The sequence below is a fragment of the Vigna unguiculata genome, chromosome 6 (assembly GCF_037176805.1).
Source record: "Vigna unguiculata cultivar grain cowpea cultivar isolate G323 ecotype 2 chromosome 6, ASM3717680v1, whole genome shotgun sequence".
Lineage (NCBI taxonomy): Eukaryota > Viridiplantae > Streptophyta > Magnoliopsida > Fabales > Fabaceae > Vigna > Vigna unguiculata.
This window is the reverse complement of record NC_140797.1, coordinates 39,887,006-39,958,714: the sequence shown is the minus strand read 5'-3', so window position 1 is coordinate 39,958,714 and position 71,709 is coordinate 39,887,006. Positions and strand designations below refer to the sequence as shown.

Here is a 71,709-nt window from a genome sequence, read left to right as displayed (position 1 = left end):
TCAAATTTTCAATCCATCACTTGATTGGAAAATTATTATATGATCTGCCCCAACCAGTTTCTACTACAAAGGTAATTGTATTATTCTATTTATGACAGAGATCAATAACATGCACATGCATGTTACCTAGATATATCAGTAGGCTCTACATGCTTCCAATCTATGTTTTAACTTCTGCACTTACTCTCCTATTAGTTTGAATTGTGTAATCTAATTTTTGTGTTAGTTTATTATATCTGGCTGGTATGTCTAGATAACATATTTATATGACATGCCTAACTTAACACCAAAAAAAAAAACATCTAATCAACAAGAAATACATATCATCAATAGTTTATAAAAACCATTATCTTTAGGAATTCAATGCAGATCGAAAGTCAGACATTGTTAATAAACTATTAAGATTGACAATATATAAATAGAAAGAACTATAAACTTATTGTCTTGAGAGTTTAGATTGAAAATGATGTTCTATCTTATTACAAGGATTTAACAGGAGTGGTATAGAATCGATAATTCATCTCAGTAACAATTAGGATGAGTAGATGATATGAGTAACGATATAAAGTAAGTAAAGTAAAGAATTGTAAGATGAGAGGGATATCTAAACAGTTCTACTATTCTATATCATCATGTTTTTGTGAATTTTAAATATCTGAAGTTGATATTTCATTATTAAAAGGCAGTTATTATTTAATTGAATAGATGTTTGTTTGTTTTATACATATATATAAGTTTGTGAATGCAGAAAAGAATGAAAAGAGAAGGGAAAAGGATTTGACCTTGGGGATCAGTGAGTGCAGCAGAGAATAGGAGTGAGGAGGAGTGAGGGAATGGTGGTGCAAGAAATAGAAGTGCAAACAAAAGGTGAAGAGCTAAGTGGGTTTTTGTTTTCATGTCCAAACCGAACCTCTTTTGCTCTGTATGGAAACTATATGTTAGCCCATTGTGAAGCAGCGTAACGTTGATGGCAGATGAACCTAAAAGTAGAATAGAGAAGATATAGTGTGAGTTTTCTTCGTGAACACCGTTATGGATGTGGATATTCTCGCTCACACACTGCCTTTAGATTACAGCTTGGGTTATATCCCTTGTTTTCATCAACAACATATTTTAATCTTACCCTTAGCCGACTATCATCACTTTTAATCAATTAATTACTTTATAATCAATACTGCTTATGCTATGTTGTTACTTCTGCTTTCTGTAGTAATTAAAGAAGTAACAGAACACAATGTGTTCGATAATACATCTTAAAGATAAGGATTTATCCATCATTAATTATTGAGATCTTCTGATGAAGGATTAATTATGTTCTTGTTGTATTGTGATTTGCACCCACGAAATATTCTAATAACATATCTTTTACCACATTCCTTCCGGTACATTGTTTAATATTAATTAAAAGTTAAAAAAATATGGTTTTTAATAAATTTTAGTTAATTTAAAATAATTCAAAGAAAATGTTTTTAAGCAAGCATCTTACATGCATTGCCCCGTCGTGTGTAAGCAACCACATTTCGTATTTTACCATCTCAGTTCTTTCTTTTGATTCGATAGGAATCATATTTTTGGTTTGTCTCTTCCCTGTTATCAACATTTCTGCCTACTAGATAAGGTTTATTTCATAGTTTGACCAAAAAATCCCTAATTCCGACAAATTTATAGGATTCCGGGGAATTTCTTGTTTTGTCAGTAATATTTTATTGGAAGATATACAATTATAAATAGAAAAAAAAATAATAAAGAAGATTTTAACTATAGTTTTGTGATAAGATTATGAAGTGGGCCTTGAAAGAAGGTATTGGACTTGAAACATTGAGTCCATTTGCAAGAAAATTGGAAGCAAATTGAAGCGTGGACGTGTGCGGTGTGGTTGCAGAGTGCAGTGACGGGTATGTTTGCAGTCCACACGAACACCATCGTCTTCTTATCCATCTCATCTCATCCATCCCCGGAACTCTTCTTATGCTACGCCGCCATTTCTCTCTTCTAAGTCCTCTTATTCTATTATCTCTTTCACTGTACCTGCAATTCGCCACATATACACCGCAAGGCATGTTTCACACTCTGCTCGTTATAAATCCTGTTTCTGCTCTCAATTACTACAACTTTTACTATATATTAACTAAATTTTGGAACTTGACTAATGGCAACTACTGGGTATGCAGTATGTTTTTCCTTTTGTGTTAGAGTTTTTAAAATACTATTTTTTGCCACGAATATTACTCTGCATTCTAAACTATAAGCTGTTGATCTTGCTGATTTATGCTCTTTTTTTGGGTATGTCAGATTGAATCTGGAGGTGAGGACATACACATACATATACTGTTGTATTGTATGTATGAATGGCAACGTGGGGTGCACATTCAATGTTGTTATCCCATGGGGAAGGCACAAGCACCCCCGGTGTATCCGTAAAACCAGCTCTTACTGTTAGAGGGGATTTAAGGTTTCACAGAACAAGAGAGTTTAAATATGCTCCTCGTGTGGTAGTGCTCAAAGTGTTTTCAACTGCCAGAAAGCCGACACGCTTGTGCTTGTTAAGACCTTATTGTAGTTTAGGGGGGAAACACAACCAAGGGTTGGATTATTCTTCACCAGCTACTACTACACAAATACCACGAGTAAGTAACTGCTGCTTTATCTATTATTTATCCTACTTCATTGTTGTTGCAATCATGTTCCCCCCTTTTGTGAAAATGTAAATTTTGTTGCTAAAGATAACACCTTTATATCCAATGTCCATGTTCTGAGTTTACTTAACCCTTGTTTGATAACAACAGATATTCAAATTCGTTGCTGATAGAATGCTTGTTGTTCTCAATGATTGGAATTGGAATAATTTACGCATGATGGGAGTAGCTGGCATATTGGTATCAATTTTAATGATCACTCCATCAGCTGATGCTGTTGATGCTCTTAAAACTTGTGCTTGCTTATTGAAGGATTGCAGGTATGCGATCGCTCTTTCTATTGTGCTATTTCTTCCATGATAACGTATATTATATACCTTACATGTCATCTTAACTGTATGATGGAAAGTTATACAATAGGCCTCCAATTTCATGCTCTTGTGTATATGCAGGTTGGAACTGGCTAAGTGTCTTTCAAACCCATCTTGTGCTGCCAATATTGCATGTCTTCAAACTTGCAATAATCGACCTGATGAGACTGAATGCCAAGTTAGTCTTGAGCTTTACATGAAACTAATGCCTGCATCATTCTTTTTTTCTCCCAAACCTGCTCATGGAAGCTTCTTTTTCTTCCTAATTTTCGCAGATTAAATGTGGGGACCTGTTTGAAAACAGTGTGGTTGATGAATTCAATGAGTGTGCAGTCTCACGGAAGAAATGTGTACCTAAGAAATCTGATGTGGGAGAATTTCCTGCTCCAAATCCTGATGTCCTTGTTAATAGCTTCAACATTGCGGATTTCAGTGGCAAATGGTTCATCACTAGTGGCTTAAATCCTACCTTCGATACCTTTGACTGCCAATTACATGAGTTCCACACAGAATCCAATAAGCTTGTGGGTAATTTGACATGGAGAATACAGACTCCGGATGCTGGATTTATTACTAGGTCTGCTGAACAGAAATTTGTTCAAGATCCTTCCTATCCTGGGATCCTCTACAATCATGACAACGAGTACCTTCACTATCAAGATGACTGGTAATTTCATACTCAAAGTACTCTTTAATTTTTACATAGCTAGACATGTTTAGTTATTGGCAACTACATCTAGATTGACGTGAGCTTTGTGCTGGAGCCAAAACTTGTAGTCTCAGGCACCGCCTAAGTCATTCTTCCATTAATTGAGTTTAGTAGTTAAGTTAGGGAAGTTAGAAATGGGGGTTGTGACCATCGTAAGTAGATTAAAATTTAGCAAACAAAATTTGAATAGAAATTTAGGTGATATGAAAAGCTCCACCCAAGAAATTCAGTAATTCACACACGTGGTAGAATTCATCATATCACTATAATTATTCTGTATCCAATTATTGTTAATGGTTGAATTATCTAGTGGAAAATCTCCTCTGATTCGATCAACGAATGAAAACACCAATTTGCATTTGCAACACCATTGATTTAAGAATGATCCAGTTAACTTAGACCACAAATTTGTTAGTCTAGCCTGTAAAAACTAAACTCTGAATTGAATTTCGATACCAATCAGATTTAGTTCAGGCGTAATTATTTTTGCAAACAAATTCAGAAAGGAAGGAGAGGTTTGAATCCAAATCTTTAGACCTCTCGTAGCAATCACCAATGAATCCAAAAGGATATCACACTTGAGTTTAAATTAAATGATATAAGCTCAAAATACGAAAGTCTGTCGTGCATGCACGCCCAATACCTCTCGTTCAACTTCAAAGATGAATGTTAACGCTTTGGTCCAATAATTCAAATGGGTGATAGGACTAATCAATCAAGACCAAGACCACACGAGTAAGATATTATAGGGGAAACTAAATATTTTAAAAGTAGTAGTTACCACACACTCTGCATGTTTTGCTATTTAAATGAAATTTAAGTGTTTGAAGGAAGTAAATGTTACTTTCCAAGTTGAGAAAAAGAATACAACATGCTGCTGTTCCTTTTATGTGCGCACACCTTAATTCGTTTTACATTGCAATATATTTGGATTCAGGAGCCTTCTGTAAACTTCACTAACTTACGAGCAATGACATGTATATGCAGGTATATTTTGTCATCAAAGATTGAGAATAAACCAGATGACTACGTATTTGTATACTACCGAGGCAGAAACGATGCATGGGATGGTTATGGAGGTGCTGTAGTGTACACAAGAAGTGCAGTTTTGCCAGAATCTATAGTTCCTGAACTTGAAAGAGCAGCAAAGAATGTAGGAAGAGACTTTAGCAAATTCATCAAGACAGATAACACATGTGGACCAGAGCCTTCCCTGGTGGAAAGGTTGGAGAAAAAGGTAGAGGAAGGAGAGGAGACCATTGTGAGGGAAGTTGAACAGTTAGAAGAAGAGGTGGAGAAGGTGGGGAAAACGGAAGTCACATTGTTTCAGAAGTTGGCAGAAGGGTTCAAAGTATTTCAAGAAGATGAGGAAAACTTCTTGAAAGGACTTTCAAAAGAAGAAATGGAGGTACTTAATGGCCTCAAAATGGAAGCCAGAGAAGTAGGGAAGCTCTTTGGAAATGCCTTGCCCATAAGGAAACTAAGATAAGTCTGAAAACCATGTTCAAGATACATTGGCATCAAAATCTTTTTGATCGTCTTAATTTTCTCTTTACTTTTCAAATATATGTAAACACAATTATCATTGTTGTATATATGCAGACTATTGTATTTGCATACAGTTTCATTCGTGTTTGATCTACACACGTTTGAACGTCCATTTAGAAGCTATTAGCTGTACCTCTGGCACCTTTTATGTATTCAACGTCAATTTTTTCCCTCCTCAACCCCTTATTCTTTCTCAAATCATTGAAATAAAAAGCATTCACTAAGTTTTATATCCTTAAAATCTCAAGCTTGTTAATTTTTATAATTCTTAATGTCATGTCAACCATACTTTTTAATTAGTTTAATACATAGTTTTTCCATCTCATAGTTTTTCTTGTACTTTGCTTTTCTGTTCTCTCTGTTATAAAATTGATAATGCAAGCATCCTTTTTGGCTGTAATGAGACTTTGGAGTGACTTCTGATGCGGTTGATGAGACATTTGTGTTCTTGCTTTTCTTTTCCGGTAGTATAGTACGTTTCTGAGTCTTGAAGCATTTATACTCCTAGTTAATTTTTTTCAGGAAAAAGTAAAGGGCATCCAAATAATATCATAGCTTATGAGTTAATGGTTAAAATATTGTTGAGAGTACATAAGAATTTATAGAAATGGTGGGTGGTTGAACTCCGTAACACATGGACCACAAAGGAATAGTCAACCCAAATTGTCTTGGGCCTAAACTCCAAACTATCCAACTTAGACACAGTCACTGTCAGAATCTGGACTTGTTGCTCTGCGTTTCTGTAGCAGCTGGATAGGATAATGTGGTAGAGGCCTCAAACTTTCAGAGTATAGAAACAAGAATGAATTAGTGTTGTTTGGATGGAAGGATAGAAAGTGAAAGAGTGAAAATGAAAGTTGTTTGAACTAGAATGTGGATTTTTGTTTCATGTAGATATTGTTAGAAGCTTTTGTATGTATTGAAAAAATGCATATAAAGAATCGGTGAAAGAAAGGTGAGAGGTGGACATAAATGGGTGTCGGTGTATAGATATAATGCATTTCCCTTTTTTGCGTGATTAGATGTGTGCGATGCAGTTGAAAAGGGTGGTACAAATGTTACGTTGAAATGAATGAATTTGGTTTTGGGAGTGTGGTATAGGTGAGAATGCCATAATTTTCACTGCCCGATGCACATTACTGTGAAAACATCCAATTCCATGAATTACGCATGCATAGAGGGATGCTCACGTGGGGCAACTCCATTGTTTGATTGGTGTGAGTTTAGTTATAAGTTGTGGATGAAAAAAATAATGAGATAAGAGAAGGGGACATCAGTGTCGTATTATGGAAGGAAACAAGCACATTTTGGCATGTCATGTCATGTGCTCTTCTTCTTCTTCTTCTGTTTACTAATCAATCTCTTCTCACTCTTTTTCAAACTTTTCCTCCTAACACAGCCCCCCCCACTTCCTAATCCTAACCCACTTCATGCTCAAACACTTCAAATTCAATGCCATTGCCAAACTTTGAAAACACAGTAATAAATTTTTGAAAAGGATTAAGAAAAAGTCTAAAAATGTGACATTTTTATCCATGGGTATTGGTTTGGTTGGTATAAATGCATTGGTATTGGAAGTGCGTGGTAGGTTTAACTTTGAAGTAAAATTTAGTTTTGGTTTATTAATTAAGACGTGGGTTTTACACTTTTTGCTGTTAAAACAGTAGTAAAATGATTTTCTAAGTTGAAAACAAATAGGGTTAAAGTCAAAGTTGGGATAATAATTTATTTCACGAGCCCCACACCGTGTTTTGCACTCTTCTTCCCTGTTCTTCTTCACACCTCAAAACCGCTATCTTTGACAAATATCTCTTCTGTTACAGCTCAATGTTTGACAATAGTCTTCGGTGTTTATCTTTTTTTTAGTCTCTTTTTCATGGCTCATTTAAGATTATAATATTTATATTCAAAAGAGTAATCAATTTCTTTATTTAAAATAAGTTAAAGTTGTGTAAACACTACAATTATATTTATTTATGATTTTTGAGATGGGTTAGTATATACAATGAAAATAATTTTTATTTTTATTTTTATTCATTGCTTTGACTTATTTTTGTGTTTATTATTTCTCTTTTTTTATTGACTGCGATTATAATTTAGAAAATAACAATAAATACCATTGACAACTTTTAAAATGTAATTAATAGTAATAGATTTGTTTTTCTTCAAATGTGACAAATAACAAACCTAAGAAAAAACTCATGCCACTTCTACCTGGAACTATATTACTGTAATTTATCACGTTAAAACTATTATCATATATATTTATTTTTATCTGTTCTACAAAATATATACAGATACAATTTCTTACATAAGCCATTTTGATTCTAAGAAAAGTAATTTCAAATTTAACAAAAAATGCAAGCACCTACTATAGAGTAATTTTTTATTATCATTCAATCGGAAAGGGTTACAGAAGAAATTGTATTGATTTTTTGTAACGGCTATTTTAAAAATGATGAAACCTGGGCTTGAATGATAAAGAAGAAAAATGTGTTTAGCATTAATAATAGTGAGATGTAAGGTCTAGAAATACTAGTGTCGTGTTTGACTCATGGGTGCTTGGTTTGACTATGCTTTCTTCCTGCAAACCTTGTCTCGCCACATCCGTTTTCTTCGCTGACTTGTACACTCTATGCTATTGACTATTGGCCAATCTTCCTCGTTTTTCTTAACTCTATAATCAAAATCAAATATTTATGTCAGAGAGTGGCTTGACCTACACTCTGCTGCAACTAAAATTTAATCATAAATTTAATATCTATTAGCTTTTATTTATATCTCTTTCTGCATAGAAAAAGTTAGAGGACTTTGTTAGCGAGTTTGTCGCAGAGACAGAAGGTGGGGGGCCATAGGCATTGGTGTGGTTTATAAAGGCAAAGTGATGCAGAAGAGAAGAGAAGAGAAGAGAGTCAACAGTGACAGTTTTTCAGCAGCCATTGGCATTTGAAATTCTAAGTCTTTTTGAGATGGGTCATAGTTGGGAACAGTAACACCCACCTACTTGTCAGCAACACTCACTCGCTTACTAAATTCCCCAAATCTAGCTACATACCCTTCCATATCACAACCGACCAGTCCCTTTCCCTCTCTCCCTCCATCCTCCTCCTTCTTCTTCACATTCCTCATTCAATTCCCTCTTTCCTTTTTCCTTCAACCACCCATTCTTCTCTTCTCTTTCTTTTTTCCACCAATTCTCCCTCTGCTAAAGGGAACAAACCCCCTACCTAGGCCCCCTTTTCTGTCTCTTCACAACCCACTGCATTAATTTCTATATCCCTTTTCTATCATAAGGAGAAGAAAGCTAGTAAAAAAGTTTTATCTTAACTTAACCCCACCCTCTCTGCCTCTGCTTCCCTTTCTTTTCACTTTTCAGATTCTTTTTCTCTCCTCCAAATTCTGGGCAGAGAATTTATATCCCTGTCTGAGGTTTCATCGGGAACCCCCTCCCTACGGATCCTGTCTTTTCTTTAACCCTTTTGCCCTCACTATTCCTTTATAGTTCAAACCACCTCTCCTCCAACCCCACCTTTTCTTCCTACCACCACACCCTTTTTCACCACCCAAAAATGGATGTAAGCCGTTTTTCACTTTCCCTTTTCATCCCCAATGGATTCATCTCCGCTAATTACCGAATTACTCACTTAATTAATCCATTTTATTTCACAGGAATGCAAGAGGAGCGGCCAAATACCTGCCTTCGGAAACTGGGATTACGCCAACGAGTTGCCAATCACCCAGTACTTCGAGACCGCCAGACAGGCTGGTTTAGTTCGTTACAGTTCCTCCTCCGGCGAAAGCGATGCTTACGTCCGTCCCCATCGCGATCTCTACGCCGTCGATTTTAAGAAACCTCTTCGGAACATGCCACCCTCCGCCGTTAAAAAGGTCCCCTTTTCTTCCTCTTTTCTATTCAATCCAACCCAACCCAACCCAACCCCCACAACAACCATTGCGTTTTCACCTTAATTAAAAGCATTTATTATTTCATTTTACTATGGTGATAGAGAGTAAAATAGAATTTTTTGTGCTGTTTTTTTTTTTCATTTTCTTTCTCTGCAATGTTTGTGGTACCACGTTCATAAATACGCGTCTCGGTCACCCATGGTTGTTAATAGTGCGGTGGTTGAGACACGACGTGAAACCTGAAACCGTGAAACCACATGTCTGTTTATATACTATGTTTTTTTATCATTACCTGTTGCCGGTAATGAAAACAAAGAAATGCAAGGGTAAAATTGGGATGATAATGGTGCAGGCGACGAGGAGCAAGGAGAGGAGGTGTGCGCAGGTTATGGTGATGGTTAACGATAAGGAAAAAGAGAGTGTGAAGGTGAACATGAGAAAGCAAGGGAAAGTGTGCGACGTGACGGAACAGGCAAGGAAGCCGGTGAGAAAAGAAATGCATCTACACGACGCCGTTCCGCTTTCCCCGCCGCCTCGTCACGTTAGACTCCCGAAACCTGTGGATGAAGATCTCTATAAGATCCCTCCAGAGCTCCTTCGCACAACTAAGCGCGTTAGTTACCTCACCTCACCTCACCTCATCTCACGCGTTTTACTTATTTATTCATTTATAATAAATATTTTATTGGTGTGTATTCCAAATACAATTCACATTGTTGCATGTGCAGAAGAAAATGCTGGGTTTCATTTCCAAGTGTCTGGTTCCTGCGGCTTGCGTTTCATGAGACTGCAACATCTGGTTTACTCTGAAGATATGTTGGGCTGGTTTTTGCTGCTCCCCGATGCTAATATCACTGTCTAGGGATAAAAGAAAAAAAAAAACAAGAACAAGAACAAAAGTATTTTTGTGACGATGAGAATGAATGTAGTAAGTAAAGTAATTGTGTCTTAGTTTAACGAGTTCATCTCCTTCTTCATTTATTGATTTAGTCGGTGCCAGCATTTATTATTGTCTTTGAATTAAATGATTATTTGTTGGTATTGTGAGGTGGACCCTTAATTCCATAAGAATGATGTCATACCCATACTATATATGCTTTCCTATTGCTACAAAGCGCGTAAAACACGTGAAACGTTAATTAATATGCGCCATTGTTAACGAAGCACACAAGAATGGTGAAGTAACATGCACTGTCATGGTGGTGGGAGTGTGATTGAATTGCAGTGTCGTTTAGGTTTAGGTTAAGTTGTACGAGAAGCAGGATTGAACAAGAACACTTAACTGTTTTTGATGAGGTGAGGAGGAAGAAAGATTAGGTACGAAACATTGTTGAAACACTAATCTGACATATGCTAGATAGGTTTGCATGCATTTTCACATCGAGCTTTAATTGTGTTATCTCCGAAATCACTTTTGGGCCCAAGTTCATTTATACGCTTACGCTTACAAGGCATGCCAGGCCTAGCTAGGAATTAACTGGGAACTTCTCTAAAGTCATATCTATCTATCTATCTATATATATATATATATATATATATATATATATATATATATATATATATATATATATATATATATATATATATATATATATATATAGATATAGATAAATATATTATATATGTGTAACCATTTTAATTGGTAAAAGAGAAGTAAAAATTGTCACATGGTGTGCTGGATATCGTTTTGTGAAATATTTAAATGAAATTAATATTTAATTTAATTTCGTTAAATTGGATTTTTTTATTTTAAAAGTTAATACAGGGAAGCTTATTGTATAAAAAAAAAAAATTGTGTGATGTACCTTCCATGTTACATCGGAATATTGAGATTGATGTTCAACCGTGTATTCAGTAGACTGGTCGAACTCATAATAAATGATAAAATTTATTTTACTTATTTTTGGATTTATAGGTAGAAGAAAAGGTAAAAACTTTGTTTATAATTGTAGTAATAGGTCCCTTCATCCACATCAGTTTTATTCGCTTATTGTTTGATTAAGGATGTTATGGTTCGAATATTAATATATAAACAAATTGAGATGTTTATGATTCTTGTAAATATAAAGACTTTATCATAACTAGATCAAAATAACTATGTAATATGAAATAAATCTATTTGATAATGTAATAAACTTTAATTCAAGTAAGATGTTATAAAATAACCATCAAACAAGAAAATACGATATAGGAATATTGATTGTAGTATTAAAATTATAAAATTCAATAAGATACTTAGTTATAAATATAATTACAACATCTTTAAAAAAAAAAGACAACACAGTAAATGTTTTAACCAAAAGAATCATCCTCTTAACTAAAATAATAATTAAGATAAGTCAAACAAATAATCAACATTAACATATATGCAGATGATAAACAATAATAAAATATTTTTTAAAAAATATAACAATTAATTATTATACAAACAAATGAGTGACACCTTTCACTACATTTTTTAGTGATTTGCATGACTTGCGTGAAGTGTAAAAGTTATTTATAATTGTTTTATGTCAACACTTATTTAATGGTTTTTTATTTAGAGTTAATATATTAACACAAGATTAAACATGTAAACACTATGTGTGTTAGAATTTTCTGGAAAATATGATTCTAAGTGTAATTGAAGTTACTAAAAAGGTAAATTTTGCACTAATGAGTTCGTTTTCTTATAAATACGTTTAAAAGATAAAGAAAAAATTGTATAGATTAAAACTAACTTATACACAAACGAAGAATAAGAATTCCGAAAATTTATGTAACAAAGTTTATATATATCAACTTACAAAAATATCATTTTTTTTTTCTATCTTATAAATACTTACGAATAAAATGTATAACTTGTTTCAACCATAATTTTATAGTCATGTTTGTTTTATTCTCATTGGTCATGTTATTTATTTCGTTGTATGAAAAATATATTTTAACATCCTTTATTAAATAAACATCCACTTAATAATTTATTTGAATAATATGTATCAATAGTTAAATTTAAAAAATAATATAAAATTAAAATATTAATTATCAAAATCATAGGTTCTAACGATATCACTGTTCTAATTAAATATAAAAGAATCAATCCAGTGTAATTGCGTTTTCAAGCCTGTGTCGGTGCGTTTTCAAACCTGTGTCAGAATCCATTTTCTCAACTTCATTATCCAAACAAAAGTCATGTTGTCATAAACTCGTGACTTATAATCAATTCTATAAAACCGCGTTAGCTAAAATAAATTATACAACCACGTGTTATTTAAAATATTTTAACTTTGATATAATTTAAATGGTTTCACATAAAGCATTGGATGATATCACTGTGATATCAAATTATGTAGTCATTTCTACCAGAAACAACTTCCATTAGCGGTGCTGATCAGAAAAAAAAAATAGCGGTGCATTTTTTTTATAATTGTTGTAATATATTCATATAAATATATCGATCTTGGCGCATTTAATCTAAAGATTGCATTGCATGATCCAGACTCAAGGTTTCTGAATTAAATAAAGTAAAAACATTTTCCAGATAGAAATAAATCCCTATCTGGATTTTTTTTTTTAAACCGAAATTCTATATTTAAGATCATTTTCTGTTTAGAACAATTTCAATACAATAATTCTATAAAAAATTATGATGAGATCTTATTTTACTTCAAACGAGTTTCACAATATTATTTTACTTTTAAAATATAAAAGAATATTTTTTTAATAACTATGTTTTTACAATTAAAAAATACTTAGATTTTGTTTTTCTTAACGTGATGTTAATACCCACCCAAGCACCCATCGTCTTTATATTTTTTTTCTAATAATAGAAGGAAAGAAGAAACTGAAAAACCTTGCTTGTCCTAATGAAAAGTGGCTTTTGTTTCTTCACTTGTATCGATGCATGATTATGACCAAACTACACAACTGAGTCACAGAATTATCGAATGTATTATTTGTGTATCTGAGAATAAAATTTAATTTTTGCGCAACCCGAAGCAATATTTAGTTACTTTAGAATATAGTGAGGCAGAAGAAAATGTGGGATTTTGTCTCCAAGTGTGTGGTGGATCTGTTCATCATCATCACATTATTTGTTACAACTTTTTGAGAGGAGGAGGAATAGCCACGTGTCTTTTCTGTCCACTAAAACACCTTTTTAATTAATTCAAACTTTTTCATTAATTATTGTGTTGTGTGTTTGGATTACAAGAATTTGACCAGAAAGAACAATAAATTTTTGAAAAGGGTTTGTAATTGGTGCTTGCATTTAATCGTATTGAATGATTATTAATATGCATTATGTGATGTTGATCCTGTACGTCTGATCTTATTGGTCATGAGTCTCACCATCTAACGGTGAGGCTCCAGCTATTGACGTTGCTGCTCTAAATCAAGAATGTTTTAAGAATATTAATATTTTCTAAATGCTTACATGTTTATAAAAATTTTGGTTTTTGATAGAATCTGGACATATTTATAGAAGGTAAGACAAGAAATAAATAGTAACATGATCCTTAATAAATATTACTTTTTCTATCTAAATATGTTCTTAAATTTTCATAAAACAAAGTCAATTAATGAGAAATAGAATAAAATATTATTATTTATAATTTTTATAAATTTTATATCATTGTAATAAATAATATGTTTTTCATAGAAGTTTGATATAATCTTAAGCTGCTGTTAACATTCTTCATTCTTTTGAACATTCACAAATTTATCCTTTAAAATGTGTCTTTAGATTTTAAGACATGAAGATGTCAATACCATAGCCCAAGTTTTATTATCAGGCCCAACGAATTGGTCTGCTTAAAAACATTGTCCAGCTAGACTTCTGCTATATGTAGTTCTTAATTTACTAAGTACGGTACCTAACCTTTGTTTTTCTTAGACCCATCTAATTACCCTTTTTAATGCCTTTTTTTTTTTAAATAATCATCATGTTTTCAAAATCAAAATTTTCTTACTATAAATATTATATTCCTCTATTCTTCTGCATTGTTCCTCTAAAAATGCGGGTTTTTTTTTTTTATGAATTGGACATTTGGTGATTTGTATTTTATTTTGTAGAAGAATTTTCTAAAGATTTAAAACTCGTAAAAGAAAAATAGTGATATTGTGAAAGAAATCTGTAGCAATGTTAACAATAATCTCATGTCATGTCAATCGCGTTAGGAACAGAGCTTAACTCATGTATATGTAAGATATAGAACTCAAAATTTTTCATATAAACAAATTATCCGAAAATAAAGAACTGTAAAAAATCAAAATATCAATTACGCCTTAACATAACCTTCATTGGTACTTTTAATTAATCCTGTTACGGAAATCACTTAACATTGTGTAACCTTTACAAGTAAATGACATTAAAAATAGAAGGCTTATTCGTATATAAGTAGGAGAAAAAAAAAAGTTTAAAAAGTGATTCTAAAAGGTGTTCAGTTACATTACCTTAATTTTCATTCATAGACTCGTAAGCTTAAACGTGTTCATTGTTGAGAACCTGGTATGCACAGAGACAACAGCAGTAAAATGTAAACATATGTTTAACACATAAAAAAACACCCTTCCTTGTATCGTGTTATTTCTCAGTCATGAAAAGCTTTTACTTGTTATATAGCAGTCATTAGTGAAAGTGGTAACATCTCTTTTATAAACTTTTGTTCTGAAGTTACTGCAAAACTCAATTTCAAAGTGATTGAACACGTTCATGTTGCAGAAACTTTAGGTAGGAACGCATGAAGATAGAAAGAAGGAAAGCAATTATACCTAGTAAAGTGATGAACAGAATTGGTTAGGTTAGAAGAGACACCATGTTGGAGAAGGAGGGCACCTGCAAAGAATAACGTGACATTTTAGAGCCAAGAATCTTGCACGTGCCCTGCTTCTCCAACGAGGAGTTTCTCTGCCAGTGAGCTTCATGAGAACGGTGATGAAAGTTGAAGTTGAACTAGACACGGGAAAAAGCTCATATTTATAGATGCAACTTTAGAGAGAGAAAAGAGATTCATCAAAGGACAATGGCAGAACAATGAGAGAAATTTGCAGAAATTTTTTTAAAAATATAACTCTGCCATACCATATCATCATGCCATGCCAGTACACAAACGTAGCGAGATATATATATATCGAAGGAAACTCAACCAGATTGTTGCCTGCTTTAACTTCACAGAAAAAGTAGAGTGCTAAAAATCTTCTCCTAAAATTCAGCACAGCCACATTATTATATTTCTTAAGTGCTAACTACAAACACATAAACCAGTTTCACATTAGTTTCTTTGCATCCACAAGTATTATCATTAAGTCCTTATTCATTTGATGTTCACTGCACTGCAGCAAGGAGACAAGGTTTTCCTTGTACTAAATCAAATGGGAGCCAATGGATGAAGAGTTTTGGGTCCCACATGCATTCTCTGTTGCCCTTTTCCATTGAAGAAGAATTTGATGGTGCAAGAAGGTGGAGAAGAATAATGTATGAGTGGACGTAGGGTTTGCGTGTTGGGTTGCAAGTTTTTGAGTATGGCATGTGCATGTGTGTGTGCTTGTGAGAGTTTTAGAGAAAGTTGGGGACGCTCCCTAGGTAGATATCATTCCCTATACGTAATAGGTCCTTACCTTTTGCCCCAAAGTTTATGGTGATTTAACACAGAGTAGACTGCAACAATTTCAAAGGCAGCATTAATACAGAGAGCAGAAAAAGTAAACAATGAATGAACACTGCCTCTAAAGGACACAACTTCCACAACAGGGCAAACTCAGCACTCAGCAACCACAACCACGGTTTGGTCAAGAAATCTTATGTATGTACATTTTCATTTCTCTTCTTTATCATTTACCTTTAGTGCATATTGCTAAGTCTAGTCCACAGCATGCGGGAATCTGTGACGTGCGACATTGGGTTATATATTAGTGAGGTTTCTTTCTTCACTCACACTTGGTTGGGCCATCATTTCGATTTGGTGAATCGTCCACTGCCATATAAGTTCAAAAAACAAAGTGCAATGGTGGTATTGCCTGTGAAATTTTGCGTCCGATGCATTAAAAGGAAGAACATTTATTTGAAAAAATGGGTTGGAAATTGGCATGCTTGTGGAAGAAGAAGATAGATTCTTGATGAGATCATTGTGAAATCTAAGGACTTGAGTATGGCGTGTGTATCTTACGCTTGGTAGGCAGTGAAAGCTTTGTTTGGCAATTCACTCTCTTGTTCGAACACACGTGAGACTCCACCATGCTCCCAAACGGTTAAAATTCTACGGCACTTCATTTTTGTGTTTCAGAAAAAAGGAACAGCAACCCATCGAAAAAGTGCTTGCTTTCTTGTTCATTAAACTTGAGAACCCAAAAAAATCTTTCAACTTATATGCTCCCAGTCCGAACCTATTCACATGTGAACAGCGACATCTGATATTGGGAGTTTGGATCAATTTCATAACTTCATTCTGATGAACATGTATCTAGATTATGATAAATGGATTGTTTCTCAGAAATTCATCCAAAAGAATAAAAAAATGAAAAAGATATGCTGATCAAGGTTGATTGATAAGTATAGTCAGATTTGTTGTCTAAAATTAATAATTCAAAAATAAGAATAAAATATCTTCACAATACTTTCTATGAGAAAACATAAAACTTTTATTGAAATTACTAATAATTGATTACAAAGTTAATAAAAAGCTATTTATAATATAGACATAATTCTGCTATGCACATCCAACAAAAGTTAAAACAATTTGTGTTTCTTTTGTACTTTCTTTCACTTTTACGTTAGGAACGATGACATCTTAATTTTTTGTCCAATGTTTTCAATTTTCTAACTCCATCTAAGCCAAATAGATTAAAACATGTAGCAAAAGTAGCAATTAAGATAACAAGAACAACACTTTAAGACAATGAGTAATTCTAAACGATAATTCTAAAACTACCACAACAAACTTGAAAAACAATATAAGGTAAAAAATTAAAATACCAAGTCTTAAGAAATGAATTAACACTACTTAAGATGGGTAATTTAAACATCCGACTGAAAACTAAAATAAAAAGTAATTATAAGTTTCAAAAACTGTTCAGATCATGCGCTAAGTTTTTTTTTTTTTTAATTTACTATGCTTGATATGACTGGAAGTTAACTAGACATCCAATAATCCTCATGAAATTTGTTTAATGTTGTGTTGTTATTCTCAAAGTATAGTTAGATGTTATACTTATATCCTAATTACATAATGTTAAACTCGAAATCAAACGAACAAGATGGCATTTGTCAAACTTACTTGGAACATTCATCATGTTGGCATTTGTCAAATTTCTCGCAGGTCACTATGGGTGACCAACCTTCATATTAATGAAATGAAACCAATTAATATCAGAGCAAGAAAATTGAGCTTTAATGGCTAACATTCATAGAGTGTAGAGACCAGAAGACGGGGAACATGGGACTAGAATCAAGGCACCCTATGGAAGTCGCTTGCATAGGGTACAGTACAAAAGTTTGTTGAATAAGCTATCCAATTACACGTTAATTGAAAAAATTAAGCTACAGAGCACTTTTTTCACATATATAGTTCCCATTTATGCAGTTTTCATAATCACGCTCTACTTACGTGACAAAAAAGCACGAAAAAGCTTCCATGGATTTTATGCAGTGAAAAAAACGTCATAGCTGTTGTAGTCAATTAACACGTGTCTTTTTTATCTTCGTATAAACTACATTTGTTTTGTACAATGACAAAGTAGAGGTAATGCGTGTAACTGCAACATGATCTCTTACAGCAGTAAATCCAAATTGGCTGCTTTTAGAATTTATGCTAGACATAGGAAAAGCTTCAATCTTGCCTTCTACTTTTGGCCAACGTAGTGACAAATAAAACACCAAAATTTCAAAAATTAAGCAGGGATAGCACGTCACAAGAGGATAACCAAAATTATTTGTGTACTCGTGCAAGGAAGACATCATGTATTCACTTACTGAACTTCATCCTGCAAATGCTGGCAGGTAATTCTTCAAATAAGGGCAAAAGAAGGTCAATTGACGAATCTAGAAAAAGTAAAATAATAAATTTGAACTAGTTAGTACTTTCCTAAATACATTTGTATAAAATGACAGTTATTAACCGTAACTACAATCATACTCGAATCAAGGCTGTGCCAAAGATAGATGACAATTAACATTACACCATTGCATTAACTGGATTAACAACTCTGTGCTGAAAATGGGATTCCTGTCTTTCTCATACAAGGTCAAGAAACCGCTATCTATTTTTTGGCGTAAGTTATCAACATAGGGTTTTGTGGGGTTATCTTGAAACCTTGCAGCGACTGCATAGCCACTGTGGATTGCATCTCATCACCATATTCCACAAAGGCAATTCCTGGCTTTGCTTCAACCATTCTAACTTCCTTGAATCCAGGATATTGAAGAAAGAGCATTTGCAGCATCATGGGAGTTGACTCATTGGGAAGATTCTGAATAAAGAGAATATTATTTGGTGGTGCAGGAGCCTCTGGTACCATGGATTTTGCACCACCTGGATACGGTATCTAGGATAGTTTGAATGTTAGAAAGGCATGTGTAATAAATATAGAACTAAATAAACATGTACACAATAAAGAACAGAACGAAGTTGTTCAAGATTCTGTTTATTTGAATCACTTGCTTTAAACCAGATATTGTATCATCTCATAATTTCTATAGCCGATTAAAATCTTTCACGCAATCTCACTTCTTACTACAACATTTTATCCTTTCTTTCAAGGCAAAATAACAATCAGACAATAAAAAATGATTTCTCAAAGGTAAACCAGAGAACTTAGAAAAGACTTTCCTGTCTGTAACAGACAAATTACTACAAAACAGGAAAAAAATTAAAAGGTGCTAAATTTAGATGGGATATATTATTTTAGTAGTTCTTTAATATGACCATTGATGATTGACCACCCCTCCGCCCCAAAAATCTACAACAGCAGAAAAAACTTACAGTAGGTGTTGCACCATAAGCACCAGAATATGCTGGATTTAGTCCCATTCCAGCTAAATTAGCATCATGTTGGTCCTTCCGCTTTTTGCCTGCAACAGAACATAACAAGGTTACTTCCATGTAAAGTTGTTTATTGATTATGTAACGTGTGTCATAATGTTCACTTGTAGGTTCCAAACTACACAGATTTTCAGCATAGGAGTTGCACCCACCTAGATGTTCAACAGTATGGGACAACATTGTCCCTTTGTGGACAGAAACAGAAAAGTGAACTTAAAATGTAAAAATGTCACACTTCTGAGTAACACAATTTCTTATTACGTAATGTATTTAATAAAACACATGATTTATATGATCCATAAAATAACTACACATGCCTTGAGAGTCTTAAGGCAGGCACTAGAGTCAGATATAATATTTGTTGGAACTTTCCTTCTTCGGTATTATCAGTTACAAAAGTCTGAAATACATTTGAACCATACAAGGCATGTGACAGTTGCATGAAAAAGACTAACCTATTTTAAAGGGGAGATAATACCCCAAGAAACAGAAGAGTCATTTGATTTTCAAGGGAAGACAATTGCATGAAATCAATATGATAATATTGTCATTGTTTTGGGCATTAGTTGCTTCTCAGTTTATGGAAAGGGTGAACTTTTAACCTTGTTTGTTTTTGTTCCCATTTAAACCAATTGGTTTAAAATTTTACAATGAAGAATCCTTGAATAAAAAGAATAGAGTGCTTGGAGTGTGTTGTACCTTTGTCATCATGCCTCTTACGTTTTTCCCTAGGAACAAAAGTACCATCCGCTTTTGCTATTACATCAGATTTGGTCTTTGCATACTGTATTCTCTGGATAAATGACAGCAAAATTCAATTTCTAGAGAAGATTGAGAGAACAATGCAGGAGAAGGCAAGGAAATCAAGTAAAATAAATATACAAATTGTTCAGATCAATCAGTTCTTCCAAAAAATTGAAAAAAAAAAAAAAAAAAATAGAAATGTTCAAATTAAAAGAATATAAATGAGATGTATGATTGTGATAAGATTCATTCCTAAAATGACTACTACTAACTTTTTTATTTGACTAGGTGATTTAAAGTCACAAAGCAATTTATGCACAGTTCTACTAGAGGTTTTCTAAATATAAATCAGGTGAAGCCAACGGCAACATGTATGGAATCATATTAATGACATAGATTAGCAGGTGAGGCCCCAAGTAGGGAGTGGGCAACCATTATTGCAAAGAAAATTACATAAGCAATTTGAACAGGCAATTCAGATGGAAATGATTGTCAGCTTTTTAATGCCACATCACGATGTCAACCAACTCAAAATCTTCTATCTCCTCTTCTCTTTTTTTCCAGTGCTACACTGCCACATAAATCTAAAATCTGATTTGGTTCAGGAACTTAACATCAAAGCTTATTCAATAGAATTGCAATTACAATTTTCCCTTGGAACGTAATCAGGAATGAGATGTAGTATCCTTGATGCCCAATATAGAATGGCGTAGTTAATTTGGCACCAAATGGTAAACCACTGAGGAGTGTATGCTAAATTAATTATAAATGATTTGTAGTCAATGAATCCTTGGCATTGAGGATAAATATATGAAAAGTTCTACTTCTGCCAGTCCTTTGCGTCAGTTTTGCCTAGAGTTGTAGGCTATTTCTATCTAAAATAATTTGTTCCTACCCCAAAAAAATCTTTCTATGCTGTTTTTGGTGAGGTGACGAGAATGGAACCTAATTAATAAAAACAACTAATTCAACGTACAACATGGCAAACATGATAGCCACTGTTGCCTCTAGTCAAACGTTGACAGCAATTTTACACAACATTAGTCCTTCCTTCAGCATCTTCATATCCCATGAACAAAGTAATATCTACTGAAAATAGAAGAGCTGCTGCTGATGATAGATAAGCATTGTTCTTGATTCTAACCATTATAATAAGAAAAAGAAGAGTAAAACCTTGTGGCACGTAAATAATGCTAAATTTCCGAACAATTTTCTGTTCGTACGAGCTTCTGCAAATTGGAGATTATCATAGTTCTTGACAAGAAGTAGCATTAGAAATTACAACGAGACAATAACACATAATTCCAACCGGCAAAATCAATCATAATTGACTAAAACTATGCGCCCAATTCAAAACACCATTCAAATAATAATAAAAATTACAAAACAGATATAAATTTGAGTTTGAAAAAGCGAAATAGAAGATATGATACCATGGGCTTATCATAGAAGGGAAATCCTTGCATTTGCCTCAGAGCATTGGAAGCAGAAGAGACATCCTCAAAGACCACCCAAGCTTGACCTTTGTGTTTTAGGGTTTTAAAAGCTAACACCTCAAGTATCTTCCCGAACTGAGTGAAAACAGCGTTCAGAGACTTCTTCAACTCTACATCCAACATACGACAATTCAAGGAACGTATAATCCATCGAAATCGAAGTTGCGGAAACACGAAAAAGACGCGTACCATCAATCTTGATCTTCTCGTTAAGGTTGTTGATGTAGATGGTGTTGTTTTGAGGGACTTCAGGGGTAGCATTCACTTCAGACATTTTGCGCTCACCAAGTGAAAGAGAAGACGAAGCTTTTCCACGACGGGGTAAAGGTAAAACCCTAAGCCACGGCGGGGGAAGCTACTGCTGATTTTCAAAATAATTGGGCTTTGGTCGTCTTTTGCTAGTGGGCCTAATCATCTCCACCCTCAAATTTTCATATTATTGGTCTAATGAATGATAACAAAATTACTCAACACACTCTTCTTATGTTTTTCTTTTCTTTATCGGTAAGAATTAAACACATGCTAATCTAAACAATTTAAAGCTAATAGTGTAATATTTTTCATTAATGTATAAATAAGTAACTTATTTTCTTAAATAGTACTGTACGACACAAAGTTGGTATTTAATTTTACATTTTTTAAAATTACTTTACAAAACTCTTTTTTAAAATTCAAATATTTATTTACCTCTATATATATAACATTATTATATAACCTAGACTTCAAAAGATGTATCCATGTATCATTTATACTGTTAGTTTAAGACAGTTAATACATGGAAAATCATAAATTAGGAAGTTGAACGTAGCATTTAATGTAATATATTTAATTTTTCATTTACATTTTTTTATTATTATTTTTTAAAGTTAATTTGTAAAATGTATTTAAAGAAGGAATATATATATATATATATATATATATATATATATATATATATATATATATATATATATATTCCTCTTTTGATCGGTACTTATTATTTTGAATAATTATAATGTATTATTTAAAAATTTACACACATTTTTAAAATATGTAATTTAATTATTATTTATGATGAAATAAATTTGAAGGTGAATAAAGTAAGACTTTTATTAATTTTTTTTAAAATGTTGCAAATGCTAAGGGTTAACAATTAGTTTAATTTTTCTTATTAGTTATTTTATTTGTATTTGAATTTTTTTCCACTACAAATAATGAAGTTGACTAGATCGAAGGCCGAATGCCGTTAAACATTGATTTAGGCCTCCCAACTATTTAAGGCCTAGTTGTATGAATAAGTCAGATCTTTTTTTAATTCAAAATACTTAATGATAAGTTATGGTCGGATATGGTATTGATTGTTTTTTCTCTTAATAAGACTAAAAAATCTTAAACTTAAAATAACTTTAATTGATCTTAAATTATCTTTATCAAAGAATATTTTAATGAACTTGTCGTGTTGTATAATTTTGATAAATAATTTTGTCATAGATCCTAGACATAGCCCCGTTTAATTCACAGATGGTATGCATTTTGTAAGATATTTTATATAAAAAACGATAATCTAAGATACGTTATTTTTTGTGAAATATTTGATAAATGGGATTACAGATTTAGTTAATAAAACACTAAATATAAAAAAATAATAACAAATTTTAAAAAATAATTAATTATTATTTTATAAATTAAAAATTATTGATATTTAAAATAATTTGATTATTAATAAAAAATATAATTAGTTTGTGAATAATAGTTTAAATTTATTTATAAAGTTTTAATTACAAATTGAACATACTAGTCTGCACTACATTGGTTTTGGCCCGTGAGTTTGTCGATCCACTTTTCTTTAGTAATTAAATGTTTATATTTTATTTAGCAAATGAATATTGCATACATTAATTTATGGTTAAAATTTATTTTTCAATCTTACACATGTGCAATATCAAAAATGAAGTATTAGCCAGAAGTGAACAATTTACATACACAACTTTTATGCCAAAAAACATATATCAAATTACATGTGCAAAAAGTTATGCGGACCTGTCTGTCCTGTCTGTAACAGGCCCGCATGAGCTACGAGTTATATATATGCATATTGAATTATATATGACAATGAGCTAAAAAATGTCACTTCATCCCATACTGTGAACTAACTTACTTGACCTTGACCTGACTCACCCATCATTGTCCTTCTTAATTCAATAACAATAAAACTTTAGTTGAATCCAACTAAGATACTTCACATTCAACCCATCACATTCGACCCATGTGAAACTTAAGCCAAAAACTATTTTTTTTTTATGTGAATCTTTAACCAAAAGTCATATATTTTGTTATGTGAGAGCCAAAGGTCATATCTTTTGACGTTCTACCTTGGTTTGTCGATAAAACCCTACTAGTAACTAAGTGTGCCCCTAAACACTTTTAATCTTTAACAAAAACTAAATTATCATATACATCTTTGGAGATAGCGAGATTATTAATGGAAAAAACGTTATTTTTATATAGAACAACTTTGATTTGAGAGGTGAGTTTTGATGTGATGATACGAGACTCAATATTTAGATTGGGTGATGCCATGAATCTAATAATTTCATGAGAACAAACTATGGTAGTGCCGTGTTAACTTTGCTCATTCTTTTTGTAGTAAAAACCATCACCTCTCCCCTTCGTTACTTTCTTATCTGTTTCGCCCAATACAGACTATGCATAACTTATTAGTATAACATCACAACCTAATAATAACAAATTTGAAGCCGTAAATTTCTTCATGCTTCATCCTAATTTTAATAACTCTGTGGTAACTCCTCCATGCCCTCCCTTCCTTAGTATGATTGAAGTGGGTGAAAGAAAATGGGAAAACGAGGAGAACGAGAAAAATGAAATTCAAATTGAACTTCAATTGATTGGTTACCCAAAAAGTGAGGCTTGGGAAGGTTCTCCTAAATTTCAGCATTCTTCTAGAGATGCCAGTTGATTGTGCACACCACACGTTTGTAATTAATGCCAACTTGCTGAGTCAAAAGCGCGACCAGATTCAGCTCACACCACCATTGACTCCATCAAACTTTTCCAATTCACGCCCTCACACGCCTCCTTCCTATGTCATAATCTCACCACCTTTTCATAAGAGATTACCCAAATTTTAGAACCTTCCCAATTTATCAGCTCATTGCAAACTCTACCTTCAACTCATATTTTGACGCGTCCATAATTTTCCTTTGTCGTTAGTCATCGTTCTCCTTATATAAACACCACCCTCACCTCATCTCTCACAAACAAACTCAAATTAAAAACATTACACTTTGGAAAGCTTGTGTTTCGCCAACCTTTGAAATTCTTATCAAAGAAACAACAAGATTTCCTCGGTTGTAATCCACTCTTTAATCTCATCACACCAATGGCTCGCTCTTTCGCTAACGTCAAGACTTTCTCTGCTCTTCTTCTAGACGGATTCTCCAACGCTCTAACCAGGTAGCTATAAATGTTTTCATTTTAATCCTTTTTACGGTTATTAGATTGTTAATTGGTGAATTAATGCGATGGTTTACATTAAACAGACGCGGATACTCTGTTGCAACACAGAGCGCGACAAGGGGAGCAGTTACCTCCATGGCAGGGAAGTCAGGGGAAGTGAAAAGGGTGTCGACGTACGAGGTTTCATGGGTGCCGGATCCTGTCACTGGTTACTACAAACCAGAGAACACCAACGAGGTTGACGTTGCCGATTTGCGTGCTACTCTTCTTCGCAAAAAATTCAACAACAACTAATTTCAAACAAAATTTCATTTACCCTCCGTTTATTTAATTAAAAAAGATTATGGAACTGAAGATTCAACGTTGCGTTTCTTGAGCTTTCGGATCTGCTTCAGATGATGATGACGGCTTAACGAAAACTAGGGTGATTGATTGATTGATTATTTGTGTTTAACACAAAGGACGAGGAAAATAATTAATGTCTATGGTTGCTCTGTACTTGTTGTTAAAGAGAAGACATTCATTTTATTAGGGTTGTGTTTTCTTTTTCTTTTTTTGCTTTAGTTTGTAGAAGTGATTTCTTTCGCAAAAGAGAATAGTCAATACTGCAATTCATTTGCATTATGAATAATTGTTTATTTTATTTTATTTTATATTTCCTTGCATTGCCTTATTTCTTTTAAATAAATAATTCAATAACTTGAAATCAACCTGGGATGAATTTTACAGTTTTATTTGAAAAAAAAATAGTGTAGCATTCAGGCAGGATTTAAACAAATAAAAAAAAGAAAAGTTACTTTTGTTGAACAACTCAAGAGTAGAATAATTAGGGTAGGGTAATAATGTTTCTATTTTATCCTCTTGATAAATATTTATCTCGTATTTATTTTTATATGTGTAGATATGTGTTATGAGTATTTTTATATTTTTTTAATATTCATGGATACCTACATGTATTTACAAAAAATAATTTAAAATATTTAGTAATATATTTTAATAGTAAATTCAAATAAAATACAAACATAATATACATATATTTCAAACAAAGTCAAATAATTCATTTAAATAATGTTGAATGCTAACTTACAAAGAAATGGAAATTTTATAAAAACAATTCATTCAAAATCAATGTATTAATATTTTAATTGATAATAGTTTTTTGATTCAATTTTTTTACCCACTTTTAACTCATCATCTCAATTACCTTTCAATTATCTATTTTGATTCTTTTTAGTGATGTGATGATTTAAGGAGGATTGGAGTGGTGGGTTAAAAGTGAGTTAAAAAAGGCGGGTCAAAATATCATTATCCTATTTTAATCAGATTTTTTTTTAATTTAAATTAGAATATAACGATCACGGTATTTATGGATACTATGATATTGATACTCATACCTACTCTATTAACATGCAGTATAAAAGAAAATTATACTCGATATATGCAGGTACCCATTTATAATGTCTATTTCTACATGTTGCAAATTTTATTTACAAATATTTGTGAATAGGATTTTTTTTTTTTTTTTTGACGTTGTTAGTAAGAGTTCGGAAAGATTGTATTCTTCACACTATATATAAATTAATTAAAAATAATGTAAATGATTATAAATAATAAAAATAATAATTAATCTTGTCTTAAACCCCTGATGACAATTGAATACAATATTAAAATTTGTGATGGTTCCAGAAGAACGAGTGGAGTATTTCATATACCACAATAAGTGTGGTTTAAGATTTTCTTTCACATATAAAAAACAGTAATAAATATGTCCCTTCTTGAAATCATTTTACTTAAATAACTTTATTATTTTACAAGTGCATTATACTTTATTAAGATATAAAAGCAATACTTTGAATGAGCCAAAGAGAATAATTACTCCGTGGACAAATTTGAAAAAAGAAAAAACACTTTATTGAAAGGTAAGAACGTTAAAATTTATCAAGAAAAAGAAAAATGGAGAAATAAGTTCTTCCTTTTTTTTTTTCACAGTCACTGCAATTTTAACCTTTAAAAAAATTAAATAGATTTTTGGACTCACTTTAAAGTATTTGTTTTTTTAGAATAGTAATTTATTTTATTCTGAAACAAGTTATAATTAAATGTAATAACTAAAATGCAAAAAACAGTGTCTGTTAGTTTTTTTTTTTTTTTTTTAAGATTAACCTACCTTTACTGATTTATCTAATATGATATAACACTGTTTATCTTCCAATATTGTGTATATATATTTTGAAAATGTCAGATCTTATTTAGTTATGTTGAACAATGCTGGACTCAATACACGTACCGTAAATTGTTGGAGTATTCACTGCAAAATTTTATTCAGAAAGGGAATGAAGTAAAAAATCATATGCGATTTAGTATGGAGAAAGATACTTAAGAGAAGAAAATCTATTAAATTGAAAATTTAAATTATACATTACATGTGAAAGTTTAGCTAATGATTAATTAAATTAAATTCTATACTGTTAAGCAAATATTATTATTTTTTTCCTCTTCTTTTATGACAAGGACATTGAACATAAAATGGTATTTTTTTACAAAAAAATTAAAAAGGAGATTGTGAGTTGTGCGAGGAGAAATAATGAAACTTTTAGTTTGAGTGAACTTAGTTATTATTATTTTTAGTCTGGTGCAAAGGTTTTTTTTTTAGGTAAACATGAGTTGGTGATTCCAAATAGCAAATTAGCTAAAAGAATTTGTGACACTAAATTAGTTTTATTTTACATTAGAATTAGGATGTCAATGGGATGGGTAGGATACGGATAGTAGTTCTCCCATACCCTATCCGCTAGATAAATGTTCGTCCTGTATCCATACCCATATCCGTCCCGCCTATTTTCTCATATCCGCGGGTATCCATGGGTATCCGCGGGTATTTACAAAAATATTTAAAAAAACAAATATTTAACCATAACTAGTGCTTGGATCAACAAGTTCACTTTCTCCGATTGATTCATGAAGAAACAAACAAATGAAAAATCACTAACAAATTATATTGTAGTTTATTTTTAAATGAAATATTAAAGAAATTACTAACTTCATCAATGTTCACATCTTGTAACATTGTATAAAGTTTCATGTTATCCAATTTTATTCTAGAAGAGCCTGAAAACATAAGAAGTTCATTACAAATTTGTAACAATCACTTAATTAAAATATTTAAGTAAAAGTGTTAATTTCATTACATCTCATGTTGGTCCATAACCGGTCTTGAAGACACATCAATGCCTCCACAATATCTGGAAGTAATCTACTCCGATGTGGGATAAGAATCCGACCACCATTATTGAATGAAGACTCAGAATGCTTTTTACTTATATATATATATATATATATATATATATATATATATATATATATATATGAGGGTGTTTTTGTGAATTAAAGTTTAGCGGATAGCGGGTATCAAAAATATTCATACCCACGGGTAGCGGATATCCATTTTTAATATATGTTTTCTACCTGTTGCGGGTTTTATCCACGGATACCCGCGAGTACGGATTTTTTGACATCCCTGATTAGAATGTTTGCTGTATATTTTAATTCAATTTTTGGTTAAGAAAAACTTTGAACTAAATATAAAATTTTAAATATGATTCAGTTTGATTTCAATATTCAAAAAATCAATTCAAACCAATTTTACAACTTGTGTTAATCTGAATCAGAAATTACTTATTTGGATCGGTTTGATTTAGTGATATAATATATGTAATTTAAGTTTTTCTATGATATATATATATATATATATATATATATATATATATATATATATTTAAATTGGTTTAATTTACTAATGTACGTAATATATGTAATTTAATTTTTTCTATGATATATGTGTACATACAACTCATACTCATACAATAATCTATAAATTGAAGTATATGTGTTAGTTATTTGTTTTGTTTTGCTTGTAGATTCCTTGTAAACTTTATAAAAGTCCAATAAAGTTCAAGCTTTCCAAAATTCAAAAAACACTTCTTAAGCCCAAAATGTCCGATAGAATATGCATGTGCTAATCTATGATTTTATTCTCACGTTTTTAACTTTAATTATTATTAAAAATATAATCAGTTAATGTAATAGTTAGATAATTTAAAACACAATAGAAATTAATAGAGCATTACATCGTGAATGATAAGTATACAAGTATTATTTCATGAATACATTTTATTGATATTCAGTAAGGGTAAAAAATTATACGATTACAAAAATAAAAGTGAAAGAAAACAAAAAGCAGAACAATGAAGTAAGATTTTGTAATTATCGAAGAAAATAACTTTCGTTTCGTAAAGTATTACGTTTTGATAAGTAAGACAAGCACACGTATTTATATTCTTGGTAATAAACAGCACACGACAATAATCTTGAAATTTTTTACCATTCCCAAATTTTAATGTCATAAAATAAACATCACCTTATTAAATTTTTGAGAGTTTCTTCTTACACCTCTAAGTTTTCTTCCTACAACCCCAAAATTTTCTAAATCTCAATAATGGTCTCTTATTTGACTTTGATTGAGTAGGTAAAAACATAATTAATTTTTTTCTTTATCCTTATTTATTCTCTCGCCAACCCTCACCACCTCATTTATCTAGCGTTGCATAAGACTCGCATCTTTCTCCTTCACTCTCCACTCACTCTCTTATGTTGTTTATTAATTTGTGAATAATCTGGGGATGAACCGAATTTGAAAATTTTTAAATATAAGGGTTTAAATGGTTAATTTTAATTGATAGCTGAAACAAATTTAAAAACATGCAATAGGAGATGAGATCTGTCGAAAAAAAAAACACAAAATTTGAAGGGTTAAAAGTGGATTTCAAAACCAAATTTCGAAATATCAGATTTCAAAATCCGACTTAAAAAACTGTTGAATTTTGAAATAAAAGTACTTAATTAAATTTCGAAATCCAAAAGAATATTTAAATAGATTTTGAAATCCGTAAAAATATTTAACCGAATTTCTAATTTTGTTAGTGTCCTACGAATTTCAAAATATTCATGTTAATTCATTTTATTTTTATGTTAATTCAAATAAATATTTTTTGAAAAATTATACTAGTTAAGATATTTATTTAATTTTAACTTAAAACTAAATTTAAACAAGTATAATCGAATTTTAAAATTCAATTAACATGTATGAAATTATACTAAAGTTAAATTGTACTGATTAAAATATTTGATAATTTTTGTTTAATTTTTTATTAAATTAAAATTAAACAAATGAAGTAAATTTATTTTCAAATGCATATTTAAAAGAAAATTATACTAAATAAAATATTTACTAAACTTTAATTTAAAACAAAATTTAAACAAACATATCCGATTACATATATCAAATTATATTTAAATATTAAATTAAAATAATTAAAATTTGTAATGAATTATTAAATTAAAATTGATTTAAATAAAATAAAATTTATTTTTATGTTAATTTAAATAAATTTTTTAAAAAATTATATTAATTAAAATATTTATTAAATTTTACTTTAAAACAAAATTTAAACAAATATGTTACCCGACTTTAGAATTCCGGTTAACATATATTAAATTATATTGAAATGTTAAATTAAATTAGAATTGATCTAAATAAAATATATTTTATTTTTATGTTAATTCAGATGAATACATTTTATTTATTAATTAACGTAATGATAATGAATGATAAAAATCTAATTATGGCATGTCAAACATTTTTATATTATTTGCCACATTAATAATATTTGTTGAAATTTAATAAAAGATAGAAGAGCAAAAAATGTAGTTTATGATATAAGAAGATTTTCAAATTATAATTAAAACTTTAGATAAAAATATTGTTTTGTAAAGATTAAAAATAAAATAAAATAAGATCAAAATAAAGGTTGATAAATTTTGAATAACCATTTATAATACACATTTTACAATTTAAATCAATATTGTGATTATTATTTTAATTTTGTTTTGTTATTTTAAATATTCTTAATTTAGTTATTACCCTAGAAAGTTGGAAAGTAGACTATACTGACGAAGACCACCATGGATGGATGTGTGGACATTCGAAATTCATTTCACCATTTTCAAGGATGTCAAATTAAAGTTACACTAAGTTCACCATTGCACTCCTTTTTTTTTTTTTTTAAGTGAAATTAAACATAGACTTTCATAGTTGGGAATAGATAAGTCAGAAGTTAGTGTAAAATGTCATGCCTTTAGGAAACAGTGTTATCAAGTACTATTGTTATCAATCTATTGTTCAAAATCACGTGGATTTGAGTAAATCAAGGATTTGTACAAAAAATGCAATGAAAAGTGGGACAGTTGAATATGAATTTAGTAACTGGATAACAATTTAATTTTGTTGTGGTTGTGTAGAACATCAACTTGAGAGGGTTGGGAATATAGATGGACCAGAAGTTGGTGTAAGATGTCATGCCTTTAGGAAACAAGGCTATTAATAAAGGTGACATTCATTCATTTAAAAAGAACATTTTTAAAGAAAAAACGTTTTAATAAAAATGACATGAATGCAAAAATTAAAATTTGTATGTACTGTAATATTTGATTCTATTTAGTAAGTGGTATTCTAAAGACATCCTTTCATCAGTATATCATACATTTTATGTATATACATCCAATATACTTTTATGATAACACTATTTTACTTCATATTTCTTTTGTCATATTATATCACTCTTTCTCTGTCAAGATGTGGATTAATTTTAAGTGCTGACAAAAAAATATTCAAAAGGTTATGATATTATGATATTTGTGGTTGTGGACCATTTTGTATGAGCATGTTGATTGGTGATTAGTGATTGTACCATCCTCCTCTATTTGCTAGTCTATTCAAAAACTGTGTGTGTGTGTGTTCTGTACATTGAGGACCATTTCAAAGAAATATGACTCAAAAATTGTATACTTAGACAGATTCACTTCACAGTTCACAGAATTATAGTATTAGGAGTTTGATGATAATTATACAGTACTGTTAGATTATGTTTCAGGTGTCTGTAAAAAATCAACAATCTTCAACTAGATAAATAATATAAAAAAAATAGTCAAAAACAAAAATGCACTATCTAAATAGGATTCCAAGGATAGTGATTTTTTTTGAAGAGTTTCATCCATTGAATATGGTTGCTGTTGAGGAAGTTATGATTATATTATAGACAGTAGCCAAATAAGTGACAGAACCTTACATTGCGTGAGATTCCACCATTTTCCATCTTCAGGCATCAAATAATGGCGCTCAGTTCATGGTTTACTTTGGAACAAGCATTGTGGAGCCCGTGAGTGAGTCGGTGACTAACGTGCCCAGAACGAAATAACAGGTTTTTGGGATCAGTAGGTGGCGTTTTATAGTGCCCACGAAAAGGACCTTCCAAATTCTTCTCTCCATCTGCATTTGTCTTCTTTCCAATTCAACTTTACACTATTATTGTCCATGCATATACAAAATGTAATTATTTTATTGCAGTCATTTTTGCCAAAAGTGAAAGAGTAGTGTGCACAAATATGAAATATTTTTTCAAATTTCAACACCAAATTTGGTCTGTCCACAATATGAATAGAATACCTATGTAACTAATTCATGAGAGATGCTTAAACATAGACTGCATAAATGGTGTTTCTTCTTTGGGAGAGAAAAGAGGTAGGAGAGAAAAACCATGGTAATATTACTGGGGATGCTAATCACATGCTACATGCCGAAACAGTGAACACATCCCTATCCAATTTCACCAACCACAACCACTTTTATTCATTTACTGCCATATAACTATTCTTTGGATGTTAAGGAATCTCTAACGCTGGGTTTCTCTGAGAATTGTTTGCATTTCTTGATATTCCAAGAAAGCAATCACAAATTTGTGAGGATTGTGAGTTTAAGATTATGCTTTTTCTTTTCTATAATTTTAAGAAATTAAAATAGTTGATGTTTAAACAACTCATTTATAATAAAAAATTTAAATATCTCCTAATAAATGTATTACTATCTTAAATTGAATTTAGATTCTGTAATAAGTTTTTGGTACTGAATTTTCAAAATATACTAGAGGCTTTTAATATATTTTGAAGACTTGAATGACAGTATCAAAAATACCAATAGAAAATATGAATTCATCTTAAATTATGGCATTCAAACACCCTACAAGGAGAGAATAACCCCACAGGCACAAGCGTCACTAGAGATTCAACCTCATCCATGATTTTCAATTAATAACGTTAAAAAAGGAAAATAAAGAAAAATGAAATAGTTTATTTCATAATTTAAAATGAATTAACAAAAGTATTAGTTAAAGACATATTTTAATGAAATTAATATAAAAGAGTTTACAGTACAAATAGTTTATGCCCATACTTATCTGTCCATATGAGCTCCTGCGAGGTACTGTATATGCAACAGTTCCTTACAAGTAGCTCCTCCTAAAACTGCTCTAAACAAAAGTTTAAAATCATTCTACTTGAACCAAAAACCAGCCATTCTTTGGGGCTTAATAATTAAATTCTACGAGTAGGCTACTCACCACTCGACTCACCAACCTTTTGCAGCAAACCTAGTATAATAAAAGACAATAATGGCAATATTATTTTATTGAAGTAATCATTATAATTGCGACTAGTGAAGGAAATAAAAGCTCTAGGTACAAAGAACCTTATCATATAGAAAGACACGATTTCAGCAGTACTCAGCCTAAAATCGTCCTTATTTCCTAGCACTCTTCATGTATGTGACCAAACCAATCCACTGTTTCTTTTCCATACTTATGATAGGCTGTTGGAACAAGTTAACTAAACACATTTGATGGACTAACAAGTTAGTCAGCAGCAGCAGTCAGGACATGATTAAGATTCTGAATAGTTAGGCATGCATGACCCAAGTACTTTGAATATTCTAGACTGTCGGTGACACCATGGAACTGAACTTGAAAAATAAATTTGAATAAAAAGAAACGCACAAGTCAAAATATCAGTCATATCAACTTAGAGGAGAAAGTACGTGACCGATAATTATACATATATAATAAATTCATAAATCTATGGGGCATGGGCAAAATTGATGCCTAAAAGTGTAATAAAAGAAAGTTGGGTAAAGATAGAGCAACAAAAACGGTGCCGACACTCTTCACTGGTTGGCGAGGGAAAGAAGACAAAAGGAGGCCCTACCCTACCCCACTCCCACACACTAACCTTTTTATTAGTTATCCCTTCTCAGCTGTGAGATACCAAGTTACCAGCAACGAAAACCACATACAAATACAACAATAGAGCCACTAACAAAATACAAACAGACACTTTGTCAGCACTCAAAGTTGGTTGGCTACGCGACAAACAAGGGAAGAATACTTACAAATTTAGATAGCAAAAACATCAATCACGGGCAGTCAGTCAGGCAACGAGAAAATAGAAGAATATAGTAACTTTAGCAAAGAAAAAGAGCTTTTCCAAAAGGGATAAAGAATCAAACAGAAATGAAATAAAGGAATAAGTAACAAACTCTTTGCTCATTCACCCTGATTGTAAGTGAAGGTTCTGTACATAATATGTGAACTTCTCTTTCCCATTTTTACAGCTACCCGAGATGGTTTGTGCTTGTACAGAAGAACACAAGAAAAACTATTTACAGAGTGGTGATTTCCTAATCCCCGAGGTTTAATTTCACTAAGCAGTGTGTGTTAAGGAGGGGGATCTATTAAACCTTTCAAGAATACCGTTAGCTTTCCTTTTGGCCCTTGAAGTTCCACAATGTGCAAGCTTTGACAGTGTACCATTTGCTTTTTCTTCTTCTCTAATTTCCTTCAACTTAGTTCTATCACTAAAACAGATTGTATACAGAATTGCAACACAATTTTCCTTGCTCCTCTCTGATGCACTCTCCCTAATAATCCCCAATAACAAAGGAACAGCACCTAGATCACCCATTTCTTCAACAGCCCTGGGATGACTGGATAGGAGTGCCAGTATAGCCAACAACTCATCAACTAGAATGTGGTCCATCATCTTGTTCAGAATAACCCGAACCGCCCCATCTCGCACTGTCCTCCCTTTATTCTCGTGCACTAGACAAAGGTTAAATATTGCCGAAGCAGCATCTTTCATGGCCAATGGCTGTCCCTCATCCAAAAGCTCAAGCAAATGCTTGATAGCCCCGGATTTTCCAATGATGTGTTTGTTGGAATCAAGCGCGGACAATGTGAAAATAGCAGCAGCAGCATTGCTCCTCGTTTGAATTGTTCCACTTTTCAAGGCATCAATAAGCAGAGAAATCACTGCAGGATCCTCTGCAAAGGCCTTTTTGTTATCATCATGGATAGAGAGATTGAGAACCGTGGTGATCAAGTCCTCATGGAGATCAGGATCAGTAGAAGCCGTGACAGGCGATGATAATGGACTCAGCAATTGGGGAATCACATCACTGGACTCCCCAACAAGGATTCGAATCGAAGGCATTCGCTTTGTCAAAAGGCGAAGCTCCTTGGCAGCTTGTTTCTGATCAGAAACAGACAATGACAACTTCCGAAGCAACGAATTCAAATGGTTCCTATCCGCATTAGTGACCACTTCATCAATGTCCTTAACAGTCTCAGGAAGCTCAATTCCACGCTCCCTACACCACTGCACAATCATGTCCCGGACCAAGTAATTAGGTGTTAAAATGGAGTGAGACAGGACCTGCTGGGTCTGCGGACACGTTCTGTGGCCCTCATCCAACCACCTTTGAATGAATGGCCTATCATAAGTCTGAAGCAGCAGCAATACAACGAAATTAAAACACAAAAAAACACACACACTATCAGTCACAACTCAGTGTCACGCTTTCTATTTTCTAAAGGAATAAACTATAAACATCAAACCAAACACTAACAGAAAAAAAAAAAAAAACTGAAATTGAAAAGAGGGAATAACCTAACCTGGCCGGTGGATAAGATAACGGGATCCGTCATCAATTGGGTTGAAATGGGGCATCGAAATTCGGGAGGAAGGGGAAAGTCGTCCAAAGAGTCTGGAGACTTTAAATGTTTGAGAGCCGAAAGGGTGGCGATGGCTTCGTCGGCGGCTGCCACCGTGTAGTCGTCGGAGTCAACGATAACCTTCACCAATTCCCTCAACCTCTCCTTCAATTCCGACGCCGACACTCCTCTCACTCGCTCCCTCTTCGCCATTACTATTCCTACTAACTCCCAAAATTCATTCCCCTTCTTTTCTTTCTTCCTAATTCAAACAAATGAAAATTCTCTCTTCTCTTCTCTATTGTATCAAAATGATGACAGTTGACGAAATTATAAACAGTAAGCAATGTGTCTCTGTCCCTGTCATGTCATGCTTCACAACGCAACACACAATTTAACTCTCTTTATCTCTCTATGCGAGTGCGTGTGTGCAGAGTGCAGATACCGTGTAGCGTGGTAGAGTGATAGATAGCTCAAATAAATAAATAAACAAAATAAGCTAGTTATAACGGCACGTCACCGACCCACTGGGCCCGGCCCAGCCCATATAAAAGGCTGGAGAGTAATGTGCGCGTGAATTAAATTGAAGTCTAAGGTGCACACGGGAATGTAATAATTATAAATGTATCTTTTATTTTCTTCTTCCTATATTAAGTAGCACAACAAACAACAGGTTTTTAAGGAATGCAGGATCGGAAACTGATTCCTTGTAATAAAAGAACTTCTTAGTCAATGATATAAAATGACAAAATCACTATTAAATGATTATTGTCTACCAGAAGATATTCTCATATTTAACATATTGCCATAATGTTAATGTCTTAAATATCATTACTTATCTGTCAAGTATTATAAACATTTTCCTTTTATATTTAAGTGTTTAAAATTACTTCTTCTTTAATATTATGTTTGGCTGTGTGTTTATCTTGAATGTATTATTAATTTGTATGAACTAAATAAATCATATATTATAAAGCAAATATTTTTAAGGAAAAATAATAAAATAACTTTTAAAATAAATCCAATATTTTATGTTTTAATTTTTAGTACCCAAACTAATCACACAAACATTTGCTAAAAAAGAAGCTGCAAATTCGATTATATGAAATAAATAAAAAATGTGAACGCATAAAATAGTATGACAAAGGCAAACAGATGATTACCTAATATTGCTCTAAAAATATTTTATAAAAATACATTTTGAAAATTTTATTTTAAATGTTCACTACAAATTACATTTTACACTAATCAAATAATTAATACAAGATAAAAATAAGTCAACAAAGCTATGATGCACAGATACGATACGTATATCGGATACGACGTCGATACGTTTATTTTCGTAATAATAGGATACGATACGTGATAGATACGCGATATATGAATATTGAAAAATGTAGAATAATTCTTACAAATATAATAAATATAAGATTATTAATGTGTGTATCCAAAATTCTTAATTAGAGACTAATTATCTTAGTAGCCAAAACTTGGTAGCTAATGTTAGTGACCAATTTAAAGATCAATTCATAGTTGAAATTATTTTAATTATCAATTTATAGACTAATTATAATTTTTTGGAACTATTTTAGTTGTCAATTTGGTTACTATAGTGACTAATTATTTTTTGTCACTAAAATTGTTCACTATTCAAAAATTTTATTGTAGTGTATTACGACTTTATAAAGTAGATACTTCATTGATAATTATTGTTAAAGTATCCTAAAATATCGGACACGATACGTGTCGTGACCCAAGTTGAAGTATCGGTGCATCATAGCAACAAAGTAATCAACCAATCATAATAATGAAGTTAGTAGCCTCCTAATATGTATTTTTAGTTAGGTTTTAATCTCAATTGTAAATTGCTTTTAATCTTAACAATTGTTACTTACCATTAAAAAGTTAAAAAACAATTAAATAATAAAATAATTATATTTTAATGTTACTAAAAATTAAACATAAGAAAGTTTAAATTAACAGAAAAATCAATAAAAATATAGTGTTAAATATTTAAAAAAAAAATAGGAGACATTTTTTTTTTCTAGTAGAGACTTTAAGAATTTCGAAATCTTTGATTTGTATTAGAAGGTTATTGTCTAAAAATTTAAAAGAGTAATTTTCTCTATTAAATCTATTATATATATTTATATTGTTTTAATTAATGTACTTAATTATTTCAGCTTTTAATGTAAAAATGTCAAAACCAATGCATACTAATATTCCTTAACCAGTATTCTTAAGACACCAGTTAACATCTTCCTAATTATTATGTATTCTTGCATTTGTTATACCAACAACATATTTATGAGTATATTATATGAAAAAGTATTAGTTATTTAAAACATAAGAACTCCGTATTTGAGTCTTATAAACCGTACATGCATGAATTGTTAGGACTAGTTATCAGTTAATTGTGACATAACAAAAGAGTCGTGCACAATTATCTTCTAATCTATATAGTTTATATATGATATAACGAAAGTTTTGTCAAATGAGAAATGAGAGTGTAAACAAAGCAAATCTCAAATTTGTACTAAAACAGAATTATTAAGATCAAAACTAATTAAAACAATATCGATCATCTATACATGACTTTTTTTCTTTTAATATTGACAGGTCAAGTAGGGTCTCATAATATATATGTATAACTATCATTTTTAACAGTAAAAGGAGTTTTCATCTGATATTAGTTATCAAATGACTACTAAACAAAGTATCTTTTTTTTTTTTTAAATTGACTATTGGAATAAAATCTAAAAATGTACATTTATATTTCTGATTTCTAGCAATGAAAAGAGGTTTTATTTTATACTGATGCAACTTAAATCCCTGATCATTATTCACACGTGTTGCTTCGAAGGAAGGTTACCTTTGTTAAACTTGAATGAAATTGAACTAGAGATGATTTGAAGAGTGAATTATATTAGCATTTCTTGAGAGCTAGCTTTGTTACCACGAAAGGTGTCTTGGAAGTAAAGGAAAGAGTTTGGAGAAAAAAGCAAAATTAATCTCCAATTGAATTACTCTTTATACAACAAGCTTATAACTAATAGCAACCGATGGTTGTAACTGTCAACTGACTGAGTTCCATTACAGCTTATAAAAAAATGTTGCCACCTCTGCATAGAAATTCAACTCGTGAAACATTTACATACAACAACACAAGAGATACATGTACAACGTAACACAGAATTTGCAGGAAGCGCACAACTTGACTACTCGTTTAAGCACCTTTCTGTGGCAGTGTTTCAAATGCTGAAACTGTGTTGTCAAATTTTATTCGATGTATTGGAGCACCACTTTGCTTAATAGCACAAGCTGTCTTTTCTTCGAGGGGGCAACGTGCTTTAAGCATAGAGAATACATGGTTATTTAATCTCCTAGCTTTTTTCATTGCTTCCAATAAGGCTTCCCATCCCTGTTAAAAGAAAAATAAATGCTATTTAAGCAGCATACAACCACACATAAACAAAACCATAACTCCTTATGCTGCAAGGTTTGGACATAGTTAAAACATCTGATGCGACATCCATCTAAATTAAACTTGATTTGTCTTAACATGGTAAAACTGAGGTTGATTTAATCTTTATCACTCTGTTCCTAAATTGAAAAAACATATCATTCTCTAGAAATGCAGTACAGAAGGATAAATAATTGAGCAAGACGGAAAACATTTCAATAATGTTTGCGTGTAGACAATAATGAAAGCAGTAATTTTATTAATGGACAATGATGATGTAGAACTAGCAAATATTCTTTTGGGTGATTGGAAGAAAAATAAACCTGAACAGCAAATTGTGAGTTCTTATGTGTTTGCATAACAGATACGGCCTCCACTTCTGCGATATTGAGGATCTGATACGAGAAGTCAAAGAGCTCAAAATGCAGTTGCTGCCCAAGCAAATAAATAATAGTGCAGCCCCCCCAAGCAATTGAATCTCCCAGCCTGTCATGACTATTTGATGGCACTTGAGCAGACTCTTCCAAGTATCCCTACGTAGCTCAAGCAAAAGCTCACATTAATTATATATATTATTTAAATAATTACACATAGGAAATTTATTAATGTATTAAACAAGATGTTACAAAGTGGTTCAAGCTAAGTTTCAGCCATTTAACCTGTAATTAAACTCAACATTTAAAGAATTTGATATGGGGAGTCAATTCCTCATTCAAAGCACTAGCAAGTTATTTAGCAGTGTGACAAGTAAAAGAGGGGCGTGGAAGGTTGCTCCTTACAATTTGGAGACCACTGTATATTCGATAGAAATCTCTGGAAATTGTAATGTCAATGAAGCCTGTCTTGGGTGCAGCACTCCATTTGCTACAATATTTATCCAACGCAGCACTAGTGAAGGCAAGTGCATACTCCAGCACACTTCCAGTATTCAAGTTAGCCTTGTATAAAAGATCTGCAATAAAAGAAACAAGGTTTGAGCCATTAATAAAGGATCATGTATGTACTTTTATTTTAAATTCAAATAAGGATTCTAGAAGATTTAGGTAGTTTATGATCAAGACTAGATTCTTTAAATCTGATTTCATTCTGCCTTTCCCTATTTTATCCTTGTATTTGTTCTATAATCAGGGTAGTACCGAATACTGGCCAGCCCTGCCTGCTATATATCACTCGTGTAATTTTTATTAGTGTATAATAAAAAATGTCCTTTTCTTCTCCTAAAATAACACATCACAAAGTAAATGAACGCAACTATAACATGAGCGTTTCTACTAGAAATAGATAATAAAAGGATTTTGTTAAATGAAATCCCCAGAGTTGATTTTAAGTAATCAAAAGTCAGAAAGTTTTATTGAAAAAGAATTTATTATAAATACAAAGGTATAGTAATGTATTTGTCAAAAAAAAATGGCTTTTGGTATAGAGGGAGAAAAAGAAATGAAGTTTAATTGTTATTATAGAGATGGGCTATAATGCATTGTTGTGTTCATAAAACCTACAGCACTAACCCTTTTTTATACTAATCATACTCCTACCTACATAGATAAAAAAAAATCATGATTATATAAGGAAATATGGTAACTAATCCTAAGATATAAATGAGGAAACAGGAAAACTTATCCTAAAGGATAATGTAAGATATGAAAAGATGTTTTTGGCCATCCAAGTCTATCCTAACAATTTTCTTTCTCCATAAAATTTTATGCTGTTAGTTGCTTAAAATAAGGCATAATGCTTGATGTAGTGGGTATTATTGTGGATAAGAATTGAAAGAAAAAAGTGGTGGTAGTAAATGCAGATGCTGAGCCTCTCAAAAGGCACTTTGGTTACATGCCTCTCAAAATGATTTTGATGATTCCACTTTCGATTACAAGCATTAGTGCCTTATACAAAGAAACATGCCAAGATAACAGCAAAAAAAATTAAAAGCATTCCAACAGCAAACCTGCAGCTTCTGCTTGTTTTGACATAATATGGAAAGAGGAAGGTGATGGGCAACCAGGGTATGAAACCATTGCAGAAGCTGTTGATTTAAAGAGACTAACAACAGGGCTGTGTTCACCATCTTGGGAAGTCACTATTTGACCATCTCCTCCAGGAAGCAAGCCCAGCCAAGGAGCAGTTTGCATGAAATCCATAGAATCCTTTTCTCTCTATAAAGAATGCAATGTATTTATCACTATTACTCACAAATTAAAGCAGCATACATGAAAACATCAAAATTGCAATTAAAGGAGATATATGATTATTCCTCCTTATTTCCCATGTAATACTATCAATTTTGCAAAATTTATTCTTCAGCACTATGCATCCTTGTAAAATTACTTTGGGAGTTAGATGATGATAGATAAATTATTATACTTTAACTGAAATTAGATCTCCTCTAGTTCAGGGGTTCAGATTCTTAAAATGCCTTTGTGAGATTTCAAACTCCCTAAATACCTCTTACTTTGTCTTGTCTAAGTATAGAACCAGCCTGGTTCAAGTCCAAAATATTAGGATGGGACTAGACCGGTTAAACCTAGCCCACAAGCACCTACCTTGCACTCATACATTCTTAGATCCTTCCTCTCCATTTTTGTGCCTTCAAAGCGAAAGCCCAAATTTTTCTAGTTCTACCTAAATAAATTTTCCCTCTTCATCTATTTAAAGTTTATGACCAAATAAGGACTTCAAGCAAGTCATCTGCAAAACATTTCCTTTTTGTTTATTGTATTTATTTACCAAGCTTTTCATGGCCTTCAAGTTTCAATATAGAAACGTTCTTGACTACATGTACAATGGGCTAAATAATTGTTTTTGTCCCATCCTCTTCTTTTTAGGTAGTGTTAGAAAAAACATAATATAAATTCTTAAATTATCTTGAAATATAAAGCAGATTTTATTAAGTTTTTAGCTTTTGTCGATGTCAATTCCAATATATAAACTGGAAATTAAACTGCCTTACTGACCAACACAATATCTAGAAGCCCCATCCAATATAATACACTTCCAATCTCTTTTATGCCATGAAGAACCTCAGCTTTCAGCTCCGATTTTGTCTCCCAGTTAAGATGTTCCTTAACAAGTCTCACACAACCTGTGTAGAAATAATCTAAGTCAATTTCCAGATAAGATCACGTATGTATGTAATGTATTCCTTTGAAGTTAATTTTTTTGAGAATTATTTGTAGAGTCCATGAAATATAACTGTGTTGATATATTTCTAGCAAAACCTTTAAGTGCTATTGAGATTTTGAAAAATGCATTATTCTTCTAAGGTTTCTTCCCCTAATATAAGAAAAACAAAAGAAGAGAGAAAGAATTATGCCAATGACCTCAATTCCATGACATAGAAACTGTATCCCAGTATTACTTTACTAAAAAGAAAAGGCAAAGACATAGGCGCTACCAACAACTAAGAACTAATAATTAATATTTATCTAAGAAACATTTTTGGTCACGCACTGTGTAATTGGGGCATATTTACTAATAATTTGGAATATGGTACGTTGCATTGCATGCATATCCAAGCATATGAATCACCAATACGGTTTACACAATAAAACTCACTATTATTTTGTCAATGATTTGCTTTTCACAATTTTATATGCTTAAACAATTTTCTATACATTGAATCAGTATGCCTAATTTACTGTCAAGATGTTGAAAGAAGAATACATTTTAAGCATTCGTATGTAAGTAAATTGCAGAATAAACCCTTTTTCTCAATAAAAACAAAGTGAATGAAAAAATGTCACCATTTACCTGTCACACCTCCATCGAAAGGAAGAAGCCCAATTGATTTTGGCAAAGATTCTTGTAATCCTGTAATCATTGGTTCAAGCAAAGTAATCTGGAAATAGCATGCATTTTCAGTGTTAGTGAGCCACATCCAAATTTTATAATATCAATAAATATAGACAAATCAAAACTAAAAGCATCCAGTATGCATGTGTCAATAAAAAACAATCAGTTGCTTAAAATAGTTATATTAAGGTAGAAGCTTTCGTGAATGTCGATGTGTAATCTATATACTTGAAAAACTACATATTGTAACATTTTATCATTCATTCCCCCTATCCTTAGCAAAATAGTGTGTACACTAATATGGTAAAACTTATTATGCAAAGCCTTGAACTATGCATTCATTGCTCAAGTCCTTTTTACATGATTATAAAGAGTTAGTTGATCAGTTTTCCGTAGCTAGGACGACTTTGCACTTTATAATCTGTTTTGATAAGCTCAAAGTCCACCTAGCTTACGAGTAAAACTAAGGCTATTTATGTTGCCCGGATACGGAAACGGGTATAGATATGACACGGACACATACACGAAGATACGGCTAAATTGAAAAAATATAGGACACAAGACACGACATGTATATACATGTTAAATTTGAAACTGTCAACTAACAAAAAAATGAATCTAATCTATCTATCTAATATTCAATGTGCGAAAAGTAGTGATACTATAAGATTTTTTCCTTATTTTAATTGTCAAAATCATGTCAAAGATAAAAAAAATCTTTTAAATTGGACATAGTGTGTCTTACAAGTATCGTACAAATGTCGGTGTCCGATACGTATCGGACATGGGACACACCATTTAAGAGACATGTCGGAGCATCATATTTACATACACCTTCCTCTTTTGACCCACCGTAACACCTTTAAATGACAAAACTATGACAGAGTCACTAAGCTCCAAAGCATACAATACCTTGGATTGTGTGTTTAACCTTAACAATGTTATCTTAGCAAAATTGAGGCCAGAATATTAGCATCGTTCATGAGAATGAAAAAGAGGTCCAAAAGCAAAGGAGCCTTCCCCTTAGTCCTTGACTGAGCGGCTTATATTCTAGTATGCCCAAAAGTTTCATATTGTTTAGCTGTCAAAGCCAAGGGCTATTTATATACACCTTTTCTTAACTCACAGAGACACATTTTAAAGACAAAACCATGATGGAGCCACCAAACTCCAAAGTGGACAATACCTAAGATGTGGTGACTGACCTTAATAATAAAATGTTAGTGGAATTGAGATCGGAACATAACCTATTGAAATAGGGAACATGTGTCCTGAATATGGATACTAAATTCATATGCATGAAGGATTTTTGGTAGAAAACTAAAAAAGAACTTTATCAGAGTGACAAGGTTTAAGAAGCAAGAAATATTTCAATTAGTTCACACAAATTTCTATATAGTTTATTATCAAACTTAATGTATATATAAAATTATATTTTATAATGTTTACGAGGTTTCTAGAGAAAAAGAAAAGTGTGCAATTATAATTATTCAGAATTTAGCAAATATAAAGAAGAGTGTACCTTGTTTGATATGTGATCAAGAAGAGCTCTAATAAGCCAAGGTAATGATCGGGATCCCAGAAGTCGAACAATAGAAAACATGTGCGGTATTCCAAAGAATCCACTATGCAGTCGCGCAAAACTTTGATGGGCGGAATTCAAATCCTATCACAGTGAGAGAATGAGAAACATATATACCTACGTCTATAATATGTGAACATAATGAAAATTGTAGAAAGCGCACACAAACACAATAGTTCATCTCCCTCGTTATTAAAAACACTGAACAAGTAAAACAAAAAAAAATGAATATAAGAAACAGAAAAAATATAGAAAAACAGAACGAAAGCTGAGAAAAGTGATCTAAACTCCAAGAAATTTGTATTAGATTTTTCTATACTTTCAACAGTCTCCTGGCACGTGGTCCTAAGGACTAAACCATGCTGAAATAACTTTTCCAACTTCCCAAAATGGAAAGTGAGATAAAAAATTTAGTCAGGGAAAGTAAATCACATTATTTTAACAAAGTAAACATCTGACTTAAGTGAGACTTTGAGCTGCTGGTATTTAAGAGGTTTATTCACAAATTGGTGATTATTTAAGCCGTAAAAATATTGATACTGACTTATAATGGTTGTACCATTAAAGGCAGTCCGAGGAATGCTTACTTGAGTACCGCAATAGAAGCTAGGCTTAGCAGAGGGTACAGATGGCTTTTGAACAGGAACAGTTCTTGATGATCTGATAAAACGTTGAGTAGTATTGCAGAGAATGAAATTTGGCAAAAAATCGGTTTGCAACTCCGACCAAATCTAGCATGGATAAAGAAATAGATCAAATTAAATTGAAAACAGAGCAAGTCGTGACATTACTAATTACCATTTAAACAGTGTTTCAGCTTTCAATACGAAGGTTCAATATTAAAAGATAACAGGAAATTAATTAACATTTGCAGAGAAGAAAGGGAGACACCAGTTAAAGTACATCTTTAGAGCTCAAAACACAAACCTGCGAGGCCAGTCGACTAGAAAATGATACAAGGGAGATGTTCTCTTGCATCTCATTCAACATGAGACTGAAAGAGTCAATAGAAAGATCTCTGGACAGTAGTTCATGGGAATGCTTTAAAACATCCAACAACTTCTCTAATTCCTTAAATAAAATAGTCAAAGTATTGCTTTAGTCAATGAACATTGAGAAAAGAAAAGTAGTTCATAGTTGTTGGTAATGGGAAGTAGCTGAGGTAAAATCACTGACCACTATGGCACAAAGATCCTGGCATTCAAAGCGATCAAACAAAAACTCAATATTTTCACGGAAAGCCTTGTTAATCCGTTCAGTGATCAAACTTCGCAAATTAATCATCCTTCCGAGAAGCTGTACAAGTATATATAATCACATGAGAGAAATTGAAATTATGACATCCAGCAGAACGTATGTGTGTGTGTGAGAGAGGGATCATATAAACTGAACAACGAATACACCATGAAAATAAAAAGAAATTATAAATCATGTAAGCATCTATCTTAGTCTTCATTATTATTTTCTTCATTAGTTCATTAGAAAGAACCTACTTTTATACTCAATAGTTTTTCTAGAATTGCATTTGCCCTAGCTTCGCCCTTCAAAGAGAGAAGTCCCAAAAAGTTAGACCAAACATTACGTTAGACTATTGGTATCCAAAAGCCACTTTGGAACATAACTAATCAATGTGGAGTTAGGTTGAACAATTAAAGCAGAAACACTCCCAGCAACTGTTTTTCCAAGATTTCAAACCAGGACTTTCTGATAAACAAACTTTGTTAACTCATGGGAAACCTTTTCTGAAACTGATTGATAATCAGTATGAAACCAAATCCCAGGGGAAAAATAGGCTTACAACTTATTCCTGCTTATTACACAAAGTTGTCTATTTTGTATACGTCCTCAAGTTATAGAAAGTCACATCATTCAAAGTCACTTGATGATAATGAGGTTTGGATCGGAAAATCCCTTATATGTACTAAAAAAAGTATAAAACAGTTAATATTTTTTCATTTAATGTAGGGCTTCAGTCAAGTGTTTCCAGATTCTGCTGGGAGGCAGGTGATCTAACACCATGCACACATATTTTTCCAATCCTTCCACACATGCCCCATGGGCTATTTTAATATTCAAAAATTGTTAAGCAGGCAGTATGCACCTAGCTTACACTTTAAAGCACCAAACCAAAATTATGTAAAATAAACATGATGACAATGTAATCCATTAACCTTCACTCTAGTCATTTTAAGCAGCATATTGAGCCTTATGGGTTGCACAGCATACTTTTCCGCATTGTCTGAAGCAAAGAGGAATGAAGGATCAAGCAATTCACTGCATGATTTAGGTATCCATCAGTACGAAAAAAGGTTAGTCCATGGAATAATGAAAAGAAAATGTGGTTGAGTCAGAGAAAGATAAGCATACCTTGCTGCCCAGCTTTTGTAATATGTGAAAATGATTTCACACAATTTTGTAACAAATATATCAAAACAATGATCCACCTATGAAAAAAGGTAAATAGAAAACAGTTGATACAGTACCTTCTACTAGTATAAACTGATGTTAACATAAGTCACGAAGCATAACTGTAAAAACAACTCTTAAATATAAAAGAAATATACAAAAAATTGCAAGTTTATTGAGGATCCTGCATCCTCCCGTCCAAAAGTCCTCACTCAATTTTCTATATGCCTCCACAAGGATCCCCCCACTTATACCCCTTGTTCTCAATTCCCATGGCATTGTTACATCTCTAACAATTTAGTAAATATAGGATACCTGACACCACATGTATCACTCCAATAAATTTGGTGTACTTCACCATATGCACCTAATCATCTGTATCAGATATTATACTGTTCCAGGAAATTCATCATATAGTCAACTAGCATTAGCCTTCAAGTTAAAAATTTCTAATACCTCAGCCTCAATTTCATCGTATAGAAAACGTTGCTTCAGCAACACCAAGGCTTGCTGAGCTGAATCATTATAGACGTCAAAAGGCATCAGAACACTCTCGAGAAGACCAGAATTTGGTGACTCAAGTACACAATCCACCAACATCCAGGGAAGAGAGCATTCAATTGGAAACTACATTAAATAACGAAAATTTAGTAAAAGAAGGGGAGATGGAACAAACAAGCATATAAAGAAAATAAAAAAGATCACAAGTTTGGTAGAATTTGAAAATTTCAAAGTTTTAAAAACAACATTGAAAACCCGTAACACAGGAATGACTACTTGAAAATAGAGTAATGTTGAAGTTCAGAATAGGCTACCAGCAAGCATAAAGAAAGATCAGATTCACACAACATATAACTTTTCATTCTTAATAAAACATGTTTCTACGAAATCTTCAGCCTTCTTTTGATTGTTATTTCAGTCTCTATCTCTGAGTAGTTTACATAACTAACAGAACCAGGATTTGGTGGGGAGTAGGGTATAACTAAAAGTATGCAGAATTAGAGACAAGATGTTAACTTCCAAAGTTCAGGACAAAGAAAAATTTCAATATTAGAAGAAAACTTTGGAAAAAATAACAGATACACACCATCTTCCTACTATGTAACAATTCAAATTCCAAGTTGCTAGCCTTCCACTATTTGAATTTTTTTTATTCAATTACAAGTACAAATAGATGAGTGAATGCTTGAGGCAATCAATATTTTGCAAGGAGCTATGAAATTCGTAGCTGGACTTATAAATAATGATTGCTGTGAACATGATAGATGTGAAACTCAAATAATTTTGTGATGATTATTACCTGAATGACTCGTGAAGACTCTAAATAGAATTCTCTAAACCATAAGAAACCAAGATCTGTCAATGTTGCAACAGTCGCTGCAAGCATCATCACCCAAGTCAATTCACTGAAGGATGTAATAAGGCATATGCAAAGGATTCTATCAGTAAACTGTCTCAGAAATTAGAGGGTCAAAATCTTTCAGAATTTACTATCTTCTAATGTATTTCTTCTCTAGTCCAAGAAATCAAAAACATTTAGGATACTTTCTAAAAAATTGGTGACAATGACCTTCCAATTTGTATACTTAAGGTACAATAATGAGCAAATAAAAACAAGTTGTGACCGCTAAATCATAAGCACAAAAATGAGCTTGGAAGCTTTAAAAGGACCAATCTTCATTGTTAGGTCCACATGCCAGGGGCATACATAATCTGAACCTAATAATTTACAAGAGAACTAAATAGCACCCAAAAAGCAGAAATTTATAGGAAACTATTCTACTCAAGAATGTAGGTACCAGTTTAATGTTGCGTTCAGTGATAATGTAAACATCCATGTACCCTCCCAATTCAATGATGTTTAGTTTTGTATTAGAAGTTTTAACTTTAGCAAGAACCCAAGGATTTCCTGAACACCAAATGATATGTTAATAATCATCTATCAGCCCCATTGCATGTACTTTTTATTTCGATTCTAGATATTGGACTAGTTCACCCTTTCATTCTCTCAGATAAAAACCATGAAGGGATAAAGGATCCCCTAATAGGTTGAAAGCAGTGCATCATAAAGCCATATATGTTATCAACAGCAATATGACACGAAATGTAACGCTTCATAGCCCCTAGTGTAGGAGAGGAGCCATAAGGCAGGAGTAGTGAGAGGAAGAGATTGTCAGTTTAGATGATATTTCATATATCAATGGAATGTGTGCAAAGGATGAGTCTTTGCAGTAACATTGACGCTCAGATAAATACCATTACCTGAGTAGTCTAAAATATGAAGGAAAAAACCAAGCTTGTAAAAAAATGTCTCCAGCTGTTTTAAATCATTAACTGGGATTTCTGAGCCACTATTGCCAAAGAGTCCACCTGGCCTCCTAAGGTTACCACCAGAAACCACCTCATATATTAAGAACTGCAAGCAGTGGACCTGTAGTAAAGAGATTAGCTAAGCAACAATTACATGCTAACCACAGCATTACATGTATCCACAGAAAGAACTTGTAAAGCAGCTCAAGTCAGGATACACAGAATCTTTGGTAACAACTTTTGATTACTATAATGTATGTGAATACACACCAAGAAAATTTCATGCAGAACACCGGAACTTGAAAAAAGTAATCTAAGAAACAAAGAAAATAGATTTTTTTCAAAATCATATCAAGTAAGAATGAGTCTTCCCACATGCATACCACATAAATGAATGGTCAACGTTTCAAAATAAAGACTTCATTTATTTTCCTCTACCACAGCATTGGTAAGTCCATATGCTAGTTGAACAAAAACATCTATACAGATAGCAGAGTTCAATATTAAAACTTTGATCCCTAATACATGCGGCTCTTCATGCATATTGATATAACAAACTATAAAAGAGGAGCAAAGAGAATTGAAAACGATGCAGACCTGAGCAGTAGTTGGGGCAACCGCTCTTGGATAAAATATGTTTGCTTTGCTATCTTCGCCTCCATGCTGTGAGGACTGTAACTCAGATTCTGATTTGTTTGTATTAGCCATCCAATCAGCTGAAAGGGTCCGCATATCTGAAAGAATCCTGAAAATCCATATTTGGGTAATTGATACAAAAAAGAAAAAAGAATCAAGGAAAAATTGATGCAGACTTTTCAATCAGTGAACTGTTTTCCTGGAAATTTTCTTGGGATTCAAATGAAGGGACAACATCCAACCCAAAAACTCCATAAAGAAGTTAAGTCTCATAGGATAATTCAAAAGATCATCAAATACTGCCGGTAAAATTTAAAAATAAAACTCAATTTCTATCAAATAATAACAACTCAAATCATGAAACCATAAGCAAAATTTTACAAACTGAAAATCCAGGTTTTGTTAACAGTCTAAAATCTAACTATGGAGATAGCCTAATACTGGTGTACGATATTTTTCACCCAAGCGAAGGAAATCATTTAATTTTTCTATTTCTAATGCAATTTTAAGTGAGTTACCTATTACATTTATTTCAGTTTTCTTATTTCAATTTATGTGTCATTATCTTCTCTCTTTCCATATTAATTAAAGTGATGAACGTTATAACCTACTTATTCACTCTCCATATCAATCAAAAGAAATGTTGTATGCCTATCTGTATTCTCTCTCATTAATTATAACTACCTTTTCTTTCTAAAAGTGAATCAAAGGGTTCTGAACCTTTTCTTTCTCAAAATGTTGTTCTTGAAGTCTTTTTTTGTTCACTTAACATATTTTTAACAAAAAATAAACTTCCCTCCATAATGTCATTTGAGCTTCTCACCTATAAATTTAGATTCAGGTCATATATGATCATAAATTTTCTAGCTGGAAATAGATAACACATGGGAACTTTTCTTAATGTGCATATAAATTTACAATAAAAATTTATTTAATGTTTAAAGTTTAAACAATTTTCAATGCATAATAATTATTCACTTTTATAAAATCAAAAATGGAAACAAAGGTGTAACTGGAAAAGAAGATGATATCTTGAAATGTAAAAAAAATGACAGACAAAGGAACATTTTGATCCAGAACATTGCTATATTGTTGATTATGATACAGAAGAATTATTTTTCATGATACAGAATTATGATCAATAACAATTCCATGAGAACACCAAGTCCAAGGAACATATCAGCTATCAAATTAAAAAAATAACAATTTTATACAATGTAATGTGAAATTAGAATACTACCTAGAGAGGTCCTTCTTCTTTCTGAAGGTAGTCCGCAACATAATAGCTAATGTGTTTTGGACAAAATCCTGGACCTCAGCATGTATTGTTTCCCATAAAGCATCAGCAACCAATGTATCACACCGCTGCATCATAGATCCAACACTCTTTATGTAGCCCACAAGTTCAACCAGTGCTTTCCTTTCTTCTGCACTGTAATTATATCTTACTACCTACAAGAAACACAAAGCTTATGTTAACTTCTATTTTATAATAGAAACCATTCAAGATAGATTTTGATTTGAAGTGTAGGGTGCCAACTTTGACATAAATCAAAATGTACAATTAATATAAAAATCACCTTTGTGTGTAGTTAACACAAATAACTGAATAACTGAAAATAAATGGCTAACTGATGCAATACTTGATAAATGGTTAAGTTTTATGTGGCTTATGTAAAACAATTATGGCTGATTCAAAATTTAAGCGTTTTAATATGCTTGAAGTAACAAGGAGTATCAACACTACTGAAAGCACAATATCATATTTTAGAATTGCTCAAAATTAATTGTTTCATAACAAATAAAAAATAAAGGAAATATTGGCTTAGAGTGAAAATGGTTAATTTTGACATGTCCAATGGAAAAACTAAATCAATTTGAATAATATTTAAGATGGATAAGGCTACAAGTGGTATCAACACCACTGCACATACAAATTGTAATTGTGACGAAAAATTGCTATTTTGTGTAAATAGTTAATTACATTATACAAATAAAAAAATGATAGTAGTAATATTTGCCGTAGTCCCAGTACCAGATTAGAACATAAATCAGCCATCACAACAAAGGAGAAAAAGAATGATCAGAAACTACCAAGATTCGATAACTGCAACATTTGAAAACTCCTTACCTTTTCATAGTCAGAAAATGATGGGGATGCATCTTTGCATGGTCGAGAAAATTTCCATGCACATTGTTCCCATATGCGAGCAGTCCATTTGCTTAATAGCTGAAAACCTTCAACAATCATATCATACATGTTCCCCTTGACTTCCTTGCTCCATTCAACATCAGAACCATCAGTTGACTTCAACAATAACAGCTGTAAAAATAGAGACAAACAACTAAGTAGCAGGTATACACGCTAAGAAATAGTCCAAAGAAACAAAGCAAATAAGATTTCAAGGAGGACATTCAATCTGCTGACAAAGCAGAGCAGAGGGCAGCACCTGATTCATTGCAGAAGCAAATCGAATTACAAAATCGTCATGCTCAGCACGGATGGCTCCAATATGATTTATGATCAAATAATGTCTCTGATATGTGTATCATGTCAAGTTTACATTCTAAAGGAGTCAGTAGGAAGATGCTTTATAAGTCTATATAAAATCAACATTACAGAAAAGATTCCTCAATAATTTTATTAATAGAAGCTCCTCTAGTAATCTTAACTACAAACTAATTTAAGTTCTAAAATGCATCAGAGGCTGCAATAAAATATATTCATTAAACCTACAGTTTTCCATGTCATCTAACAATGAATACACAAAAATATTGCAGGAAAAAATTAACTGCATAAACACCATTTTTTTTTTGAACCTATAACCACTCCAGTTTTCAATTAACGTATTATTCAATTCCAGCTGATACACAATATAAAAAATTTGTCAACAATAAAAAAAAAAAAAAAAAAAAAAAAAAAAAAAAAAAAAAACTATATAGATCACCCTCCTGGCATTCTTTAAATTAATTGAACAGAAAACATGTAATTTGTTACCCAAACATATATATCATGATAACAACTCAACTATCTGCAGTTAGAGTGGTACTAAAAAGTAGTATCAGTTAATGGATGACACTCAAGAAAGTAAAATCTAGTTCAATAATAACAAATTAGTATAAATTTATCAGTAACAATACAAAACAATTTGGAGGATATTCTTGTGCCTCGCGAGGTGGAAGCTCATGTGGTGCCGGAAGTGTGAGAAGGCGAGTTTGAGAAGAAAATTTAGGAAAGTATGTTGACAATTCCTTTAATATTGCAGCAGGAGACAAATGCAGATCTGGAAATGCAGGAATGACTGCCTCATTCTGTAAAAAAGGTTAAAATGATACACAAATTTGAACTTATTGGCAATAGAGAAAGAATTCAGTGCATTAAACGTAGAAATTTTCAGGTAATCAAATAATAAAGTTATTCTGTTAACCAGTACATTTATCAATAAGCATATAAACAACGGTACCTTAAATATATTGATCAGTCTGTTGATTTTCACCCTCTTGTACAGAGACTCACTATCTTTCTCTGATGATGTCACTAGGACAACAAGAACAGGCAAAACACGCAAAAGAATGTGGCGTTCTGGAAAGAGAAGGGCAAAGTCCAATTCTAAAGACTCTACAACAAAGACTATAAGAACTTGAAGAATGTCTTCTACACTATATCAAGTCAAGGATTTTAATAAGAAACAAAAAATCAGGATATTTAAACAGTGTTACAAAGCATAAAATTATTGGTGTGATATATCGATCAGTTCTTTGCACTTCTTTGTGATAGTACTCAAGAACAATAGACTAACCCTAAATTTTAGATTCAAAACACTTTTTATCAACTTGATTTGCTTTGATTTGCTTTAAACTGCAAACTTAGATAACTAATCAAAAGAAGGATTTGAGCTAGCCTAGCCACCAGTTATTCTCTTGTCTTTACTTCTCAACTCAAGTATTGACCAAATCCACCTTGTCTTTTTTATGAAAGTATAACTAGGTTAAGGATAAAATTCTCCAGTCTCCTACACATCGTGAACACAAATGACATTTTTCCAAAAAAAAAAATCTAAACAAAAAAATAAAACATTTACAAGTTATACCAAAAGTGTAGGTGTTGTGGTTTTGCAAAGAATCTCAAATGGAACAAAGAAATGTGAAGAAAATATACAGGATACTTGTTCACTCGGAACATCTCCACATGCAAATTCAACAAAATAGCCCATCTTGTGCTCAAGAAAATCTGCACATTGAATTAAAAAAGGATCAATCACCGGCCATCTTTAGTTTGGCATATTCCAAAGTACAATATGAACATGGACAATTTTGGAAAAGAATCTTTCATAACCAATCAATAAATAACAAATTTCCAGTACTCTATATGTCACAAACTTAGAAATTTCATCTATTATGCACCTGCAAATCATCTAATTCCTCCCTCATTGAATCAGTGTCTTGCCACTGACCACTGACTTGTGTAAAAGTCCTGACAAATTGAAGGGAAAAAAGAACCATTATGAATGACTGAACTTCATCAAGTAACTTTTCAAATATGGAAATCCTAAATCAGGTGAGTAGATGATTGGATAATAATATTTCTAAACCTGTACTTATTAACATACACAAAAAAGGAAATCATAATTTCAACATTCTTACAATACAGATTGTACAGAAGATGAAAATGAAAGAAAAATTAACTTTGCTTGTTCATTTTTTAATGAAATGAAGGGGAAAAGTGAATTTTTTTTAGAGGCCTACATGGAAATAAGATCCTCCCAATTTAGGCATGAAATTCTTTCCTTGAAGAATTGTCTCCCACATCTGCTGTTCTATTATTTTTGTTTTAATTTCTTCAAAATTAAATAATTTTTTATTACTTAGAAATAATAAATAAAGTTATATTAAGAATAAGAACGGAATAAAAAAATTTAATGAATATAAAAATATATTTAATATAATTTGTTTATTTTTGCTCTCTTCTATTTATCCAAACAAGTGAAAAGTACAAAGAAATGTATCTAACAGATCAACTCTGCGAAAGTTATATTGAAGAATTTTGGAAACCAAATACTATTAACAAAGAGATTAAATCTATGTTCATTATTATACAAACAAATTGACATGCACCTAAAGCACCGAGAATAAAAAAATAAAGCCTCCACAAAGAAATAGATATAAGATACAGTAGACACAAACTGAAACACTGAACCTGGAAGAACAGTTTAAGACCCTCAACCTAAAGATAAAGGGAGATAGGCATAAATAAAATACATACCTTTTATACCATGAAAAGTCATTTGGTATGCTTGCCTTAGCATTTTTAAGATGATCAAGTTGCACTAAAACATCAAGCAACTTCAACATAGACCTGCACTTAAGAACAAAGATATTAAAAAATCCAAAACAACAACAATAACAAAAATTAACAACAAAAGCATAATAATTATAACACACCACAAGTGAGATATTGTAGGGCCATTAATGCGTCGTTCAGGCCTAGAAAAGCGTTGCATGTCAGCAGCTAACTGCATAAAAGTGACATTTACATATTGACTTAACGTCCTAAGTCTGGATCGGCTAAGCTTCTAATAAAATAAGAAAGGGTCTTATAATATGTTGAGAACATCCCATACTTTTGAAGAAGCTGATGCTTGCCATCTCTGAATTTCACGCAGACGACTCATTTCCAAATCCAGAACTTGATATGTCTCCAAATATAAGTCAGCTTGACTTTGCTTCATAGAATCAGGTAGCTGCTCCATTGTGGAAAAATGCATAAATTACATAAAACAATATAGGCATACGGAAATATTAAAAAGAATTTCCAGTGTAGTCAATTTAATATTTCCAACTATCAACAAAGAAAAAGAAAATGGCAGCACATAAGATCTCATGTTGCATTAGATAAAACTATCACTTAGGCAAAGCCCGGACTACTTGAATTCATTCATTACCGGCAAAATGCTAGGTTTTAAAAAGCAACATAATATATATATATATATAGTAAGTCTGAATTAGTGCTGGTGAACTTTAAATATAATATACTTAAAGCCCAAAGCTTAACTCTTTCTGTTCAGACATTTTCTTTATTTATCTAAAAGAAATGTATTTTGTATGCATTGATGAACTCCTCAACGTAGCTTTGGAGAAATTTACCTGAGGAAGTGCTTTGACGCAACTGCGATAAGTGTAAAGCACTGATGCCATCTCCTTTCCCTCTTGGCTAAGGACATTCTGCATTTTGTATAAGAAAAAACAGTTAAAATTTATAATCAGAAAAAAAAAAATGAACTAGAGGTAAAGGGTAGATTAAACAACAAGAATAGCTCAAGAGCTGCATACCAGCTGATTGAGAGCTTTTGTGTCCTCTGATAGAGATAGTCGGTAAGCAGAGACATCGCTGTACTCTACAAAAAAGAGGGTGGTAAATAGCAATTACTAATAACTCTATGCATCTTTGAAGCTATTAATTACAGTCATCATAGCGTAAAACCATAACAGAAAAAAAAAATGGAATAAGAAAAAGAAGTACCTATTGGACTTTCTGTTGCACCTCTCTCAGTTGAAACCCACACTCCAGGTCCCTGCACCTCCGGTTGCTCATCCTACATAATTCACAACAAACTAAATAAAGGGGTACATGAAAAAAAAAAAAAAAAACTCTCGTACATAGAAACAAAACCCTCAAGTTGCTGCAATGCGTTAGTTTGGGACCTCATCATAAAATGACATGCCATGTAAATCTAGCATTGACAGATCAGAAGTTTGTTTCAGTTATCTTCTGCTTAATAAACATTTCGGAAAGATAAAATAAAGAAGCCACACACTGTCTATAACAAACTCACAAAACTTCAAAGAAACCAAGATGGAAGTTTCTTCAATTAGAATTAGCAACAACGAATTAAGCGAGTGATGGAGTGAATCAGACAAACAATAGCAGAAGTACAAAAAGATAAAAAAGAATCTTAAGCGCATTTCAATGTTCGTGACAAAAGAAGTGAGAAAAATGTGACGGAAATTGGATTGAAATAGAGAAAGAAATTGAGGTGCGAGAGTTGTAGGTGAAGAGAGTACCTCGAGCGAGAATGTGGATAGAGCAGCAATGGCTTCCTCTACTGGCACAGCCATCATCAATTGCAGAGTCAATCTCGGAAAAAAACCAGAGCGCGAAGCATAGAAGAAGAACAGAGGAAGGATGAACCACTATAATTGTTCCCTTTCTTTCTCTCTCTCTTTCCACTACACGGTAGGTACATGAACACAAGTCTTCATTTGCAAGTCTAAGCAGGTATCACTTTTTTATGGACTAAAAGGTCCTCCTCTTGTGTTGTATTTTTTCTCTTTCTATATTAGAATAGATAAAATAACAATTATGCTCTTTATACCTTTATTTTAGTTATGTTTATTTATTTATACTAAAACATAATCATAAACAAATACATCCAATCATATGGTTTACAGTTATTTATTTATTTTTATTAAAATAAATATTTCTCGAAAAACAAAAATGTAAGTTTTATATTTCAGAATAATTTTTAAAATTTTAAATATTATAATTCTTATGATACTTTTAATATATCATAACCAAATCATTAAATTTATGTTGTATGTTATATTTTAAACTTTATTTTTTGCATTTTTTTAATTTTGTATTTAAATTTAGTTAATGTAATATTTTTAAATAAAAAAAAGTGGGTGTCACTTTACTAATTACCAATTATTATTAATATATGACAAATAAAAATAACATTTATTAAAATATAAAAATAAATGAATGCATATCTAGAAAAACGGGAAGATAATATTTATTTTTAAATTAAATAAAAAGTAAAAGTTATTTAATATAATATCACTTAGTATAATATTTTGCTTATATTTTTATAATTACTTTAAAATATAGATTAATAACTCGTCAGCGGTAGATTTATTATTTATTTACTAGCGAAAATAGAGTGCATCCGTGTGTTTGCTTTTTTTTATGGATCTATATGTATAACATTAAGAATAATCAATGGCAATTTATGATGAGTATACGTAGATTGGTTGAAAAAAAAAAGCAATAAATTACTAGTTGGTAAGATTGTGTATCAACTAATATTTAATACATTTGATCAAGACTTGGGGTTAATGAGCTATATGTGATGGAGTCAATGGTAGCTGTCTATAAATATACAAACTATTTTAGTAGGTGTCTATAAATATACAATCCTTAAAAGAATGATGTAGACAAAAAATAGTAAATGAAAGTATCATAGATTTACATCCTTAAACATTTTTTTAATTGGAAGGTCAAATAAAGATTGATGTCTATGATGTGTTTCAGCTTCCCTGCATTTTAAAAAAAGTAAATATTATAGTTAATATATATGCAAATAACATAAATATTATGTAGCAATTGAATTATGTATAAATAATAAAAATATATATTTACCTTTGAAGCAGTCTTCTTAATTCTTTGTAGAAGACATGGTCCATAAGTTGTTGAGTTTTAAAGAACTAAAAAATATCATTGAATATTGTTATTTACTTATGAGACATTAAATGTATATGTAATGGTATACACATATTGAAGAACTAGTAATAACCTTATTAATGCATATATTTTGATAAACACGAAGATTATTGTTGTAGTGAGTATGGATTGGTAATGATTTTTGTTGTTGTAGCAAAAACACAGGCGTTGTTGTGCCTGTGTGTTCGTATTTTTTAATATTTTATAGAAATTTGAGTTAAGTTTAACTCCCATGCTAAAAGCAAAAATATTAAAATATCTTTCATCGTTAAACCATGTCATTGCAGCTACCGAGCCTCCACATCTGTCATCATTGTCACTACACCTTCGTTCTCCATTGTTGCTGCAATCCTTTTGAGAGGAAGCAATAAGAGAGAGTGTAAACCGATGATAATTTATGGGAAGTTTGTTCAAGAAAACTCGTTCTGAATAATTTGTTTCGGAAATCTTGTTCTTGAAATCCTATTTCAGACTGCATCTTATAAGTTTTGAAAAGTTTGTTATGAAAAGTTCATTTAAAATAATATTTCATATGTTCTGGAAAGCTTATTTTGAAAATTCTGGTCTAGAAGGCTCTTTACAAAATGTATTTCATATGCTTTAGAAATTTCATTTCAAAAATTTTCTTCCAAAAACCATATTTTGGAAATCATGTTCTTAGAATTTCATAAAATTTGTTCCAAAAATCTTGTTGAATAGGTAATCTTGAAGTCCCTTTAGAAAGGGTAGAAGGTTGTTTTGAAACATGTGACTGTTGTTATAAATCATAGGAGGGCAAAAAAAAGTTTTTTTCATTCATCTATAATAGTATATAAAGAATAGACACAATCATCAGTTAACGTTATTTTAATATCGTAGAAAATGTATTTTTTATTTCTTCTTGTAAATATTTTATAATTACTTGTTGATTAACCTTTAAATGTAGTAGAGATTCTCTTCCTTCATGCTTATTGCATTTACATTGTCACGTGGTTGCTGAAAAAAAAATGTTGTCATGTGTTTCTTCATCTCTTTGATTTGATTATCTAGTTGTTGTCGACAAGACAAAATTTTCAAAATGGGTTATAAATTTTAGATATTTACCCTTAATATTTTGTCATTGTAGAAGAGATTTGTAGTTATTTTATACAAAATTTAATATCTACATTGGGATAGATTAATATATCTCATTAAAAAAATAAAAGATATTAAAAGGAAGCATTAATTGTTTAAGAGGGACCTTACAATGTTGGTGTTGGTGCTGAAAAAACTTTCGGATATGACATTTTTTGCGCACATTGCAAAGCGACTCTCCTTTGCTCTATATTAATTAATTATCAAAGTGTTTTTTTTTTTTTTAATTTTCTCCTCTTTTTTTGAACGTGTTTTAAATTTTAGCACAACTAAAAAGTATTTCAGTTCAATTTGCTTTGGTTGGTTCAGTTTGGTTTGGTTTTGTTTAATCCGGTCTGGTCTGGTTCGGTTTAGTGCGGCTCGGTTCAGTGCGGTTCGATTCGGTTCGGTCTGGTTCGGTTCGGTTCAGTTTAGTTCAGTTCAGTTCATTTTAGTTCAGTGCGGTTCGGTTTAGTTCGGTTCGATCTGGTTCGGTTAATTTCAGTTTGATTCAGTTTAGTTCGTTCTGGTCCGGTTCATTTCGGTTCAGTGCAGTTCGATTCGGTTTAGTTCGGTTCGGTTCGGTCTGGTCCGATTCGTTATGGTTCGGTTTGATCCGATTCAATTTGGTTCAGTTCGGTTTGGTCTGGTCCAGTTCGGTTCAATTCGATTCGGTTCGGTTCAGTTCAATAAAGAATATATAATGAATTTTTAAAATAATTGTTAAACGTAAAATTAGAAAAATAAAATATACATAAGAGAGGTTTTTAAAACAACTGTTGAAGACAAAAGAGGTTTTTAGACTAACAGTTAACAGTAAACTATTTATAAAATAATTAGTTTTTAAAATAATAATTAAGGGTAAAATTGGAATAACGAAATATGGACACAAGAGGGTATCTCTTTATATATTGTTATAAATGAAAAAAAATAATCTAACTAAACTTAACTATAATTATATGTATTATATTAAAGTAAAAAAAAAACCATTTTTAATAAAAATTATATATTATAGTAAAAAAATAATAATAAAAATTAAACTGTATTGTTTTACTGTTTGTTCTTAAAAAACTGAACTTCTATTGGTTAATTACTCACTAATTGATCACTTATATGTCTTTTGCATTCTTCTTACTTTGTTATACTCAATGCTTCACTGCTCCCATTTCACTTTTCTTTTTCATTGTCTTATAATATTTTTCTTAAATACTTAAATATTTAGGCTTTTACCAATTTCGAAACTCTATATTCTCTACTTTGACAAAATAAATAGTTATTTGTGTGAGAGGTGAATACAAATAAATTCAAGCTTATCCTTTTGATGTTTTTTTCATTGAAAGTATACAATTTGTTTATGTTATTGTTTATACACTTGCTATATTTAATTTAGGGAAAAACACGTTATGTTTCAATTGTTTAAGAGGACCTTACGATTGTGGTGTTGGTGCTGAAAAAACTTTTGGGTATGATATTTTTTGTGCACATTACAAAGTGACTCTCCTTTTGCTCTATATTAATTAATTATGAAAGTGTAAAATTTTCCTTTAAATTTTATCCTCTTTTTTTGAAGGTGTTTTAAAATTCAGCACAACTAAAGAGTATTTCAGTTCAGTTTGGTTTGGTTCGGTTCAGTTTGGTTTAGATTGGTTTGGTTCGGTCTGGTCTGGTTCGGTTCAGTTTAGTATGATCAAGTTCAGTGCGGTTTGATTCGGTTCGGCCCGTTTCGGTTCGGTTTAGTGTGATTCAATTTGGTTCTGTCTAGTCCGGTTCGTTTCAGTTCAGTGCGGTTCGGTTTAGTTCAGTTCGGTTCGGTCTGGTCCGGTTCGTTTTAGTTCAGTGCGGTTCAGTTCGGTCTGATCCGATTCAGTTTGGTTCAGTTCGGTTTGGTCTGGTCCGATTTGGTTTAGTTCAATTCGATTCGGTTCAGTTTAATAAAAAATTTATAATGGATTTTTAAAATAATTGTTAAACGTAAAATTAGAAAAATAAAATATGTACATAAGAAAGGTTTTTAAAATAACTGTTGAAGACAAAAGAGGTTTTTTGACTAACGGTTCAAAGTAAATTATTTATAAATAATTAGTTTTTAAAATAATAATTAAGAATAAAATTAGAATAACGAAATATAGATAAAAAGAAGTATCTCTTTATATATTATTATAAATAACATGTACATTAAAAAATTATAAATTTCAATATTATATGTATATACGAAAAATTATCAGAATCATAAAACTTAAAAAAAAAATTGTAGTTACGTGGATAAAACCACAAAAATTATTATTTCTTATTTTCTTATCGATATTATAAAAATCGAATAGTGGAAATTATAGTTATGCGGATAAAATCACAAAAATTATCATTTGTTTTTTTTTTAATATTATAAAAAATCAAATAATTATTATTATAATTATATGTTCACATTTTTTAATTTTTAAAAATTTAAGTTAAAATCAATAATAAATATATAATTAATTTTTAAAATAGTCATTAAATATATAAATACATATGTAAAAAAAATAAGCAGTTGAGAGGAAAAACTTTAGTTCTTACTCTTAAAAATTAAATATTTTTTCATAATAAAAAAATATATAGTTATTACTTTAATCATTAAAAATTCATTATATTAAGGTTTAAAATTGTGTATTTAATTATTTTTATCTCTGTCCCATCATTCTTTGGTTACTAAACCATCACTTCTAAATATTTCTTATTCTAATATTTATCTTATTACATCTATCCGACAAGAAGTAAAAGTGAAACAGAAATACAATGAAGAATAGAACTCGTCTAAATACTTTTTTTAAACAGAAATGGAGACTTAGCCTCTTGACAGGAACTAAACACCTTAACGCAAATACTATGAGGAATAGAACGCATAAAATATTTTCTTTTACACAGACACGCATGAATCGAGAACTCGCCTTTTGACCTATTCTGCAGTGGTATGTCCATCACATGCACCATCCCACAGTATCTTAATTTTAGACTGAGCCATGAGACGAGGACATTAACAACACAGCCTTCCCATGTATTACAATCTCGGAGTTTAAGTCTTTATAAATTTTTTATAATATGTTTTTCTATAGTGCATAGCTTGTCTATGTATATGGTGTACATGGTTGTGTTACTTACTCATATCCACAATGAAAAAAATTATGTTATGTTGCATATTCTTCTATGGTGTATTTTTCCATCACGTTAGAAGTAGACATTTAAAATTCAAAATAACAATTATATTCTTTATTTTAGTTATATTTATACTAAAATATAATAACAAATAAATATATTTTATCATATATTTTGCAGTTATTTATTTATTTTTTATTAAAATAAAAATTTCTTAAAAAATATAATTTTTATATTTCAAAAGAATTTTTTAAATTTTAAATAATTATAATCCTTAAGATACTTTTTAATATATGACTAGTCTTAGCATATATATATATATATATATATATATATATATATATATATATATATATATATACTAATTTGATTAAAAAATAAATATAAAATTATTATATTTAAACAAATAAATCATTTATGTAATTATATTTAAAGATTATAACAATGTAAAATTATATATAATATTTAAATAATAAATTTGATAATATAAAAATATTAAATAACTAATTATCATTATTTTTTATAAAATATTAATTAAAAATAAATATTATTTTTTTATATTTAAATAATGAATTATAAAAAAAAGTTAATAATACCCACCATCATCATCATCATAATAATAATAATAATAATAATAATAATAATAATAATAATAATAATGTATTATACTAATAAAATAATAACAATTACAATAATATCAACAATAATAATAACAAGATTAAAAAACAATATTTAGATTTTTTTTTAAATTATAATTTTGACACCAATTAATTAGTGATGTTGTATGATTAAAATTTAAAGAGAACTTTTAAGTTATATATAATTTTATAATGAAATGTGTGTGTACGAGTAGTTGTTATATGCATACATATTGTGTTTAAAATAAATAAAACATGAAAATTGATGTTAAATATTTTTAAATAATTATTTATTTATATATATATATATATATATATATATATATATATAAATACATGAGTAAAAATAATATATTTTCATTCTCACATTTTTTTTCTAAAAAAATAGAAAATTAGACATAAATTTATTATTTCTATATTTTTCATGTATATATTATATTTCAGTACTAAAATAAAAAAAATAATTCTCTTTTATCTCACCAATGAAGTATTAATTTAATAAATAATATTTGTTATCTCATTTTTTTTAATTACTATAATGATTAAATTTAAGAATTAATTATATGTAATAAGTTTGAAATATATATATATATATATATATATATATATATATATATTAGTTTTATTATTTTTTTATATTAATATGTTTGATTGTTAACAATTATTTTAATTTTTTTATATAAATATTTATTTTTTTAATTTTATAATTAACAATAATTTTAAAAATTAATTATATATTATTTATTAATTTTAACTCAATTTTTTATCAAAATTAATACAAATACACTATATTAAAATTAAAAAAGTGGGGCCGTTGTTTCATATTGACACCAAATACCCTGTCATCCAATAATTAAATCTATTGTTTTAAATTTCTTTTATATGCATATTTTATTTTTTCAATACTTTATATTTAAAAACCATTTTAAAAATTATTTATTTATTTTTATTGATTTTAACTCAAATTTTTATCAAAATTAATATAAAAATATAAAAGTGGAACCCTTGTTTCATATCGACACAAAGTACCTGTCATCTGATAATTAAATCCATTAACCCACAAAATTAGTCAAGACTTCTCAATTGTTTTGAACCAAAGTAAATATACTTTCTTTGCTTCTGAACCAAAATGTAATTTTGATAAATAAAAGTTAAACAGTTAACTATATTTTTACGCCAAATGCAAGGATTTGCTACGGGTAAGTAACACAATTAAACAGCAGTATTTGTCTATTTTTTAAATTAAAAATAAATTAAAGTCGACACGTGATATATGATATGACAAAAAATTGGAAATTCCACGAAATAATATATGACATGAAATATACGTACATAGTATTAACGAGATCAAATCCAATTTTTAAAAAAAAACTTAAAAAATTAATTAAACAAAAAAATAATAAAAAATTAAAATTATCCAAAATAACAAATTAGAAATCAAAATAATAATTAAATCTAATAATAATATTATTGTTAATAAAATAATAATACTAATAAATATAATTTTAATAACAATAAAATTATAAAAATGTGTGCTGAATGACATTTATGAAAATAAGATGAAATAGTAAAGATATTAACCTGGTGGCATTTGTGTATATAGGACAAATTGGTAAGATTATTTAAAAAAATAGTAATTGGGACGTGTGGAATGACAAGAAAGTCATGAATGTTATACTTTATTTTCGGTTTAATTAATCGTAAGGTACCAGTTTGGTATTAGTGTGTCAAATTGGTACCCGCTTTTTAAAAAGTGTTAATTGCATCCCAATTTTTGAAAATTGCTTCAATTAGGTCCCTTTCAGATAGAGTTGACTAACGCCGTTAGTCAACGTGCCACGTGTCAATCTGTGGTTTTTTGATTTTTTTTTAAATTTAATTTTTTTTTAATTTTTTAATTTTTTTTTAAATTTTTTATAAAAAAAAATAAAAATGTCACGTGTCAAGTCCCTGTGTGTGACACGTGACATTGTCAGTGCCACGTGGCATTGTAATGCCACGTGTCAGTGTCACTATCAGATGCCATTGTGATGATTTTGATTTCGATTTAGTCCCCATTTATGTTTTTTCGTTTCAATTTAGTACCTACTTATGTGTATTTGATTCAATTTTGACCTAATAATTTTTAATAATTAAAATATTTTTTAATAAAATTAAAAGTAATTAAGTATAAAAGTTTTAAAAAAATTAAGTATTTGATATTTATATTAAAATTTAGTGGTAAAAGTCATTTTATTAAGTCATTTTTAATAAAAAAAAAATAGCATAACATTCATACAAATAATAAATTTGGTCTGAGATTGAGATAAACATTATAAATATTAGTACTTAATTTTGTAAAAATATTTATACTTAATTATTTTTAATCTTATAAAAAATGGATTACAAAAATATTTTAATTATTAAAAAAAATTGGGACAAAATTGAATCAGATACACATACTTAGGTACTAAATTGAAACAAAAAGACATATGTGGGGACTAAATCGAAATCAACACAATGACATCTAATAGTGACACTGACACGTGGCATTACAATGCCACGTGGCACTGACAATGCCACGTGGCACTGACAATGCCACGTGTCACACATAGGGACTTGACACGTGACATTTTTATTTTTATTTTTTAAAAAATTTTAAAAAAAATTTAAAAATTTTAAAAAAAATAATTTAAAAAAAAATCAAAAAAACCACAGATTGACACGTGGCACGTTGACTAACGGCGTTAGTCAACTCTGTCTGAAAAGGACCTAATTGAAGCAATTTTCAAAAGTTGGGATGCAATTGACACTTTTTTAAAAGCGGGTACCAATTTGACACACTAGTACCAAACTGGGTACCTTACGATTAATTAAACCTTCATTTTTTTTTTGTATTTTAATTTTAATTAATGTAATATTTTTAAATTAAATAAAAGAAGTGAATGTCACTTTATAATTACTAATATATGGCAAAGGAAAATAACGTTTATTAAAATATAAAAATAAATGAATGCATATTTAGAAATGAAAAGATAGTATTTATTTTAAAATTAAATAAGATGTAAGCGTTATTTAATATAATATCACATATATCAGTATAATGTTTTTCTTAAATTTTTATAATAATTATTTTAAAATATAGATTAATAACTCGTCATTGTTGGATTTATTATCTATCCAGGGTAAAAATAAAAAATTCTTGATGTCCGAAAAGAAAGTAAAAGGGAGGGAAAACTTAATGTTTTAGTTTTTTTTTTCTTAAAAATTAAATAAATTTTCATAATATAAACTAAAATTACAATAATTACTTTAATCGTCAATTTTTTTTTTTGAGTAGATTAAATTTTGTATTAATGTTGAAATTGTGTATTTTTAATCTATTTTTATCTCCATGACGATAGATATACAGATATGCACTCTTTCCTTTATATTTACGCAGCTTTGGTAGAATTTGTTACTTTGTAATAAGTTTTTAATCGATTACAATCGAATTATTATTTAATATATATATATATATATATATATATATATTTATTTATTTATTTATTTAATATCACTTTTATTTCAAAACTTTTTATAATATTTAACTTTATCTATTTTATTTAATATAAGAATTTAATTCACATTTAAACTCCCTCTCACTCGCTGATAGTCATACAAAATCACTAAAATTTATTCTTTAAAAGTTTAAAAGTAGGTGGACAAAGTTTTAATGTAATGTATTAGTATAATACGTCATTTTTACCTGACAACATTTTGCATCTTATGACACTTCATAAATAAAAACTTATTCATGCAATTGTATAACATTAATTCTTCAATTAATGTAATAATGGGATATATTTAATATGAACACACTGTATTAAACAAAAAAGTGGGACCCTTATTTCATAATTACACCCACCCTGTCATCCAATAATTAAATCCATTAACCTAAATATGCCCAAAAAATTAGTCCAAGGATTCTCAATTGCTTTGAACCAAAGTAAACAGAATTACTTTGCTTTTGAACCAAAATATATAATTGTGATTTTGATAAACAAAAGGTAAACAGTTAACTATATTTTTACGCCAAATGCAAGGTAAGTAACACAATTAAACAGCAATACTTGTTTAATTGTGGTGCAGAAAAAAATTTACAGACTATGGAGGAGCTAAATAAACAGCAAAAATTATACACATAATGAAGAAATGAATCAAATGAATCAAGTTGTAGTAAAATTTGGATGGTCTTGCAAGACTCGTTCAATCTTTGTTCGATCAAGAGGCTTTTCAAAGCAATAGTTGGATCCTGCAGCTAAAAATTCTTCACCATCTTTCCCATTAGCACGCGTAGTAATTCCCACAATCAAGCACTTAACACCCATACCACGTAGCTCTTTTGTGGCCTAATTAAGACACCATTAAATAATTATATATATTAAGAAAAATTATACTATCATTTTATTGTTTTACTCTTTAACGTAGTTCAGTACCGATCATTAATTAATATATCATTATTTTTTTAAAAGAGTTAATAATTTACACTAAATCATGTAAAAAAATAAATAATAAAAATAAAAAAGATGAAAATCTTCGTACGTACCTCGTGACCGTCCATGATGGGCATTTCTTTGTCCATGAAAATGATGTCAAAATTTGCCCCACATCGATGCATATCCACTGCTTCATTTCCATCACTAACCGTTTTTGCGTCCATGTTAAACAACCGCTCCAACATCATCATGTGGATTTTCCGAACGACAGCATCGTCATCCACAATCAGTGCTGAAATTCTCGACCTTCTACTCCCTCCTTTGTTCCTCTGCTTCATTGACTCCATTTTAATCCTGTTACAACTAAACTCACTTATAACAGAATTATCGAATGAAATCAAGTTTTAGTCTAAAGTAGCTGAAAGGTACATGAGATGAAGTCCTTGGCTTCTTATAAATAAATACTAAACATATAGATATTAAAAATGATATAGATCGAGAGAAAGATAAGCTGAAATGGAAGATTGATTCTGTGTTTCGTTTTTTCCTGTTCGATAGGGATTACGTCATTACTTTCACCACTGAATTAGATACGCAATTATTAATTTTGGTATATTGGATTGCAATAATTATTATCCCCATATTTAATCCAAATCCATTGAATGATATCAAGGATAAAACTACTGTAAAAAATCTTTATTTAAATGGTAAAAGGATGAGATACAAAACCCATATTTCATTATCCATTAAAGTATCCCAAGTCTTAATTTATAACAGAATCGCATTAACTCTTGTGTAGATATCCCATTTTCCAGGATAATCTATTTCTATATCTATAATATTAATTTATACTATTAATAGAGAGGATAATTCATTTTATTTTTTCTATTTTTTCCATTTCTTCAATACTTTCTAAACTCTACCTCTTTATTTTCACCCATTTAAATATTATATTTTCTGTTTTCTTTTTCACTTTTATGTTTTTCTTCTGCCTTAATTAAAATGCAAAAAAAAAAAAAATATGATTTTTTTTTTTAAATTTACATGTTACTTCAACAATTAGTGATTCATAACTGTTGTTTGTCTAGACTTATTTATTGCAACATAATATCTTTTTAAAAAAATTATCATATTAATATTCTTACAAATGCTAAAATATTAAAGTGATTTTTTTTATTGAATGAATTTTTAATAAATATAATGAATGTATTAAGTTTGATCATTAAAATTTAATACAACCATATATTCGTATTTTTCGAGTTTATAAGAAATTATTCATATTAAAAAAGTATAAACGAAATAAATTAAGCTTACCTTGTTTAAATTGAAAATCACGTAGAAATTTTGCATTATGAAAATAATTAACTAAAATTAGAAGAAAAGATAATTTTACGATAAGAAAATGTTTTATTACGAGAGATGGGAGATTATTAGTTATAATTAGATTAGAGTGTACAGTTTAAATTAAAATATTTGTTTAAGAATTGATTTAAAACTTCCGTATTATTAAATTTGAAGATATTTTATTTATTTTATAAAACAAAAAAAATTTTAAATTTTAAAATAAATTCTCTAAAATATCTCAATTATTTCATTCCAAATTGTCTTAATAATCATACTAATTTAAATTACAACTATTAACTTATCATTATCAAATATCAGTTGTCATAGTCACTAAAACATTGTATTTATAATAAGGTGGAAGTTATTAAAATTTTATTTATAATATACTAGTGTAAACACAGGCGCTATCGCGCCTGTGTGTACGCATTTTTTGAATTATATTAATAATTGATGATATTGTAATGTTATTAATTTAATAAACAAAATAAAAGTATATTTATAAAAAATAAAATAAAATGTACGGAGAAAATAAGAGAAAAATAACTGTTGATGAATAGTAAGAGAAAAAAAGAAAAAGGAGATAAGTAAATAATTTTATAAAAACTTGTAAAAGTAACCGTTAATTTTTAAAAATTTAATAAATAATTAAATTATAAAGGGTAAAGTTGGAATTATGAAATGTGGACACAAAAGAGGGAATCCCCTTTATATATAGTTATAGATGAGTAGATCACTTTATTAGATTATGATGTGAACAATTTAACATTACTTAATAACGATACTTTTTTTCAATTGTTATAATTTAATTATAAATACTTTTACGCTTTAACTCAACAGTTTATACATTTACAGATAAACTAATTTTATAAACCAATTTTGAATGGAGTATTTGTTAAAAGATTAATAGTGTAAAATTTAAATGTTGATCACAAACTCACCAAAAAATTCTACCAACATTGGTCAACGATGAAATAGATTTTGTTCCCACTATGGTTAAAAGGGAGAAGAGTCAAATAAGAAATATGAATATGTGATTCTATTTAAAACGATGAAACATAAGCACAACAAATATGCTTCTATTCAATTTATATAAAATTTACTGGTATTTATTTATTCACTTAATTGATGCATTGATTATTCTAGGACATTATCAAAATACTTATAAACGTATTAAAATTATGAAAAAAGTATTTATAATTCTAGCTAATATTATTAATTGAATGCATGTCATATGTCATGAATTATACATACCTTTTGAAAAAGAAAAAAAAAATACTAATATAGGATAAAAAAACTAGTATATATATTTTTAAGATATTTATAAATAATATTTTATGATACAATAATTTATTACCATATTTTATTATATTTTTAAGATATTATAATATAATAATTAATTATATAATATCTCTAATATATAATAGTTAAATTCTAATATATAATAGTTGAATATGTACAAAATATGTTTTCTCTTGGAAGCTTATAGTTACAACATCTCATACTCATTCATACACTCAAAACTGTGAGACTAACTTTCTATATTTTCATACTTTGTATACTTATTATTATTATACAAATTTCCAGTAACAATTATCTAAAATATTTCATTACTTTTAAAATCTATCACTTATCGTCCTTTTTACCTGTGTTAATCACCCGTCCATATACCGGAAATGAACAAAATAGTGCGTGCAAATGTTATTATCAGATTTTGTTAACCCTTTCTTAAGACCAATTCAATCTACATGCTCTTATAGGCTAATGTGGGTTTTTTTTTTTTTTTCCAAAAATTTTTACTTAAGAACAAAAAGAAAATAAAAAATGTGGCTCAATAGTTCAAGAAACTCATCCAAAATTCTATTAGAAGAAACTAGTGTTTAAAAAGTATTTAAAGTACAAGAACTATAGGAAACAATTACAAAATCTAATAAAATTCTAATGCAAAAAATCTACAGGAATCAATACAAACAAATTTAAATATATAAAATATATATTCTAAACCTCTCTTTTTTTAGTCTTTTATCATGTTTCATCAATGATTTAACTTAAATTTTTATTACAAGAATTTTTTTAATTACTGATAAATTTTTATGAACGGAAATAAATTTGTTGGTAAGTCAAAATTTATCAACAAAATTTAGAATTTAAATTATCAATGGTAATTTTTGTTAATAAAACTCATCGCTTAAATATGTTAGTAAATTAGAACTTATATTATCAATAATAAAGAATATATTATTTGAACAAATAAAATATTCTGCTCAAAAAGCCTCTTTTACACAAGAAAGTATAAATAAAAAACACAACAATATAACTTTTATTCTCTTAATTACTAAGACTTTGCAATACAAGAGCAAGTTCAAAGTAAAACAATATCACGAACTTACAATATATTTTTGTTGTCGGTCATATTAATATAAATGAATTGTCCAAAATTTTCTCACAAGAAGCATAATGAAGAAAAAAGTATGTGTATAACCAGACTTTTTATTTAAAGAATGATTAAACCTATTTGTAGTAATTTATTAGATTTAGATAACATATATA

General features: G+C 30.4%; 8 protein-coding genes across 9 annotated transcripts in view; 3 read left to right on the top strand and 5 right to left on the bottom strand.

The window, feature by feature from the left end:
• The window catches only part of LOC114187606 (putative receptor-like protein kinase At5g18500), a 3,417-nt gene extending 2,347 nt beyond the window's left edge, over window positions 1-1,070 (bottom strand). Inside the window, exon 1 of the mRNA XM_028075895.2 lies at window positions 783-1,070. Coding sequence (XP_027931696.2) covers window positions 783-897 — 115 coding nt within the window. The 5' untranslated portion in view covers window positions 898-1,070. The remainder of the gene's footprint in view (window positions 1-782) is intronic.
• Window positions 1,071-1,798: 728 nt separating this feature from the next.
• NPQ1 (non-photochemical quenching 1) lies at window positions 1,799-5,443 on the top strand. Of its 2 annotated transcripts, none has more exons than XM_028074757.2 (6): window positions 1,799-2,056; window positions 2,293-2,627; window positions 2,787-2,956; window positions 3,089-3,185; window positions 3,283-3,674; window positions 4,704-5,443. In XM_028074757.2, exons 2-6 carry the CDS (start codon window positions 2,349-2,351, stop codon window positions 5,203-5,205), a joined length of 1,440 nt encoding a protein of 479 aa, XP_027930558.2. In that variant the 5' UTR covers window positions 1,799-2,056; window positions 2,293-2,348; the 3' UTR covers window positions 5,206-5,443. The 2 variants fall into 2 exon arrangements, with proteins under 2 accessions (XP_027930558.2, XP_027930559.2); XM_028074758.2 differs by lacking the exon at window positions 1,799-2,056 and adding an exon at window positions 2,145-2,163.
• A 2,812-nt stretch (window positions 5,444-8,255) lies between these two features.
• Window positions 8,256-10,151, top strand: LOC114186658 (ubiquitin hydrolase). Its single transcript, XM_028074629.2, has 4 exons — window positions 8,256-8,839; window positions 8,934-9,152; window positions 9,523-9,783; window positions 9,899-10,151. The coding sequence occupies exons 1-4, from the start codon at window positions 8,834-8,836 to the stop codon at window positions 9,953-9,955; spliced, it is 543 nt and encodes a 180-aa protein (XP_027930430.2). The 5' UTR covers window positions 8,256-8,833; the 3' UTR covers window positions 9,956-10,151.
• An 8,026-nt stretch (window positions 10,152-18,177) lies between these two features.
• On the bottom strand, window positions 18,178-21,886 carry U1A (spliceosomal protein U1A). The gene is made up of 5 exons (XM_028074803.2): window positions 21,616-21,886; window positions 21,364-21,536; window positions 19,886-19,979; window positions 19,127-19,215; window positions 18,178-18,689 (listed from the first exon to the last, which is right to left on the bottom strand). Exons 1-5 carry the CDS (start codon window positions 21,698-21,700, stop codon window positions 18,405-18,407), a joined length of 726 nt encoding a protein of 241 aa, XP_027930604.1. The 5' UTR covers window positions 21,701-21,886; the 3' UTR covers window positions 18,178-18,404.
• A 2,742-nt stretch (window positions 21,887-24,628) lies between these two features.
• Window positions 24,629-25,513, top strand: LOC114186810 (indole-3-acetic acid-induced protein ARG2-like). The gene is made up of 2 exons (XM_028074837.2): window positions 24,629-24,879; window positions 24,966-25,513. The coding sequence occupies exons 1-2, from the start codon at window positions 24,806-24,808 to the stop codon at window positions 25,174-25,176; spliced, it is 285 nt and encodes a 94-aa protein (XP_027930638.2). The 5' UTR covers window positions 24,629-24,805; the 3' UTR covers window positions 25,177-25,513.
• Window positions 25,514-34,343: 8,830 nt separating this feature from the next.
• LOC114188030 (U-box domain-containing protein 9-like) lies at window positions 34,344-36,270 on the bottom strand. Its single transcript, XM_028076514.2, has 2 exons — window positions 35,778-36,270; window positions 34,344-35,607 (listed from the first exon to the last, which is right to left on the bottom strand). The coding sequence occupies exons 1-2, from the start codon at window positions 36,027-36,029 to the stop codon at window positions 34,528-34,530; spliced, it is 1,332 nt and encodes a 443-aa protein (XP_027932315.1). The 5' UTR covers window positions 36,030-36,270; the 3' UTR covers window positions 34,344-34,527.
• Window positions 36,271-38,810: 2,540 nt separating this feature from the next.
• Window positions 38,811-57,278, bottom strand: PIR121 (transcription activator). Its single transcript, XM_028075987.2, has 30 exons — window positions 57,065-57,278; window positions 56,523-56,595; window positions 56,333-56,397; window positions 56,147-56,224; window positions 55,624-55,743; window positions 55,445-55,515; window positions 55,266-55,358; window positions 54,407-54,476; window positions 54,169-54,233; window positions 53,467-53,662; window positions 53,163-53,314; window positions 52,453-52,546; window positions 52,134-52,325; window positions 51,243-51,454; window positions 49,964-50,111; window positions 49,319-49,487; window positions 48,357-48,433; window positions 47,513-47,683; window positions 47,018-47,094; window positions 46,822-46,924; window positions 45,827-45,946; window positions 45,578-45,721; window positions 45,238-45,381; window positions 44,591-44,734; window positions 43,027-43,114; window positions 42,231-42,358; window positions 41,225-41,432; window positions 40,059-40,231; window positions 39,603-39,812; window positions 38,811-39,237 (listed from the first exon to the last, which is right to left on the bottom strand). The coding sequence occupies exons 1-30, from the start codon at window positions 57,119-57,121 to the stop codon at window positions 39,043-39,045; spliced, it is 3,837 nt and encodes a 1,278-aa protein (XP_027931788.2). The 5' UTR covers window positions 57,122-57,278; the 3' UTR covers window positions 38,811-39,042.
• A 10,150-nt stretch (window positions 57,279-67,428) lies between these two features.
• Window positions 67,429-68,252, bottom strand: LOC114188548 (two-component response regulator 24-like). Its single transcript, XM_028077120.2, has 2 exons — window positions 67,929-68,252; window positions 67,429-67,731 (listed from the first exon to the last, which is right to left on the bottom strand). The coding sequence occupies exons 1-2, from the start codon at window positions 68,163-68,165 to the stop codon at window positions 67,549-67,551; spliced, it is 420 nt and encodes a 139-aa protein (XP_027932921.1). The 5' UTR covers window positions 68,166-68,252; the 3' UTR covers window positions 67,429-67,548.
• Window positions 68,253-71,709: the final 3,457 nt, after the last annotated feature.

Bases quoted from the DNA above. Each gene is read 5' to 3' on its own strand.
- NPQ1 (XM_028074757.2), top strand. From the start codon at position 2,349: ATGGCAACGTGGGGTGCACATTCAATGTTGTTATCCCATGGGGAAGGC. The intron at 3,186-3,282 runs GTTAGTCTTGAG...TAATTTTCGCAG, and splicing joins CTGATGAGACTGAATGCCAA to ATTAAATGTGGGGACCTGTT. The intron at 3,675-4,703 runs GTAATTTCATAC...ATGTATATGCAG, and splicing joins CTTCACTATCAAGATGACTG to GTATATTTTGTCATCAAAGA.
- LOC114186658 (XM_028074629.2), top strand. The intron at 9,153-9,522 runs GTCCCCTTTTCT...ATAATGGTGCAG, and splicing joins CACCCTCCGCCGTTAAAAAG to GCGACGAGGAGCAAGGAGAG. The intron at 9,784-9,898 runs GTTAGTTACCTC...TTGCATGTGCAG, and splicing joins TCCTTCGCACAACTAAGCGC to AAGAAAATGCTGGGTTTCAT.
- U1A (XM_028074803.2), bottom strand. From the start codon at position 21,700: ATGTCTGAAGTGAATGCTACCCCTGAAGTCCCTCAAAACAACACCATC. The intron at 21,537-21,615 runs GTACGCGTCTTT...TGTTGGATGTAG, and splicing joins CGAGAAGATCAAGATTGATG to AGTTGAAGAAGTCTCTGAAC. The intron at 19,216-19,885 runs GTACAACACACT...GTTCTGTTGCAG, and splicing joins TAAGAGGCATGATGACAAAG to GCAAAAAGCGGAAGGACCAA.
- LOC114186810 (XM_028074837.2), top strand. From the start codon at position 24,806: ATGGCTCGCTCTTTCGCTAACGTCAAGACTTTCTCTGCTCTTCTTCTA. The intron at 24,880-24,965 runs GTAGCTATAAAT...TACATTAAACAG, and splicing joins TTCTCCAACGCTCTAACCAG to ACGCGGATACTCTGTTGCAA.
- LOC114188030 (XM_028076514.2), bottom strand. From the start codon at position 36,029: ATGGCGAAGAGGGAGCGAGTGAGAGGAGTGTCGGCGTCGGAATTGAAG. The intron at 35,608-35,777 runs GTTAGGTTATTC...CTGCTGCTTCAG, and splicing joins TTATCTTATCCACCGGCCAG to ACTTATGATAGGCCATTCAT.
- PIR121 (XM_028075987.2), bottom strand. From the start codon at position 57,121: ATGATGGCTGTGCCAGTAGAGGAAGCCATTGCTGCTCTATCCACATTC. The intron at 54,477-55,265 runs GTATGTATTTTA...TCAATTTGTCAG, and splicing joins GACTTTTCATGGTATAAAAG to GACTTTTACACAAGTCAGTG. The intron at 44,735-45,237 runs GTAAGCATTCCT...TCACTGTGATAG, and splicing joins GCTTCTATTGCGGTACTCAA to GATTTGAATTCCGCCCATCA.
- LOC114188548 (XM_028077120.2), bottom strand. From the start codon at position 68,165: ATGGAGTCAATGAAGCAGAGGAACAAAGGAGGGAGTAGAAGGTCGAGA. The intron at 67,732-67,928 runs GTACGTACGAAG...TGTCTTAATTAG, and splicing joins CCATCATGGACGGTCACGAG to GCCACAAAAGAGCTACGTGG.